Source organism: Cavia porcellus, unplaced genomic scaffold (genome assembly GCF_034190915.1).
Source record: "Cavia porcellus strain 051 isolate PalLab524CR breed Dunkin Hartley unplaced genomic scaffold, mCavPor4.1 scaffold_1, whole genome shotgun sequence".
Classification (NCBI taxonomy): Eukaryota; Metazoa; Chordata; class Mammalia; order Rodentia; family Caviidae; genus Cavia; species Cavia porcellus.
Window position 1 is genome coordinate 212,201,108 of NW_026947484.1, and position 56,278 is coordinate 212,257,385.

At 42.4% G+C, this 56,278-nt stretch overlaps 1 long non-coding RNA gene across 1 annotated transcript; it reads left to right on the forward strand.

Moving 5' to 3' along the window:
* Positions 1-20,681: 20,681 nt before the first annotated feature.
* Positions 20,682-26,910, forward strand: LOC106028290 (uncharacterized). The gene is made up of 2 exons (XR_001201915.2): positions 20,682-21,768; positions 24,486-26,910. It is a non-coding gene; the product is annotated as an uncharacterized LOC106028290 (long non-coding RNA).
* The last annotated feature ends 29,368 nt before the right edge of the window (positions 26,911-56,278 follow it).

The window sequence follows — 56,278 nt, forward strand, 5'->3', positions numbered from 1 at the left end:
GTCTGTACTGCAGGGAGTTTTCCTAGTTGAGTGGGGGGTCATTAAGCAGGCCTCACTAGTCCCTAATGGCACTTGAAGGCTCCTCAAGTGGAGGGAGTACACTGAGTGGACCTTCAGCACACCCCATGTGGCGCTCAAGCTCCCCAGCTGCTTGAGGTTCCTGGATGGGACTCTACCATTCTGAGTGGTGTACCAAGGCTGAGCAGCTAGATGGAGTTCACTGTGTGGGCCTTTGGCTTGTGCCACTCAGTGCAGGAGGTTCCTGTGCCACTTGGGCTCACTGGGTGGGCCACTGATACATTTTTTAAAAACATCAGATTGTAATAAAAATAGTAGCATAGTTTTCATTAAATAGTTAGGAGACACATAATTACTACAATAAATTTGACCCTTTGCCTTGAAGAAGCCCTGAGGTTTGTGTGTGTGTTGGGGGGTGGCAGGATGCTGAGTGAGGTTTGCAATGTGGGCCAAGAGTGTCTGTAGGCAAAGGGGTGGCCATGGCCACGGATGTAGACCAGTAAGGACTGTAGCAACCCAAGGAGCAGAGGCAGCTGGAGGGTTGCAGGCATCTGGTGTTTGGCTGATGCCTATGGTTCTGTTGGGTAGTTTTCTGCTTCATACAATACTGGTTTCATAGACTCATCTTAAAAAGCCCAATAAAGCCAGGTGCCTGTAATCCCAGCTACTTGGGAGGCTGAGGCAATTGCAAGTTCAAGGCCAGTCTGGACAATTTATCAAGACTTTGTCTCATAAAGCAAAATTTAAAAGTTCAGTGTAAAGACTTTTGGTCATCAGTCATACACACACACACACACACACACACACACACACACACGTATGCACTCATGCATGCAAACAGGCTAATATTTTCTGCTTTTCTGGGCTGTGTGTTGTCTGCTGGATTCCACTCTGTTCTGAGGATGTGAAAGCAGCCATAGACCAGAGGTAAATGTAGGAGTGTTGCATGTCCCTGTAAATCTTTATTTCTAAAACTGGACACTGGCCAGAAGGCTGTGCTTTGCTAACCTCTGACAGTATGTTTCTCATGGTGAAAATCACACATAAGTAAATATGATATTTGCATTATGTTCACATCATTCCCCAATACACCAACCAAGTAGAAGCAAGTTCGTGCTTTCAAAGCTAGCATCTGGAGAGGCCTTCTGAGCTCTGCTGTCATGAACAGTGAGCAGAGGAGCAACTGGACTCTTGAGCACTGGGGCTTCTGTGGGCCAGAGAGATTAGCAATTACCAGCTATGCTATAGTGTTACTGTGGGGATTGCATTCAAGTATTATGTGACATACTCAGAGCAGTGCTTGAAATAGTAAGTTAAAAAAACTTTGTTTTTTAGCTCAGTTTTGTAACATGGAGCAAAATTTGGAGGGAGGTTCAGAGATTTCCCAAATATGCCCTCCCTCCTCATACCCAGCTTCCCTGTAACAGTGGTACATCTGTTTTGAAGGATGGATGAACTTACAGTGGAAGATCCTAACTGCTCAGAGTGTATGGTTTACTTAAAGGCTGGCTCTGTATTGGTGAGGGTTCCCTAGAAGAACAGATACAATAGTTGTGTGTGTGTGTGTTGTGTGTGTGGTGTATATCTGTGTGTAATAAAGGGATTTATTAAATTGGCTTACTTCACAGGCTGGATATTCCACAAAGGCCACCTGCAAGGTAAAGAACCAGAGGACCCAGTAGCAGCTCAGAACAATAAGCTGCAAGCCTCAGAACAAGAGAGGTCAAGGATGCACTACCAGCCTGAGAGCAAAGGCCTGGAGAGTCTCCTATGGGAGTCCATGCAGAAAGGCTGAAGAGGCTGGAATGTGATGTCTTTTTTTTTGTTATTGTTTTTTGTTTTTTGTTACCGGGGATCTGACTCATGACCTAGCGCTTGCCAGGCAGGTGCTTGTGCCGCTGAGTTAAATTCCCAGCCCCTGGGATGTCATGTCTTCAGGCGATGACAGCAGCAAAAGATGTACTTGTTCCAGTGGAATCAAGCTTTTAAGTGTACTCTGACTTCCTCCTGCCTCTTTTCATTTCATTTGGGTTGCCAACCAAAATTGGGGTCAGTCTTCCCTGCTTGGTTTGTTGACCCAGGCTGAAATCGTCTCTGGAAATGCCGAACAGATGCACCTAGGAGTGTGCTTTACTAATCGAAGTATTTCTTAATCCAGTGAAATTAACGTGGAGATTAAGGGTCAGAGACTCATCCTTGGTGTTGAGCATTCTGTGGCATTAGACACAACATGCCACATAAACCTTCATTATGGTATCAGACACAATGATTTCACTGTCTTAGTTATTTTTTTCTTCTTGCTGTGACAAAATATCTGATACCTAAAGTTAAAAGGGGAAGGGTTTATTTAGCTCACAGTTTGTAAAGGTGGTTTTAGTCCATAATTGCCTGGTTCTAAGGCATTGTGGAATTACACCCTGCCTTTATGGTGGGGGAATGTAGCAAAGAAAGCAAGGGGGACAACCACAGCTCTTTCTCTTCTTTATATCTTACCTAGGCTATTCAGGGTGAGTAGCACCCCTTAATCTTAGTGCCATTGATCCTCAATCCTAGAATTGCATCATGAATAAGTCCCAGCATCACACACGGTACCCAGCCACCTCTGAAAAAGACCCACCCATGACTGCAGGAGGCTTTGAGGGACATCCAGACACAAACCATAACACTATCCTAATAATTGTCTGTGCTCAGCCTGTTTACTCTCCCTCCCCCTAGGCCCTGGAAGTCAGTGATTTTTTAATGATCTCCATAGTTTTGCCTTTTCCAGATCTCATATAGTTGGAATCATGTAAGATGTAGCATTTTCAGATTGGTCTCTTTAACTTGAAACAACAATTTTTTTTTATTTAAGGAGAAAAAGAAAAAAAAATAGAAAAAGGGTACAAGTTATACAGAATTTCAGAAAACATAAACAGTAGGAAATCACTAGTTAATAGATTACGTATTGTTACCTTAGAAATAGTTGTTCAAGTTACAAAATTAAAGCATATAAAGTGAACTTTCAAACAATGAGACTGGAAAGAGTTTTGTTCAATGATCCAACAAAACTCAGTAATATGGTTATCTATCTTATACACTTAAATATATATGTAGTTATAGTCTTTAGAGCACTTTCTTTTCCTTTCTTTTGTACAATGACAATTACACATTTTGGGTTTTATTACTCCCACAGTTCTTATTACTTTTTTTTGAAGAGAGTGAAACCAAATGTGCCATAACAGAACAGAGTCAGTCAAATCAAAAGAATGGACATAATAGATAATGTAAAAACAAAATACTAGGTGATCAACAATGGTTACCATACTGCCTCTTGCTATCTTAAAAAGAATTGCCTATATTGTCAGTTATAATAAAATTGAACAAAACAGTAAAGAATAAAACCAAAACATTGGAGACATTACAGGACTTTAAAAGAAGATAATAGTCAATGGGAATGGGCATCATAATGAATCTTATTATCTTCACAGTTTTGCCTATACTTTTGAACTTGGTACTATCAAGCAAAGCAGAATAGAGGAAAATCAGTCAAAACAAGATGGTGAGGGCAATACAGGGTTTCAAATCAAGTTAATAGGAAATCAAAGTGGGTTACTATAATGTATCCTGCTATTTTTTTATTTTTCCCTTAATTAAAAAGATAAAAATAAAAAAGTAAATACTTTTAAAAAAGGAGATTGAGATAAAAGAGGGCATAACAACAAAACAGTGCAGGTCAAAGCATAACCATTTAAGCAAAATAGTGTTTCACCACAAGATATCCTGACATTACCGTAGTGTCTCTTTCCTTGAAATCTTTGAGTATAACTTCATATACTGTAGCACCAAACATATCAAAACAATGTAAAACCATTCAAGAGACTGACAGTATTACAGGATATTTAGAACCAACTATCAGAAAATGAACAATAGTTTCTGTATAATCTCCTTGTCTATAAAAGTTTTTGCTTATATTATCACATATAATAAAATCCAAAAAGATACAACCTGTTAAGACCGATGGAGACAGAAGAATAAAAGATTGATGGGACTTCAAAGCAAGATGATACTAAATCAGCACTAGCTATTATGATGTCTTGTTTTCTCCAAAATAGCTGTTCCTACCATCCAATCTTCTCTGCCTCATTTCTGTTGAGCTCTTTTTCTGTTGTTTGTTGTCAGTTTGTCTTCTTCATTTTGCTTTCTGCTCTATTCATTGTGGCCTCTCTGCCACTGTTTCTGAAGTCTTGGTATTTTCCTTTTTTAGAATATCCTGCAGTATTCTCTGTAGAGTTGAATTGGTGGTTGCAAATTCCCCTAGTTCCTCTTTATCCTGGAAGCACCTTGTTTTTCCATCAATTTCTAGGGACAGTTGTGCAGGATATATCAATCTTGGCTGGAGGTTGTTATCTTACAAAGCTTGAATTATTTCCCCCCATGCTCTTCGTGATTTGATGGTTTGTGCCAAGAAGTCTGCTGTAATTCTGATGGGTGTTCCCTTGTAAGTGATCTGTTTCTTGTCTCTGACGGCTTTTAGTATTCTGTTCTTATACTGGATTTCTGGAATTTTGATTATTACATGCCTGGGTATAGCTCTGTTTGGGTTGTAGGTGGCTGGGGTAGTGGCTATAAAATGCCTTTGGCTGTAAGCACAGCTCCATCTCCCAAAGGTGAAATGTGGGTTTGTTCAGAGCCTAGGGTGGGGTCTGTAGGCTGGTGACTGATGCTCAGATGCCTCATACATCTGAGTATTTTTACCTTTTGGTAAATTAGAGAAATTCTCCTGGATTATTTCTGTGAATAGCTTTTGTAGTTCATTTGTTTGTGTCCCTACTTCTTCTTTTATGTTCTTAATTCTTAAGTTATAAATCCTCTTATCATCTTCTAGCTTTTGTATTATTGCTGTTTGTTTTCTTGTTATTTTTAAGAAGTTTTTCATTTCATGCTCCCACCTTACACATCTGTCCTCCAGTTCTGATAATCTATCCTTAGTTTCTTTCAAGCTGTTATGCCAGCTTTCAATAGAGTTTTTAGAGGTTGGGGATTTAGCTGGGGCTAGGGATTTGGCTCAGTGGCATAAGCACCAGTCCTGCAAGCAGGTGGTCATGAGTTCGATCCCCAGTACCGATAAAACAAAAAAGATAAAAAAATAGTTTTTAGTTTCCTGGTAATCTCTTTGAACTTGCTTCATGTATTCTATGTTTTCTCTATTTTCTCCATCAAACAATTCTCCTCTTTTTTTCTGTTCTTCCATTCTGCCATCTGTTTTTTCCTGGGCAGTGCTTAGCATTTTTCTAACTATTCTACTTATTTCTTGCTTTATTTCATTAAATACTTCATTTTTGAACTCATCTATGAGGCTCCGGAGATATCACTTTATGTCTATTGGTGCCATGTCTGATATTGCATGTTTTCTGTCCTCATTTTCCTTTGCATTTACCTTTCCTGGATCAGTGTTCTCAGGATTGGGGACTGAGGACCCTTTCTTGTTGCTCCCTCTTCCCATACTTTTTGTTCCTTCCATACAAGTGTATGTAGGAGGCCAGTTTTTTTCCTCTATGTCTTGTTACAGTTTGTTTGAATCCACGGGCTGGGTGTTCCCACCCACTGCAGTGTACTAGGGAGACACAGACCTGGACAGCCTCTGCTGGGCCCTCCCTCCAGGTCAACCTACCGAAGGCTTCACAGCTAGGGTGCATCTTCAGGGACTGGGACCTGATTTGGGCTAGCCTACTGGATCTTAGTCAGCTGTGTCACACAGGCCAGACACTCCCCACCAATCCTGCTTGAGAGGGGAATATGTGGCTAATGTCACTGCAGCGTCCTGTTCCGGCAAGTCTGCCCAGTCCCAGTATGCCCTTTGCTTGAGCCTCCTACTCTATGAAAGGGTCCCTGTTCCATTCACTCAGCGCAAGTCGATGTAGGGCTCCCTGATAGTCCTGCTCTCAACTCCCTTCGCAGATTCCTGCTGTCAAAGCTTTCGCACATCTCTCTCCCTGCCCTGCAGATTTGGCTGCAGCAGCGATGGCAGGAAATTCAAATCGCGGCTTCCAGTGGCATGGGTGCTAGCTTCCCGCGCTGAGATTTTATCTGTCCCTGTTATAGCACCAAGATTGGATTTCCAGTTGGTTTCTCTTAGCTTAGTTCATTCCTGGGTCGGCAGGGTGTATCTCCCCTTGCTTAGGACTCTTCGTACCGCACCATTCCTGGATTTTAAGCAAGGTATCTCAGAGAGCCTCAGTAGGTGCTGCTATCTATCTGCCATGTTCTCCCGGAAATCCAAAACAACAGTTTTTAAATAAAAGTACCACCATCATCAAATCTAAGATACTTCAAAAAATTGGAATAAAAAACACTTAAAATTTATCATTTTAATCATCCTAAAGTACACAACACAATGACACTTAGTACATTGATAGTTGCATGGCCGCACCATGACCCAGTTCCAGTTCCAGTGTGTTTTCACCATCTCCAAGGAGACCCCGGACTCAGGGATCAGTCACCAGCCTACAGACCCCACCCTAGGCTCTGAACAAGCCCACATTTCACCTCTGGGAGATGGAGCTGTGCTTACAGCCGAAGGCATTTTATAGCCACTATCCCAGGGGCCTGTCCTGGAGTGGTCGTTGCATACCTTGGCCATAGTTTTTGCTGAGTTTTGTGCATTCTTGGTTGTTCTGTGTGGTCAGTTAATGGCCACCCAAAGTGCTTTCTGGAAGGCTCTGCCCCCAAAGAGAGGGAAAATGATGTTGAGCAGGAGGAAGGATGTGCCACTGGGGGACCCAGAGTGAATTTGGTATTAATGAAGCTAAAGTTCCTCACCAGAGACATAACTGATACTTCTTCCAAAGACACAGTGAAGAATTCCACGCGATAGGGAATAAGGTAAACACAGACGAAGCAATGCTGTGTTCAGCTGAAAGGATGGCCTGTCACAGAGCAAGGAAGGCAGGAACACTGTGAAATCCCTTGCAAGAAGCAGTAAAGTATTTCAAACAAATGTGAGGTTGGTGTGACTGGTTCGTGTGTCATGTGGGACTATTTTTAAGGCATCGTGACTCAATGTAATGACAGTATTATTTTTCCTAAAAGCATGTGAATTAGTAGTGCATCTTATAATCAGTGACCCCTTAAAATGATGACACAGGAATGTTATCATCATCTAGTTGAATTATTTTCCTTTAATTGTCTGTTTTCTCCACTGAATTTACAAATGTTTACTTGTGTCTTTTTTGAAAAAGATTTTTTTATTAGTTAAGAGAGTACTTGACTAATGTGACAAGATGCCCCCCAAAATAGTGGCTCAAACAAGACAGAAGCCCGTTGTGCTTTTAGATAAGCGCTGGGTGGAAGTAAGAAGCCCAGGGATGGTAGGTTGGCTCCATGATCATCAGGGTCTCTAGTTTTTCAGTCACGCTCACGTGTGTGTGTGTGTGTGTGTGTGTGTGTGTGTGTCTGTGTCTGTGTCTGTGTGTGTCTTTTTTTTGAGGCAGGATCTTGTTTTGCTATGCAGTGCAGTCTGGCCCTGATCTTACTTTGTAGCCTAGGCTAGCCTCAAACTTGTAGCGATCCTGCTATCTCAGCCTCCTGAATGCTAAGAATTCAGGACTGTGCCACCATTCCTGGCTAGTTTTTCAGTCCTGTTGCCTTTCTTCCTCACAAATGGAGTCCACCATGTGGCCCAAATAGTTGCCTGAGCTCTGGCCATCCTGTTCACATTCTGGCTGCCATGAAGCAGAAAAGGACGGAGGAGGAAAGGTAACTTGGAAAGCTTATTATACCAAGGCAATGGAAACTTCCAAATGCAAGTGGGGTGAGGGTGGGACAGCGGCAGAGAGTCCTTCTCCCAACCCCAGGCCCAGTCAAGGAGAGGGACCAGACCCCGTGGCAGCACAGTTGCCTCCATTCCTACCCAGGTACCCCTTTCTCCTCCCCTGGGATTTGAGGTCAGTGCTAAGGAGGAGGGGAGAACCCCCAGGTCCTGGTTGGCTCACGTGGCTCAGCCCACTAGCTTGGGGAGGAGGAAAGGAACCTTCCAAACCCCTCGAGCCCCAGGTTGATGGGAAAGCCAGGGTGCACTGTCCCGCCCTTAATTGCTCCTGTCATAGCAACCATGCTGTTGTCAGGGAAGGAGCAGGGTCAGAACTCAGGGATAGGGCTGAGGGGTGATGGGCACTGCAGTCCCACATTCAGAGCATCTCTGCTGGAGAGGGTGGCCTTTGTGAGCCAGGAGCATGGGTCTTGCCATCCCTGAGGCAGGTGCAGGCCAGACCCATCCCTGAGAGTAAATCTTCAGGGGAACACTTTCCTGGGATAGGAGCTCCATTTGCCTTTCCCAGCACCCAGGGAGTTTGGTCCTGAATTCAGGGCTGGGTTTGTCCAGGGTGACCAGACAGGGCAGGGACAGTGTGTGTGTGTGTGTGTGTGTGTGTGTGTGTGTGTGTGTAGGGGTTGCCAGATGTCAGGGGATCCCAGAAACCCAGGGCAGGACACTCATCTTGGGAGGCAGAAGTGTGGTGGAGGAGAGTCTCAGTCCCTCTGATGGCTTCAGGAACATCCAGGTGAGGGTCTGGGCCAGCTCTGAACTGTATACCTCATGTGTCCCCTCAATGGCTTCCCTCAGCCCTGAGGTACAGGTAGGAGTATTCCCATTTACCCAGTGAGGAAACTGAGGCCAGTGGGTGTCTTGTCCAAGATCACAGAGCCATCTGAGGTACAGCTGGTGCTAGAATGGAGCAGGAAGTGGATCTCCCCTGTGCTGTGGCCGGGCAGAACATCTCCCAGAGCACAAGTGACCTGCCAGCTGCAGTGTTACCTGTTGTGGTGGAGGAGGGATCACTGCTAGGGCAGTCTCCCTAGTTTCCACAGCCTGACTGGGCCACTATGTCCTTGGTAGTGGCCTTGTTTCCACAGGCCACATTGATCCCCTCCTCACCCTCTGGGTCACCCCATTGGGAAGGACGAGCTCAGCTGCAGTCCTTCCATGACAAGAAGCTTCTGGACAGCCTCTTCTAGACGGTGATGCGGGCTGCTATGGGAAGGCTTTGACCTTCAAAGACTGGAACATGTGGTCACCAGAGGCCCGAAGGTACAGTCTCCCAAGAGGGAGCAGAGGTGAGGAGTGTTGAAGGATGGGGACAAGGACACTGGCACCACCCCAGTGTTCTAAGGGCTGACCTTAGAAGCCCGCAGCTGGCCTGGGCCAGCCTCTCTGGGGGCCCAGAAGCCTCTTTGCCCTCTGGGGCTCTGTGTGGAACATGCTTCCCTCTGATCAGGACGCACTGCACAAGGGACATGGGAGGGTCACTTACACTTTACTCTTCCACATCACAGCAGTCAGCAAGGCTCAGCAACTGACTGCCACCATGCTGGGTCGAGCCCTGGTCCCCACATAGTGCCAGCCAGGTCAGGCCCCTGACACAAGAGTGACTCCCAGAGAAATAGCCAGAGTGACTTGCACATGGCTGCCTTCCTGAAATGTAGCTCCTTTGATTTGCCCAGAAGATACCAATTGAAGGAGCTGGATAGGCTTGATGCCCAGAAAGCCTGGGTGAAGCCCAGTGGCCATTAGGTTCCCTCTCCCAGGAAGCTGGGCACCTGGCCAGCTCGCTAGCACCTGGTGTAGAGAGCCTGCACAGCCTGGGGTTTCTGAGCAGGCTAGCGGAGGGGGCACTCTCTCCTGCCAGCCCTGGACATCCCTGTGGGCACAGCCCTCAGGCAGTTCCCCTCCCTGCTTGACACATCAGGACTTTGTGCACAGAGAACTATCAGGGCCACTTTCCTCCACAGGGCTCTGGGAGAGGCAGTGCCTGGAGCTTGCTCAGGTGACATCTGGCCAGCTGGCCTTTGAGGCATGGCTCCTTCATTTACCTGGTGAACATTTATTGGGTGTCTGCTGTGTGCTGCTACTGGGACAGTCCAAACCCTCATGGAGCCAGAAGGTGGCAGGGAAACAGAAAAGTGGCTATGACTACTTTTGGATGTGACATTTACTCCAATAGGAGCAGACAGCGCGCCCTGGCACCTAATGGAGGCTGGGTGGTTAGTCAAGGAAGGACCTTTTAGAACATGGGCACCTACGAAAATCCTCAAAGGACATCAGGTATGTGATGGAGCAGGGAAAAGGTTTCCAGAAAAATGGGGGATGCTGGGGGAAGGGACACTAAGACTTTCCTGAAAACCACCTTGAGCAAACAGGACAGAAGTTGGGGAGCTGCAAAAGCCACTCCACATAGCCATGCAGGCTGTGTCTTGTGCCCATCTCAGTCTCCAGCCAGAACTGTTCTGGGCCTCCCGCTCCTGCAGAAGCCCAGTGGGAAATGGCTATTTCCTGTCCTGTGAGCAGAGAGCAAAACAAAACCCCGCAATACTGAGTGTCAGTGCTGACCGGGTGACAGAGGATGGGAGATTTCTCTCTCTCAAAAACATGGCTTAGTACTTTGCTATTTGTAAAGGTAATCTGTACTCTGTGTAGGAAAATACATTGAGGAAATTAAAATCACCTGTAATCCTCATTAAACAGACAACTGACAAATGTTGCAATTTCCCTTCCAGTGTTTTTTTAAAAAATGTAGTTTTATTTTTGTTATATAATTGAGGATAAACAATATATACAATTTATTACTTTCCTTTTCTTTTAGAATAAAAATGCTCTCATATTGTTAAAAGTGCCTCATTTTTTGTTTTTTATTTTAAAGAGAATAAAATCAAGAGAAATAAAACAGAATAAAGGCAATCAAAACAAAACAGTGTAAGAGATACAGGATTTCAAAACAAGATAAAAGGAAATCAACAATGCCTATCATAATGTCTCTTGTAGTCTTCAAAGTAGCTACCCATAACTTCAGATATAGGAAAATAAAACAAAACAGAACAGAATAGAACCAATAAAAACAAAACAATGAATGTGATACAGCACTTCAAAACAGGATATCATAATGTATCTTGTTATCTTTGAAATAGCTGCCCATGCCATCAGATATAATAAAACCAAGCAACACCAAATGAAATAAAACCAAACCATACAATGAAAATGATACAGGAATTTAAAACAAAATAATAGGGAATTAACAATGGCTACCACCTTCAGAAGGAGATTCCCCCATAGATGCTATATTGTGTATTGCTGTGATCAAACTATCAGCTTTAGGCCTATAAAGTCAATGAAACACTAAACACTACAAGCATTAAGTTGTATTTTACTTCAATAGCTATCATCTCAGCCTGTGTTTCTCCTGATCAGCTGGTTGGCTACCGGGGATGGGTGGGCAGCCTTGGCTCTTCTTTTCTCCCAGCCTGCAGGCCAGAAGGGGCTGGTTTCTTATTCTTCTCCCTGTGGCCCTTGCCTGGTGCTGGCTCACAGGAAGGAGCTGGTTTCTTGGTTCTTCCCTGCAGTCCACACATGGTGCTGACTCACAGGAAGGGGCTGGTGTGAGGTTGCTGATGAGAGAAGCTCAGGAATCTGGAGGAAACACCTAGAAATTTTTTACAGTAGTTTGACATCGCCACTTTATCTGAGTATGTGATTATTCCTTAAAGAAATTTGCTTTTATTGTATTTTATAAAAGCACTGACTCATGACTAATTAGATATTTTAAAAATTGATCCTTCACTACAGAAAGCTTGAGAAGTGCACTCAGTGACTGATGTGAGATACGGAACCCCAACATACCACATAGGCCAGACAGAAGGTCCTTTCAGGCCCACAGTGACAGGACAGGTGGTGCCTCTTCCCTCTGCTCCTCAGTCCCTGATGAAACACACCCGCACACCCCTACGTACCTCATGATCTCTCTTCCTGGAGCTGCAGGGAAGTGGGAGGTCTTTGCTAACTCTGAGCAGCTCTGCCTGGCTTGGGTTCTCTTTCTCTCTTGGCTTGTTTGGGTTTTGCTTGATCTTCAGAGCTGAGCTGAAGCTCAAGTCCTGAAGAAGACCTCACTGACCATTCCAGCCCAGTGAGGATACTGTTCACACTCATCGTACAATGCTGTGCACCACCAGCCCGAGTGCTGTAAGAACAATGGGCCTCCTTATCATGACAGGTGCCATCCCAGGATCCAGCAAAAGTGCTAGCTTGCTCTATTCTTGACTTCCATACTTTGGGACTTGGTGGCTTTCCAAGTGCTTTTATTGGGATTGCCAGATTTCTGGGATCTCTTAATCACCCAGGCATATGAAGAGAGATTTTTTTTTAACCATACTGTTGAGGCAAGTGAGGTAGAGAAATGTGACCCACAGAAGTGGTCCATGGATTGCAAAGGCAGAGCTCAACCTTGGGATCTGATGCTGGGTCACTTCTCAGGAGGCCACGCCTGTTGGGGAAAAGCACTCCATGTGTGTGCACTGGGCTAGCTTGGTCTTCTAAGTGCATGTGGGCCTTTTCTTTGCTTCCCCCAGGCTCCACCTCCTGTCATCCCTGACCGTTCCCAGTCCCCAGGGAGCCAGGTGAAAACAGCCCACGGACACTAGAGCAGACCCTACACCTGGCACATGTCTTTGGTTCTTGGGACCAAGTGGGTGAGGCTTTGCTTTTGGCAGGACAAACAGTCCTGGTTCTATGCCCCAGAGGCCAGGATGGAGTTTTAAATAGCCAGCACAGGCCAATTGTGTTGTCAGTGCTTGATTGAGTCGGGTTTAATTGTTGGTTGGTGCTGAAATGATGAATGAGATGTGGCTTTAAATAGGAACCATAAGTGTTTCAGCTTCGCCCTGGGCGGGAACTGCAGAGGAAATTTGCTCTCCTCCAGCCAAAGGACTCCCTTCTGGAAGGGGCAGTGGATGGCTGGGCCACCTGCTGTGCCACCTGCTGAAGGGGGTCCTTCTGTTCCAGGACAGAGATCTGAGAAGGACTCGTGGAGCCTAGGGAGATGAGTTCTTGATGACTCTCTGGACCAAGGGAATCATCCATCCACCCCTCGGTCACCTTTCTTGCTGCACCTGAGGCCTCCCAGAGGAGCCAGCGCTGCCTGCCCTCCTCACCTTGTACTCTCTGAAGCAGAGAGGCTGCCCAGAAAGGAGGCAGGACTTGGAATTGGAGCCCAAATTTGGGAGTCCTGGCCCTCCTCCCTGACTTACTGTCACTAGACCTTAGGCTTTTGTTGCCTGACAGCCTCAGAAGGATTTCTCTAGGCCAGAATCAGGCTGGGAGGGTTGATGAGGTGGCAGGAGCACACCACCATGGGACAACCAAGGAGGAGCTCGAGATGATGCACTGAAGTCTTCCCCATCTGCACTCGGGAGAGAAGCCACGTGGGGCACTGTGTGCGGCAGGCTGTAGAAAACACAAACCGTGCAAACTCCGGCTGGAGAGCCTCTTCTCCCCAGGAGGCTGTGCACAGTTTGCTGAGAGGCCCCTGCACTCCAGGAGGAGTGTCCCTGCCAAGGCATGGGCCACCATCTCAAGCTTAGGGGCCCAGGGTGCCTGGGGACCCCGACAGTGCCTTGTGTACCCCACATCTTGCTCTGTCTTGGAGGTGTGTGCCATCCATCTGCCCTCAGCTGCCTCATGACTTTACCTCCTCAGGGGGTTTGAATCACTTGTTAAACAGTATCATGAAGAGTACAAAGATCCCAGGGAACATACGCAAGACAGCGGCAAGACCTTCCTTTCTGATGCAGTGTAAGGGAACCTCCCCTCCATCCTCTGAAGGTTTGATAATTGAGTCTGTTGAAATATACTGACAACAGATGGGTTAACAGGGGAAATGGCACAAGAGTTAATTATGGGTGAATGCACAGGAGTCACACGCATTGTGACTCAAGGAAGGCCAGATGGCTGAAGCTTGAATAGCACTCAGAGCTGCAAAAGGAACAGGGGCTTGGGATCCCGCAGGAGGCAGCAGCAGGTAGTGGGAGCAGGAGGGAGGACACTGTCTAGGGAACAAAGTGGGCCCTCAGAATTGAAGGCTGCTCACGGGGAGTCTCTAGGCGAGGTCCACCCTTTGGCCTTCTTTACCTGTGAGTTTAATGAGTGAGATACCAAAGAAAGGGGCCCTGACAACTGCACCTTCCTGGAGGAACTTCCCTTGGCGAAATCAAGGAAGCTCAAGAAAAGCCCCTCTCTGTTCTATAGGAGGGCAAAGGAAATAAGAGAGGAGAGGGGGAAGGCTTAGAGACTTGGTTCTCCTTCAGTTCAGAGTACTTGGGATACCAAAGCACCATACTTCAAGTTCTTTCCTGAGCTCCCAAAATATCTTTAGTTTCTCTCCTTTTTCCTTTAACATAAAAGCACATGAGGGCTGGCATTCGTAAGAAATTTCATCCTTCCTTTCTTCCTCGCTTCCTTCCTGTGAACCCAAAACCACTCTATCTTGAGCGGCACCCCCAACCCTTTTTCATTTTTTGAGACAGGGTCTTGCTAAGTTGCCCTGGCTGGCACTTGAATCCTCCTGCCTCAGCCTTCTCAGTAGCTGGGATCACAGGCATGTGTCACCACACTGGGCTATGTGGGTTGACTGCAGGCACAACCAGTGTGATTCCTCTTTGGAGGGAATGCAAGGACAGGAGGGGTCCAGCTTGTGACCTGCATGCTGTGGGAAGTGAACTCTTAACTTATTTCCATCTTAGCATCACACAGATGACTAGGATTGTGCCACAGACGTGCTGGAGGGAGTGACAGTGCTGGCCACGTTCTCTTGTCCTCTTCCCGTGGGGCATCCAGAGGAGGGGACTTGGCCCTCTCTAGTTGCCAAAATAAACTTGCATTGTTTCCAGCTCTGCAAGAGATCTGGATCTAAGCAATGTTTGGCAACCCTGAAAGGAAGCCAGGCTGGAGAGGGAGGGCGGGGCCTGGACCAGGCGACCCCTCCCCTCGCTTTCTCTGATTCCAGAAACTGTACCAGCCGGGCCCAAAGCCCATCCCAGACACATTGCAGAGCCTGGGCTCTTAGGGACAAAGATGGGACTGGAACTCACATTTGTCAAGGGCCAGTTCCAAGCTAGGCACATTGTTATCAAATTGTGTTAGTGGGCTGGGGAGGCACGCAGACCTGAGTTCAAATTCCGACCCTCCTACCTGCTAACTGTGTGGCCTAGCCAAGCAAATGACTTCTCTGAGCTTCTGTTTCCACTTTGGAAATGGTATCTACAGCACTTGGTGGGGAGGTAATGTAGGTAAGGGCTTCGCAGAAGGTGTGGCCGATAAATGCAGTGGACATGTTAGCTATTATTACTCAGCTTCCTGGACCATGCAGAGAAGTAGGTGTCCTTACTTAAACAGTACACTTTTTCAGTGTCTGGCAATACTTGGCAGCCTTCAGATTCAGGACAGGTCTCCTCAGCTCTAAGGCTCTTGTCATACCTCATGTGAGGTGGAGACCCATAGGCTTCCTGAGATAGATGCTGGATGTCTCGAAGTCCAGGACAGGACAGCAGAAGAAAACAGACTGCTGGGCACTGCTATGACCCAGCTGTTCCCTAGACTTTGTAGGTTCAGCCAACTTCCTACTGGGCCTGGCTGACCATCAAGGCCTTGGTTCTTGCAGCCAGGCCTGGAGCTGCACCCTCTTGGAGCGAGACTCTGTGGCTTGGGCCTCTCTCTGAGCCTCAGCTGCTCCATTGGAACCCAGGCCCTGCATGGCCGGACTCCCACTCTGCAGGAATGGCTCACTGAAGCTGAGCCAGAGTGGCTGGGTTCCAGTCCCAGCTCTATCACTCACCAGTGGGCGACTTAGGATGCGTTACTTGCTCTCTCTGAGTCTCAGTTTTCTCATCAGTGACACTGGAGCAATAGCATATAGCTTTGAGTCCCTGTGAGAATTATACATGACAATGACCTTGGCAGGAAGTGCTTGTAAGTGTCACTCACCCTCCTCCCCTCTGCCTTTTTAGATGGGTGCTCCCTGGCTCTCCTGTTCCTGCTGACCATGCAACCTGGGCCCTGAGTAGGGACCTAGTTTTCACTGATGTATACTCACTGCATGCCATCCTTCATGAAAAATGAATAACACACATGCTCATTAAATGCTGCCCCCATGAAAGAGTGGGCTTCCGCAGCTCTCCAAATGCTGTCAACTGGAAGATATCTCCAAATTCCTGTTTCATCAGATAGCTTCATTTTACTGCCAAGATCATTGACTTTCTTTGCCTTGAATAGGGCAGCAGGCAGTGTGGAGCTGGGATGGATTCAGACCTGCCTGCTAATCTGGGCTCTGCCAATGACAAATTTAGGATGGAAGCAAATTGCTTTGTGTCTTTGAGGCCTTGGATTCTTCCTCTACCAAATGCGTGCTGTATATGTTGGATTCTACAGGATTTCCCTCCTTCCTTTTCTGGTTCTAAAATTCTGGAACTTGATCTTGCCTTCTCCCCGTCTCTCTTTCTCTAGACTCTGCCTCCTGCAGCCCCGTCCCCGTCATTTCCTCCCTCTCTAGGAACCTCTATCTTGCCAGTCAATCAGGTCAAATCAGCCCAGACTGAGGAGGAAAAAAAATCTATACATTCCTGGCAGGCAACAATCTTCTAATGCCCCTTACAGCGAAAGCAAAAGCAGCCCTTCTCTGGGCTGAAAAGAAGGGCAGCCAAAAATCTATGCTTCTATTGTGGGGTCCAGGAAGGCATGAGGGGGTGGCATTTGCTCATGCAGTGAAAGATGGATAAATTTAGAAGTCAAAAAAGGCCCTTTACTGGCTGCAGCTTTGAAAAAGGCTCTCAGGTCAGCCTGGGGGCTTCATGGTCACTTAGTGGAGCTGGCTTCTGGTCCCCAGAGAGAATCTGGCCTCCCCAGAACCAGTCCTGCTGAGCTAGTGTCTTGGACTGAGAAAGGGAGGGCAGCTAAAATGATTCAATTCCTTTACCATCTGAGTGAGAGTAAGAGAGAAATAGAGGATCAGAAAGATGGCTGAGCACGGGAGTTGGAATTGAGAGAGAGAGGCAAGGACAGGGACAGAGGGAGGCGCATGGTAAAAGGGACAAGAAAAAGGGGGTAAACAGGAAAAAGAGGGAAGGATACAGAAAGGAAGAAAAAGAAAAAGAGAAAGAAAAGCAGGCAAGAGGGAAGGGAAGGAGCAAGGAAGGAAAATGTTTGCCTGCGCAGTGTCATCTGAATGTCACCCTCCATGACAAGGGCTGGGAGAGCACAGCAAGGCCACCCTGGACACACAGGGCCCCAGTTTGCCCGGTCACTGTAGCCATTGTGCTATGGATCCCCAGCAAAGCTTTGGCAGCACTGTTTACTGAAGACACAAAAACCAGGAACCTGGAGCCTGTGGAGAAGACCAGGGCCCAAGGCTGGCAGGTCCCACGGCACGATTAGACGGGACATGATGGGACATTTGCAATGCAGAAGACTCTGTCCTCTCCATGACACCATTCAGTACGTTCTAGTCTGTGTTTATATTGGATGCTTATCTATGTGGTGTGAACAAAATGCAAAGTGCATGCTTAAATTTTAAGAATTTATTACAGGACCAGACACACTGCCACTAATCCTTCTCAAAAGAGTCTCCCTCACTTAAAGCACTCGTCCCATTGTTCCTGCCCGCTTCTGAAGCAGTTCTGGAAGTCCTCTTTTGTGAGTGTCTTTACAAGCTGTGATAGAAAAATACGGTGTGTGCTGTTGCAAAGTGCCATTTAACAGAAAGGCAGGCTTGTAAAAACGTCGTGGTGTGTCTCAATCCACCTTAGTCACTGGATCTGGTACTATGTGACTTCTGTCTCCTTCCCAAAGTCAAGAGGACTGTGAAAGGCAAACATTCTGTGTCGATTCAGGTATGAAGGCAGCCATGACGGCATGACTAAAGACACTCATGAGAAAGGGCTTCCAAAACTGCCCCAGAAAGTGGTACGGATGATGGAAAAACATATTCAAAGCAAGGGGGAGCATTTTCAGGAAGACTAGTGGCAAGGCGTCTTTTACTGATAAATTATTTAACCACTTAACTGTTTACCCTGAGCGCATTTGGGCGGTGTTTGTTTACCACCTGACTATTCAGAGTGTTGCTCGGGCAGGTCTCATTTCAATAGTCGATTCTTGTATTGAATAAACTTGATGAAACTGTTACTGTTATATTTCCTGTTACATTATCTTACAAAAGTTAATGAAAAAATGGAATTTTTGGTTATCCTGTATTTAAATAATTGGATTGGTAAGTGGTTAAAATTTAAACTTTCATATTTTTCATCAGACTTCATGTATATAAATTTAGGTAAACTGACATCATTACAATATCTACTCATTTATGCATGAATATAGTATATTTCTGTATTTATGAGTCCATTCATTAATGCTGGTTAATAAAATTCAATACTTTCTATAAAGAACTAGAATAAATTTTGTTACATGCTTCATTTCTGTTGCAAGTATAAATGATTATTTTAAAAAATTTATTTTCTCAATCCTTGTTTATTTTTTGAAAATATGCCACTTTTTTTGCATATTAACTTTAAACCTAGCAACCTCATTTATCTTTTGTACTTGAGCTAACAATATCTGTATACTCTTGCATTTTCTACTCATTTGATAATATTATCCATCATATTTAAAGTTTTGCTACTTTTTCTCAACCTTTACCCTTTAATTACACTGTTTGCCTTCTTCTTTGAAATGGGCAGGACACAGTAGTGACCCTTCTTGTCCTGCTCTCCATCCCAAAGGCGGGGAATTGGACAGGAGATCTCCTGAGTTCCTGCCAGTGCAAAGCTCTTAATTTTTCTCATGAGCCTTCTTCTGGTTAAGGGAACTACTTGTAGCTTTTCAAATTTTTTTTTCCTGGCTCAGGATGAGAATCATAATTTGTATTCAGACTTTTGATAGTTGTATCTCTGCAGTCCAAATGTAGGAGATCTGGGAGTCTGCTATCTTATCCTCCAACATTTAATACTTGTTGAGTCATTTCCTTTCCAAACAGTTCTTTTCCCAAATGTCCACACCATTTCTGATTCTGTTTTGATCTTCCAAAGAACTGTGGTGGTTGATAGATAAGCCATGCCATATCTTTGTTGTGAAATGTTTCCTGACCTCCTTCAGGTGGGAGAGACCGACAGTGCCTCTGCTCCCACACCAAGTCCTTCCTGAAAGAGTTATGTGTGATACACTATCCTGTCTTCTCTGGGAGTCTAAGCTGCATCAGGTGTAAGGACCCTTGATGGTGCACAACTGACTCACAAGATTCACTTCTTTTACTGGATAAATGCCCATGCTAACTACTTTCCATGGGTTGATATAAAAAACAGCTACTGGAAGAAGGCTTGCAAAGTAAAAGATTCAGTGTTTTCTATAGAAGGACCCATATAATACATTTCTTTTTGGAATTTCATATCAGCATAACTGGTCTCCCCAGTTGAACTAACATGTTTCTCTAAGGAGGTTATACTTTTTTGAAATTTTTAAAAATAAGTTTTCTTGTAGATCCTCTTGTTCTAGGTTTGTTGTGTGAAAGCAATGTTTGATTCTTGGCTAAGAAGCTAGTTTTTGTTAAGAAGAAAGGGATTTCTAAGTTCCTTTGACTCTCAACACACCAAGAGCAAGGCCTGGCTGCACGGATTTGGAGATGACATGGGAAAGCCTGCCCTTTGCATCCTCATGGACTGGGGAAAAGGAAGGCAGTCAGGTAGGTCAGGCCCAAAGCTCTCCTCTGTCACTGCCACTAATGCCTCCACCACTGTAGCTCCATGTATCGGCACACCCCAGCAAGGCGGGAATGTCTGAAGCATACACCTGCCCTGCAGTGTTTAAGAGACAGAGAAGGTGGCCTTGAAAAGCAAAATTTACTTGAGTCATCCAGGTTACGGATGAAAGACAGTTTTCATCAGTAATTCAGATTGGAAATTTACCAAGTTGGACAAAGTGTAGACATTTCTCTGTCACCCAGTGGATCTGATAGGTTAGTTATAAAGAAAAAACACAAATTCACACCCCCCCCATAATTAATTTGGAGAGTGGACACACGCATTCCACTCCACCTCCTCTGCATGAAACAGAATGTTTCATCTCTTCATGGTCCCTTTGTAGCTGCAGAGCTGACAGCAAATCCACCTGGGCTGGCATGGGGACGGCAGGGGATTGGGAGGCAGACAGGCCTGAGTTAGTGACCGACAGGGGCTGTGTCACAACTTTTTGGGGCCCTAAGCCCTTTGACATTTGCAGGGACCTTTCCTCCTAAAATATATTTAGAATTATATTAGTACAAAGGCACAGCATTAATATCATATATTAAAACATTTTCTTTAGTCTAAATGTTCTCAATCTGTTCTGAGTTTACAAGAAATTTTAAAGGCATTGTAGGCCTGGGCACCCTGTCTGCTTTCTCTCGTCCTCCTTGTCTGTTGAATGGGTCTGTTGGACTGAAGGATAGTGTGTCCTCAATAACTTGGTACACAGTGAGAAGAAATGGTGGTTTCCTTTCTTCATTTCCACAAATTTGATTTTCTATTTCTAATTTAGCGATTTTGCTGCGTGTGTGGTTTTCATTGTGAGTCACCTTCAGAATTCTCTTTGGAAGTAGGTGGGGTATAAATTATAAATAAAAATTCCTTTTTACTTCCTCAGCATTTAGCACAATGCCTGGCTTTGTGCTCTGGGTCCTTGTTTGTTGACTGTGCCGGTAAATGGCTCCCTCCTCTTCCAACCTCCGCCCACCACCCTGTCCCACCCGCCTGCCAGATGCTGAGAGCAGGCATGCTTCCCTTCTTCCCCCACCTCTTCCCTTCTCCTCAAGGTTCTTCTTTCCTTCTGCTCTACCAGCATGGGGGAATGCCAGGCTCAGAGAAGACGAAGATCCATCTAGCAAATGGTGGCCAGCCTGTCTGACCATGGTATATAGCATGGAATACTAAGCCTCACTGCGTTCAGCCCAGAGACTTGAGCGATCTTTTGGCACTGCTCAAATCAAACCTTGTAGGAAGACACCCGCATCACTGGAAGTGTGTGCTCAGCTTTGTCCTTGTCACCTGCCATGTCAGGAGTTTGTGTTGGAACTCCCTTCCTAAGCCAGAAGTAAAGGGGATAACTGTGAACCAGTGATCGAGTTGGGGATTTAAAACAGTGTGTCCATCAAGTGGGTAGCAGCAGACACCTGAGTGCTTATGATCTGCCAGGCACTAGGGCTTGAAGATGTCACCACAGCAGCCGGTAAGCCCAACAGGGCGGGCAAGAGCACCGATTCATTCGCACACACGGGGACTGTGGGGCTGTGCGCTGGGGAGATGCCCATGAATAAAACATCCTTCCTCTTATTCAAGAGAAGACGAAACCAAATTGCCCTGTGATGTGACTGAATCTGCAATTTAAAGAGAGGAGCACGTGCGAATTTCTTTCTGTTCCATCGCAGCAGCCCCTCTGTTCTCACACACTCCGCCCCCCAACCTGTCGTCACTCAGAGATGTGGGGCTCTGGGCGCTTGAATGAATTAAACAGACTCATTGGCGCGTGAGGGCTGGGAGGAGGGAAAAGGAGAAGGTGGCAGAGGAAGATGGAGGATAAATTAAAAAGAGGGCAAGGATTAGAGCGGAAACCAGGAATGACCTGGAAGAGAGACCTGGAATGTTCCAGTTGGAACCATCATATTACTAACCACGAGAATGGGGCACATTTGTTGAGTTCTTTTAGTACCAGGCAGTGTTCTAGGTCTTTTATACCTATTAGCATATTGAATCTTTCCAACTGCCCAAGGAGACGGCTGCTGTCATAAACAACTCCGTATGACTGATGAGAAACTGGAAGCTCTGAGGGGAACGATGATTTGGCCAAGATACTGCCACCAACTGGAGGCCCCTCTTACCTGGAGCCTGTACTTGTCCAGTGGCCTCTGCACAGATGCCCGTGACACTGTGGGACAGGTATGGTCGGGGTGGGCAGCGAGATGCTACTGCTTAGAGAAAAGGTCTGGGTGAGGCAGTGGGGTTGGGATCCTGGCTCACTGCTGTTCACTCTGTGACTCTGAACAAGCTGTTTGCCTTTTCTCTGCCCCATTTCCTTACATGTTAAATGATGGTTGAGGATGATAAAGATGCTACCTCTTGCAATGTTGTATGGATTTAAATATTCTGCACCTAAAGGGTTAGCACAATGTCTGAGCAGAGAAGTGTGGATGAATGGCAGATGGTCCTGAGCGTGATTCGATCCCCTCTATCACCCAGGCTCCTTGTGCCTTGTGGAGACTGTAGTCTCCAGGCTCAGTGCTCTGCAGTAAGGGGCCCAGCCTGCACCCAGCAGTGGGAACTGCAGAGAGGTGAAATGTTAGATAGATGGCCCTGCCCACAGAGCCTGCCCCTAAATGAAAAAGCGTATTGGGAAGTGTGCTCGATCAGGGCTGGGCCTGGCCCATAGATCCACTTCAGACACAGACATCCTGTGATTGGCAGTGGAGTACTGGAGAACAGTGCCAGCCCCTGCCTCCAAGTGGGCCACTGTGGAGCGGGCAGACATTCTCCTATATGAGCTGAGGGGTGGACCCTGTAAGGTCTTCCCAGGGTGGTGTGTGGTCCTGGCCGGAACTGAGTGCCTGGAGAGATGTGGGTTGGGTGTAGGGTGTAGGCAGAACAGAAAATGATAGGTGGCACGGTGTGGGACGCTTGACTCAGCCACTTGAAGGACTAGCTGCGCACCGCCCTGCTCAGCTGCAGTCCCATCTTCATGCTTAGCCAACCCTGCATGGTCTCCTCTCCTTCGCCTCTGTTGGGTAGGGCTTTCTTTGCAGAGCTGGGCTGGGCTGACTCTGCAGTTGGTAGGTTCAGGGCACATTCTGCAGGATGGCAATCAATGTGCCGGTGAGCCAGTGCTTCAGTGATGTGCCCGTGCTGCTGATTCCATCCCACCTGTCACAGGAGGCCTGACAGCCATCTGTCAGATGCTTTCTTCCCACCCCGCCCCCTTTTCACTTTTAGGCACAGATCTTCACTGTTTTCCTTATTTATTGAAATCTGCTGTTTTAGGAGGACATGTGTATGCTAAGTAAGGAAATGGCAGCTTTTGTCCACTGAGGCTTGTCCTTCCTGTTCTCTGCAGTTGGCTGAGGTTCTATGCCAGACCCTCTGGTACACAAGACTGGGTGCTTCCACCAGGCTGGGTTTATGATTGGGTCTACCTGGGACTATGGGTGGTTAGTACTGAAGGTGGGACTCAAAATGTAATGGGATTTGTCTTCAGTGGTCACCACATGACTCGTTTTTAGACCTGCTACAGGAATGTTGTCCCTGCTTTAACCCAGCAACAACATCCTGTGTTTAAATTGACCCTGTTAAAGTCACAGCCAGACCACTGCCTCAGTTATTCAGCACTTTATATCCAGGGATCCAAATAGATCTCTCTTGTTGGCTTCCAAAGGCAAGGTGTCAAAAGCCTTCACATCTGACGCACAGGAGAGAATGCAGAACGGATTATCATAAAGATGGTTGGATGAATCCCACTCAAACCCCTTGGAATAAAGGTTTCTTTTGTTTATCCAGTTTTTATCAAAGCTCTTTTAAAACTGATTCCTTTTTTATGCTTGCAGCACTGTAAGATTAAATAGTGACCTGCTGTAAGATTAAATAGTGCAAGGCGGAGAAAGGTTACATAAGTTATTCTCAATTCCACACCAATTGGGGCAGGGCTGGGGCATAGTCCTAGTGTCTATACTCTAAGTCCAGTGCTCTTCTTTAACCTGGAATCAGAGGAGAACCAAGTTTCTCAGTACTATACCTTAAGGTGCACACCCATTCAGATGTAACTCAGAATGTGCACCTTAAGATAAACTGTAGTGCTACAGCCTTTTGGCCATTTATTGAAGAGTGTTTATTGATTACCTATTGGGTAATAAACTCAATACTGTGGAAGAATCAAAGAAATACAGTTCTCTCCTTGGTATTCAGCATTATCCTGGGGAAAGGACCCAGAGTAACACAATGAATGGAGAATGGGACTCAGCATGAGGTCATGGGCCGGTGGGTAAGCATGGGTGCTTTGTGTGGGGGGCTTCTTGGAAAAGACTTGGGAGGCCCCAGGCGATCACTCCCCTGGGAGAGGACGAGTGTGATGAGGAACAGGGCAGCCCAGGGTTGGTTGGGGTGAGGAACTTTATGGGGACACCTGGGAAGCTGCCTCCAAGGACCAGAAGACAACTGGAAGCTTTCTTCCTGGGTGCCACACCCACAGGAAACTATAAATAGTTTTAAGAATTCTTACCATTTATTTTTCTATAATTTTGTATTATTTCTACCCTTTTTAATCTCCATGTATTTTTTTGTTTCCTTTTCTTTAAATTAAAAAAAAAAAAAAAGAAACATACATTTAACCTCTGCAGAGAAAAGATGCCTCCTTCTGGAGGGAGATCTCTTTGTCTTTCTGCTCAGCTTGGCCTAGCTCAGTTCAGTTTAACCTTGCTCTCCACTGTTCTGCTAGTGTGACCCAGCAGCCCCTATCTCCACCTGCCATGGACAAGAAAAGCGTCTCCCTGAGTGCATATGGACCTTTGAGGGGTGTTGGCCCTGATGGGAGGCCCTGGGGGATCTGGTGCACAGGAGCCCATCGGAAGGGCAGGCTAACTGTGGGGTCTTTTTCTTTTCCTCTTGTACAGTCACACACTGGACTGGCTCCTCTTCTTCTGACTCTTGGGCAGTGCTAATGTATTTCAGCAGCAATTTAACCTCAGAGACCTGTAGGCCTACATGGGACAGATGACGCACAGAGCATCTTGCCTGAGCCTGCTGGCCTCACCACAATGCCCTTGAACTGTCTGTGGCCTACAGAGGCCTTCCAGTGAAAGACCACCAAGTCTCATGTTCTTCCTCATGGGACAACACAGGAACTGGTCTACAATGATGAAAATACTGTACTCCAACAGATTTTCTGGGAAAATATTCTTGCCTCTTTTGATAACTCCTCTCAATATTTGCAGCGTTGTTCAGCTCTAACCTAGATTTAAGTTCTTCCTACAACCCAAAGTGGTTGGTTCTCTTTGGTCTGATCCTCAGGTGAGAAACTCCAGGATGTTCGCCACTGTGTTGGGAGTGGGTGAGTATAGGAAGGAAGGTAGAGAATAGTAGAGATTCCTACGGTTCCTGCAAAACCAACAAGCATAAGCCATGGGAGATATAAGAGCTACCATTTGTTGCGTACCTACTCTGTATGCAGTACCCTGCATGGATTTGCCAACTTCTCATCACAGGTAGGATCAGTTATCCATATTCAACGAAGCTGGAGCCAGGATGAGGTTGCTTGCCTGATGTCACAGCAATCATGAAAACTGCATAACTAGAGAGAGGTTTATGATTCCAATCTTGTAACATTCATCTGTGTGAAAAGCACCTGTGAGTATATCCTCCATGCCAGACACTGGTCTAGGCACTGAGAACACAAAACACACACGGATATAAACATGTTGACAAATATCTCTGCCTTACTCATTTCCATTATTTCCAGAATCACAGCCACAATGGAGACTGAAACACTATGCCCAGATGGGTAAGACAGTCCAAAGATGCTGACTGGCATGCTCTTGGTCACACGGGAAATCCACAGGCAGAGCCAGGAGTCCTGACTCTTGACCTCTCTTTGGTGTTCCTCCCAGATTTGGAGGCCAACTTTCCTAGGCAGTCAGAGACCCTTTTATGTTTTGGTTTCCTCACCAAAACATAATAGATTTCCTCATTGCTTTGGAGGGTTTTCCTTGCTGTGCAAGCCTGGTGGAGGGGAAAGCTCTTGTTCCTCATCTTCCTCTTCTAAGTACGTAGATGCACAGCATTGCGGGATTTTTCTTCTCTTTCTTCTTCTCCTTCTTCTTTTTTTTTTTTGTGCATGGTATTTATGAGGGCTTTTTCCCCTGCGGCTGCCCCATGTTCTGAAATGTGAACATGGCAAACAGGATGGATACATTTTTAGAGCAGTAAGTACAACCAGATGTGGATGAGGCTGAAGAAATACAGGAAGCTTTTGTGAGGGACACAGAGCCTGGAGGCCCAGCCTATTCCTCTCCTCTCTGGGGAAATGAGTTTAAGACTAGCAAAACACCACAGTCAAGGTGTTCTGCAAATAAGTATGCCAGCTCCGTGAACCCTCTGCCAGACCAGGGGCCTGGTGCTACACCCATTCATCCAGCTCTTCATAACAGCAGATGGTAGCCAGGCGCTTGACACAGCCTCTTTCATCTCATTCCAACAATCGCACACATGAAACTGACGGACTCCAGGCTCAGCTGGGCTAAGTAAACTGGCCAAAGTCGCACAGGTAGGCAGCCAGCAAGGTTGACATGCAGACCAGGACCACTGGGCTGAAAGCCCACTTTCCTTTCGGCCACCATACTATCTCTCTAGGCCACTCTCTCTCCCAGGATCTGCTGGCCAAGGACAGAGGATACACCATCCCCACTACCAGTCAATGGGAAATGCTTCCTGGGAGTATTGTGCAGCCAGTGACGAGACAGTACTTATCCTTGAAGAATTCAAAATGAACAAAGAAGCAGGATGTGAATGCATCCAACAGCTGGGAGTGACACTTGGCAGTAGGTACCCGACCATGTTTAGTCCTGGAGAAGAACATGTAGATGCTTCAAGAGCTACCTGCACAACAACAGGCTGGAGAGATTTAAGCCACATCTTGAAAGACAGGAGGGATTTGGAGAGGCAGTGGGGTGTGAGAAGTACACAATGCTGAGTGTGTAAAAACAGCAGGGGTGCAGAGAAAAATTAGAGAGGTGGGGTCAGGGAGATGAAAAGTAACACTTCTCAGCACTGACTTCAGGAATAGTGCTGGGGCCTACATATATTATCTCACTTACTTAAATCAACTACATTTGTAAGAAACCACTTGCATATTCGTGTACAGTTCAATGAATTTTAATAAATGTATGAAGTGCCTTCAGTGTTCTTTTGTAGTCAGTTACCTGCCTCTTCACCCCAGCCAACCAAGCACTAATCAACTTGCTGTTGTTATAAATTGGATTTGGTTCTGCTAGATTTCATGTAAATAGCATCACCCAGTAAAAAGCCTTTTATGTTTGGCAACTGTGGCTCAGCAGGATTCTAAAATTTACTCGTGTCATTGCGTATATCTGTACTTGTTCTTCATATTTCTGAATAATAGTCCATTGTAAGGTGACAGCACAATTTGCTTATCCTTTCACTTGTTGATGAAAACTTGAGTCAGTACAGATAAATTTCTATGAAGATTGTGTATAAGACAGTGTATGGGACGGCTTCATTCCTCCTGGATAAGTTATGCACAAGTGGAATTGGTGAGTCAGAGGGTGAATGTAGATTAAATTTTATTTTTAAAAAATGGATTCTTTTTCAAAGTGGATTTGTCAGTTTATATTTCCAAAAGTGAAGTATGAGAGGTAAAGTTGCCCGACCCACTTGCCAGGAGTGTATAGTAGTAGCTTGCTGTATTTCTCTGATTATTGATGTCAGGTATATTCTGATGTGCTTATCTGTTATTTGCATGTCTTTCATGAAGTATCTAAATCACAGATAATTTAAAGTAATTAGTCCAGGTAGAGAATTGATATCTAGAGTATAATAGACTATCCCCCAATACAAGATACAATCAACTGAAATGAACAGTCATTTCTTAGAAGAAGCACAAATGGCCAATAAATAAATGAAAAAAATGTCCAACACCACTGGCTATTAGAGAAATGCAAACTACAACAACACTGAGATTCTGCCTTACTCCAGAAAGAACAGTTAGCATCAAGAAATCCAATAATAACAAATGTTGTCTAAGCTTTGGAGAAAAAAGGAGTTCTTAACTTTGTTGGTGGGAAGGTAAACTAGTACAATACAATTACTATGGACATCAGGTGAAGAGTCTTCAAAAAACTAAAAGTAGGTTTGGGGATTTAGTGCAGTGGCTCTAGCACTTGCATGGTAAGCACAAGGATGAGGTTGTAAGTTTTATCCCCAATATAAAACAAACAAACAAAAAACCAACTAAAACTAGAAATACCATTTGACTCAGATATTGTTTTTTTATTTTAAAGAGAATAAAACAAAACAGAACAGAACAGAACAAAGCAGATCAGAACAAAACAATGCAAGCAACACAAGATTTCAAAGCAAGACAACAGGAAAGAAACAGGCTACCATAATGCCTCTTGTCTTCTTCGAAATAGTTGTCCATATCTTCAAACACAATGAATTTAAACAAAACAAAACAGTATAAAACCAATCAAAACAAAAGAAAGAAAGCACTACAGGCCTTCAAAACCAGAAAATAGGAAGATCAACAATGGCTACCATAATGTCCTGTTTTCTTCTAAGTAGCTGTTCATACCATTACATGTAATAAAATCAATGCTTGTAGATTCTTTAGGAGAAGATTTAGGCACATGCAAACCTATACATGTACATCTATCCTTTCCATATTAGAGGGGAAAACAAAACATAATACAAGAAAAACAAGAAACAAAAGAGACAAATAAATAACAATAACAAACAGCCCAAAACAGTAACAATACAGGCTTTCAAAACAAGGAGGTAGGAATATAACTAAGGTTGTTGTTTTGCATAGTTATCTGCAAAAGAGTTACTCAGATTACCATGATACAAGCATGCAAACTGATCTAATCCTATGAATGTTAACTGTTTTGTTCCAAGAACTAAAAGAATTAGTAGTACAATCATCATAGCTACCTTAAGGGTATGTGTACAAATTTATATCTCTTTTCTTTTCCCTTCCTTTTTTTCTCTATCCGAGTTATGTTTTCCCCTTTGAGGAGTTTCGTACCCTTTCACAATACTTATTGAAGATTTTGTATCTTATTTACTCTTTGAGTTTCTTACACTAGGAAGACAATATGATATTTACACATGTGAGTTTGATTTATTTCACTTATGTCAACTCAGATATTCTCCTTCTAGGTACTCCCAAAAGAACTAAAGAGATCGTATTACAGTGATGTGTGCAAACCCATGTTTATAGCACACAATTCATAATAGCTATGTCTTAGAAGTGGCTTTTGTTTTGTACCAGGGATTGAACTCTTGGCCTTGTGCTTGTCAGGCAGGCACTTAGGCCGCTGCGCTAAGTCCCCAGCCCTTAGAAGTGGCTTTTATGTCCATCAACAGATGAATGGATAAGGAAAATGTGCTATTTATACACAATAGAGCACTACTCTGTCATAAAGAAGGATTAATGAGTGATATATAAGAAAATGTATGCACCTTGAGAGCACAATCTTAAGTGAAATAAATCAGACACACAAGTTTAATATCACATGGTGTCTCTTATATGAGAAACCCATAATACAAATAATAAGCAAGATTAAAAAATAGGTAATAGGAGGTAGACAAATCTTTTTCAAATGGGAAGGGGATTAAGAGATGAATGGAAGAGGGAAGGGAGGGAAAGGGTGTGAAAAAAACTGAGATGTGTTACATACTTGTACCAACTTCCCATAATGAATGTAATCATTATGCAATGCAAACAGGTACCAATAAAAATAAAATAATTAGCCCATTGTGCATTGTGTGTGTGTGTGTGTGAGAGAGAGAGAGAGACAGACAGACAGAGACAGAGAGGCAGAGAGACAGAGAGAGAGAGAGAGAGAGAGAAAAAACTGGAGCTGAACTAAGGGCCTCATGAATACTACAGGAGAGCTCTACCAGTGAGCCATATGCCCAGTAGGTGGCTTCATCCTTAATTGGATATTTGTCTTCTTACCATTAAGTAGTAAGAATTCTTTAAAAACACAGGCTGGGGATTTAGCTCAGCAGCATAAGCACCTGCTTTGCAAGCACACAGTCGTGAGTTTGATTCCTGGTACCAATAAAAAAAAAAAAAAACAAGAATTCTTTAAAAACAGTATTTGGATACAGGCCCATCGTAAGAGATATGTCCCAAGACTATAGCTTGCTTTTTCATTCCTTAGAGGTTCCATCTGATAAATGCATGAAGAAATGTTCACCATCATTGGTCATTTGAGAAATGCAAATTAAAACAGCATTGAGATTTCATCTCACTCCAGAAAGAACAGCTGCCATCAAGAAATCAACTGATAACAAATGTTGGCAAGGCTATGGGGAAAAAGGCACACTGCTCCACTGCTGGTGGGAGTGTAGACTGGTGAAACCACTATGGAAATCAGTATGGAGATTCCTCGGAAGACTAGGATTGGAAGTTCTATTCAATCCAGCTATTCTGCTCCTGAATATTTTCCCAGAAAAATTGAAAAGGTCATGTCACAGTGGTATATGTGCACCCATGTTCATAGCAGCACAATTTGTAATAGCAAAATCTTGGAAACAATCAAGATGCCCATCAACTGCAGAGTGGATGAAAAAGATGTGGTGTTTTTATAAAATGGAATATTACTCAGCTATAAAAAGGATGATCTTAAGGCCTTCATACGTAAATGGAGACAACCTAAGACTATCCTCATTAAAATAAATAAGAATCATATTTATAAATATCACATTGTGTTTCTAGTATAAAAGTAATATGAACTGTAGGAATAGCAAAACTCAAAATATAATTGCTATTGTAAAAGAGAGGAAAAGAAAGTGCTCTAAAGGATATAACTGCATGTATGTTTAAGTGTGTAGGACTGATAACCATATTACTAAGTTTTTGTTGGATCATTGAACAGAACTGTTTTCAGTCTCACTGCTTGTATGTCCACTTTGAATGCTTTAATTTTATAACTTGAACAACTATTTCTAAGAGGACAATATGTAATTTATCAACTAGTGATTTCTTACTGTTTATTTTTTTGAAATTCTGTATTATTTGTACCCTTTTTCAACTTTGCTTTTTTCTCTTTAAATAAAAATTTTTTAAAAGTTTCATTTGAAATGCAGATAATTTTAATTTTTATAAAATGTAATTTATCAAACTTTCTTTTTATATTTTTTATGGATTTTGGAGACCTTTCTAAGAAATCATTGCTGTGAAGATTCTGTCTTGTATTTTCATCAAGACCTTTTATGGTTTTAACTTTAACATTTTGGTCTGTAATCACTTCAAGTTAACTTGTGTGTTAACTTGTATAAAGGCATTAATTCCACTCTTAATAGGGTCTCTTCCTAAAGGTTTAGTATTGTTAACTTCTTAGTATTATCACTTTGTGGATTAAGTTATAACACCTGAACCTGGGAGAAACACCAGTAATTCAGACAATTATATAGATATGGGGTGGAGGGTTAAGGAATTGGCTTATGCAAGTAGGAAGACCGGCAAGTCCAAAATCTGGAGGGTAGAGATCCAGAGAAAAACCAGTGCTATAGTTCAAGTCCAAAGTACATATGCTGCTAAATTTCTTCTTGCCTGGGGAGAGTCATCTGTGTTCCACTAGGGCCTTCCACTGATTATCTGAGCCCATCCACTTTATGGAGGTTAAACTGCTTGACATGAAGGTCACAGGTTTCAATGGTAACCTCATGCTTCACAGAAACATCCAAAATGACATTTGATTAAATATCTGGGAACCATCCCCCAGCCAGGTTGTCACATGAAACTAACTATTATAGTATTTCTAATATACAAATATGGTTTATATTGTTTATTTAGTTCTTTTTCTTCTTCAACTGTTGTAACTTCAGTACATAGTTCTTACACATACTTTGTTAAATTTATTCCTTAGTATTTCATGTTTGTTTGTGCTACTGTAAACAGTATTGTTTTTAAATTTCCGTTTTTTGCTAGGAAATAGAAGTAGAACTTATTTTTGAGTATCAAGCATGCATCTTGTAACTTTGTTAAATTCACCTGTCAGTTCTTGTAGCTTGTAAAATAGATTCTTTTGTATTTCCTACATGTTTATTAAATACAGTACAATGTCAAATAGAAGTGATGAGAATTGATAATTACTCCTTGTTCGTGAAGCTGGATAAAAAGCGTTTAGTCTTTTACTGTTATACATGATGTTAGCTGTAAGTTTCTCCTAGTTTATCAGGTTAAGAAAATTCCTTTTTATTATAATTGGGTGAGAGTTTGATGATAAATGGTGCTGAATTTCACCAAATTTCTCCATATTTATTTGAGATTATCTTATGATTTCTAGTTTGTTAAGATGATGAGTTATATCAATTGATTTCTGAATATTAAACCAACTGCATTTCTTGGATAAATTCTATTTGCTCATGATGAATTATGCATTTCATACACTGCTGGATTCTCTATGCAAAGGATTTGTTGAGATTTTTAGTTCTGTGCTTACTAGCAATATTTGTTGGTAATTATCTTTTCCTGATGCTATTATTAGTAACCCTAGACTCAAAAAATGAACTAAAGCCTGGTAATATAACTCAGTGGTAGAGTGCTTGCTTAGCATACATGAGGCCCTGGGTTCAAGCCTGGCATGGAAGTACAAAACAAAAACTCAGAAGCATTCTTTTTCCTCCGTTTTGTGAAATTGTTTAGTACTTGTATTTCTTCCTTAAATACTACATAGAATTCACTAGTGAAGCCACCCAGGACCCATGTTTTCTTTTAAGGGAATTGTTACATTGTAAATTTAAAATAGATATAAGACCACTCAGACTTTCTCTTTCTTTTTGATTTGATGTAATTTCAAAGAAATTATTGCTTAGTGTAGTAGCACATGCCTGTTACCCCAGCACTGGGGATTGAACCCAGGGCCTTCACAAAGAGCTATATCCTCAGTCCTTTTTAAATTTTTATTTTGAGTCACGGTCTCACTAAATTGCTAAATTGACTAGACTGGGCTTGATCTTGTGATTTTCTGTCTCAGCCTCCCAGAAGGGTGGGCTCACAGGCCTCCATCACCACTCCTGGCAACTATCCTTTTCTTTTAACCTAACCGTACTTTTACATTTAAGTTATATTTCTAGTAAAACTGTATAGGAAGCTCTTCTAGAATTCATCATGGTCCAGAAAAATCCACGTTTGTAATCCCATGGAAAAGTTACTGAAATTCTAATAAATTAATTCCAGTCTACAACTTCCAGTGCAACACATGGCAAGAATAAAGACACTAAGGCATATCTGAGGTTGCGGGGAACCAGGGCGTCCTAAGTCCAGCTCACCGGAACAAAGGCCTCGACTCAGGGCTAAATTCAGGATTTATTCATTCATGGAGAAAGGAGCGGCTTGAGGATGAGGGACTCTAGATACGGTGGAAAGTACGTGAGTGCCATGAATTGGGCTAGGTGAGAGGCCTGCAATCACCTGTGCAATGTGCAGAGAGAGAGAGAGAGAGAGAGAGAGAGAGAGAGAGAGAGACAGAGACACAGACACAGAGAGAGAGAGAGAGACAGAGAAAGACAGAGACAGAGAGACAGAGAAAGAGAGACAGAGAGACAGAGACAGACAGCGAGAGAGAGAGAGAGAGAGAGAGAGACAGAGACACAGACACAGACACAGACACAGAGAGAGAGAGACAGAGAAAGACAGAGACAGAGAGACAGAGAAAGAGAGACAGAGAGACAGAGACAGACAGCGAGAGAGAGAGAGAGAGAGAGAGAGAGAAACAGTCAGAGACACAGAGAGAGAGAAAGACAGAGACAGCGAGAGAGAGAGAGAGAGAGAGAGAGAGAGAGAGAGAGCGCAATTTCAATTTGTGTAACACAATTTTTCGGGGTCAGTCCAGCTCTGATGTATAATTTTTATGCCTGAGATGTCACAGCCTCTTACCTTGAGGCTCAATCCTGTTGACAACGTGGCTCTTTCAGCCCAGCCACCCTTCTTGGGAGCTATGGGCAGGGCAACACTGACCTGTCCCCTCGCTTCAAAGGCCACATCAGCACTTTGGCTAGACCCATGCATTTCTTAGTATCTTGTTTTAGTTCCACTTGCTAACTATATCACTGTCTTATTTTTCTTTCCGTAGTTGCTATAGGGTTTAAAATATGAATAATTAATGCAGCAAGTCCACTTTCTAATTCTATACTTATTCACATATAACATAAAAACCTTTTCAACAAATACCTTACTTTTCCCCTCGTATACCTCATGCCATCAAACTTTTTTTTCAGTACTAAGGATCAAACCCAGGGCCTCCAAGTGTGTGTAGCAAGTGCTCTATCTCCGAGCTACATCCCCAGCCCTTTTTTTCTTTTTGAGACAAAGTTTTGCTAAATTGCCCAGGCTGTCCTTGAACTTAATGATCATCCTGCCTCAATCTGCAACAGCTGGGATTACAGATGTGCACCACCACCCCTAGCTAGCTGTCATACATTTTACTGCTGCAAGTGTTGTTAACACCACAATTCATTCGTTTGCTTTAAATCTCTATTTTTAAAATAATTTTAAGTGAGGGGAAAAGTCTTTTATTTTTACCCTCATATTTACCATTTTCTGATCTGTCCAGTTCTTTTTGTTGATCCAAGTTTCCATCTGGCACTATTTTCCTGTTGCCTGAAAAATTTTAATGTTTTTAAAGTCCAGACCTACTGGCAACAAATTCTGTCATCTTTTGACTGTCTGCAAAAGCTATCATTTCACTTTCATCTTTAAACTGTCTTTGCCTGATTTAGGGTTCTGTGTTGGCATTCTTTTTCTCTAACACTTTACAGTGCATTCCATTGTTTTCTGGGTTGCATTGTTTCTGATGAATCTACAATAACTTTTGTTTGTTTTTTGTACAAAATGTGCCTTTTGTCTCTGGATGCTTTAAAGATATTCTCTTTGTCATTGTTTTACAGATATTTGTTCATATTATATTATTGTGTCAGACATTTGGGTCTGCAGATTTATAGTTCTCGTTAAATTTTGTGGGTAAATTGGACATAATTTCTTCAAATACCTCTTCTGTTTTCTCCTTTTGCTTATTTTTCTGGAACTCCAATCTCATGGGTACTAGCTGCTTGATACTACTCCATCGGCTACTGGAGCTATGCTCAGAATTCTTTCTTTCTATTCTTCTATTTAGACAGCTTCTATTGATAGATCTTCAAGTACACTTTTTTCCCTGTAATGCCAACTCTGCTGTTAATCTCATCCAGCAAAACTTTCATTTCATGTATTTTTCATCTCAAGTTCTTTTTGTTCTTTTTAACATCTTCCATTTCCTTTTCCTTATGTTCATATGTATCTTTACATGAATGTATTTATAATATGTGATTAAAGTTCCTCTGTGATTATTTGATCATCTCTGTTATTTATCAGTTTTTTTTCTTTTTTTTTTTATTTAAGGAGAAAAGAAAAGAAAGAAAAAAAAACAGTGAAGGGGGTACAAGTTATACAGATTTACAGAAGAAAAAAATGCACAGTAGGAAATCACTAGTTAATGGATTACATACTGCCATCTTAGAAATAATTGTTCAAGTCACAAAATTAAAGCTTGTAGAGTGGACATTCCAACAATGATACTGCAAACAGTTCTGTTCAATGATCCAATAAAACTCTGTGATATCATTTTCTATCTTATACATTTAAATATACATGCAGTTATATAGTTTAGAGCACTTTCTTTTCCTCTCTTTTGTACAGTGACTATTACACATTTTGGGTTTCATTGCTCCCACGGTTCTTATTGCTTTTTTGGAAGAGAGTAAAACCAAATGTGACATAACAGAACAGAATCGGTCAAGTCAAAAGGGTGGACATAATAGATAATATAAAAATATAATACAAGGTGATCAACAATGGTTACCATAATGCCTCCCGCTATTTCTAATAGAATTGCCTATATCATTAGTTGTTATACAATTGAACAAAACCGTAAAGAATAAAACCGACAAAACCAAAACATTGGAGATATTGTAGGTCTTCAAAAGTAGATAAAAGTCAACGAGAATGGGCGTTATAATGAATCTCATTATCTTCTCAGCTGATGCCTAAACTTTCGAACCTGATACTATCCAGCAAAACAGAATAGAGGAACCTCAGTCAAAAACAAGATGGTGAGAGTAATACAGGGCTTCAAATCGAGATAATAGAAAGTCAAAGTGGGTTACTATATTATATCCTGCTATATTTTTCCCTTTAATTAAATGGATAAAAATAAAAAAGTAAATAATGGAGTGGAGATTGAGAAAAAAGAGGGCATAACAGCGAAACAGGGCAGATCAAAACATAACCATTTAAGCAGAATAGTGTTTCACCACCAGATAATCCTGACCCAAAAATAGTTATCATATTGACTCCCTCCCTGAAGTCCTTGAGTACAACTTCATATACTGTAGCATTAAGTATATCAAAACAATGTAAAACCATTTAAGAGAATGACAGCATTATAGAGTATTTCGAATTGACTAACAGAAAATGAACAATGGTCTCTGTATAATCTCCTTGTCTTTAAAAGGTTTTTGCTTATACTATCGTACATAACAAAATCCAATAAGATACAACCTGTTTAGACCATTGGAGACAGAAGAACAAAAGCTAGATGAGACTTCAAAACAAGATGGTACTAAATCAGCATTACCTATTAAGATGTCATTTTCTCCAAAAAAAGCTGTTCCTATCATCCAATCTTCTCTGTCTCATTTTTGTTGAGCTCTTTTTCTGTCAGTAGCTGTCAGTTTGTCTTCTTCATTTTGTTCTCTGCTCCATTCGTTGTGGCCTCCCCGCCACTATTTCTGGGTTCTTTGTATTTTTCTTTTTTTAGAATATCCTGCAATACTTTCTGTAGGGTTGAATTGGTGGTTGCAAATTCCCCCAGTTCCTCTTTATCCTGGAAGCACCTCGTTTTTCCATCAATTTCCAGGGACAGTTGTGCAGGATATCTCAATCTTGGCTGGAGATTATTATCTTTCAAAGCTTGAATTATTTCTCCCCATGCTCTTCGTGATTTGATGGTTTGTGAAGAGAAATCTGCTGTAATTCTGATGGGTATTCCCTTGTAAGTGATCTGTTTCTTGTCTCTTACAGCTTTTAATATTCTGTTCTTGTATTGAATTTCTGGAATTTTTATTATTGTATGCCTGGGTGTTTCTCTGTTAGGGTTGTAGGTAGCTGGGGTCCTGTATGCCTCATACATCTGAGTATCTTTATCTTTTGCTAAATTAGGAAAATTCTCCTGGATTATTTCTGTGAGTAGCTTTTGTAGTTCACTTGTTTGTGTCCCTACTTCTTCTTTTATGTTCTTAATCCTTAAGTTATGGCTCCTCTTATCATCTTCTTGTCTTTGTATTATTGCTGTGTGTTTCTTTGTTATTTTTAAGAAGTTTTTCATTTCATTCTCCCATGTTTCACGTCTGCCCTCCAATTCAGATAGTCTGTCCTTAGTTTCTTTCAAGCTGTTATGCCAGTCTTGGATAGACTTCTTAATTTCTTGATAGTCCCTTTGAACCTGCTTCACATACTCAATGCTTTCTCTGTTTTCTCCATCAAGCAATTCTCCCCTCTTTTTCTGTTCTTCCATTCCACCATCTGCTTTTTCCTGGGTGGTGCTTAGCATTTCTCTAACTATTCTGCATACTTCTAGCTTCAGGTCATTGATAACTTCATTCCTGAATTGGTCTATGAGGCTCTCTATATGGCGCTTAATGTATATTGGTGCGGTGTCCACTATTGCCTGATTCTCAGGATTGGGGGCCGAGGAGCCTTTTTTGTTGCTTCCCTTCCCCATATTTTCTGTTCCTTATAAAATGCAATCTTACATAGGAGGCCCGGCTTCCCTGCCTGTCAGCCACAGTCTGATCAAATTGCGCTGGCTAGTTGTTCCCGCCCACCGCTGCGCCCCAGGGAGTTGCGGAGGAGGCAGCCTACGCGGGAGTCGGTCGCTCTTCCGGGCCACCGTCAGGCTCTGGGATCGGGGTTAGGCCAGCCTAGGGAGTCCGCCAGCAGCGTCACTCAGGCCAGGCACTTTTCACCAATCCCGTCCGAGAGGGGAATGTGTGGCTGGAGTTGCCACCGCGCCCTGCTCTTACAGGACTGCCTGAGCCCAGAAAAACCTCTGCTGGAGTCAAACTGTGGTAGGGGGTAGTTTCTCGCTCACCTCGCCACCAGTCAGTTTTCCTCCTTGTCCGTCCTGTTTCCGACTCCGTTCGCAGACTCCCGTTCCCAGAGCTCGGCGCGTCTCTCCTTGCCGAGCCGCTGTGGAGGCAGCCAGCTGCCGGGCGGCGGGAAATCCAAACCGCGGTTTCCAATGGCGCGGGGTCGAGCCTCCACACCGAGATTTTTCTGTTCCTATTTTAGCGCCAGGACTGTATTCTAAGTTGGATTCTCTCAGCCCAGTTCGTTCCTGAGTCAGCAGAGCATATCTCTACTGGTTCGTATCTCCTTAGTCCGCATCATTCCTGGCCTCTGAGCCGAGCCTTTCAGAGAGCCTTCAGTAGCTGCTGCTGTCTGTCCGCCATGTTCTCGATTCCCTCTTATCAGCTTATTTTTGACCTGATGATTTTTCCCTCAGCATGGATCACATTTCCTGCATTTTGCACACTTAGCAATAATTGTATTGGATGCTGGACATTGTGGGTTTTACTGTGCTCCATGCTGGATTTTGTTATGTTCTTTTAAAGAATATTGATCTTAGCATTATCAGGTGTTTAAGTTAATTAGAGATCATCTTGACATTCTGAGGATTGTTTATAAGCTTTGATAGCTATTTTGCTAATGCATGACCCTTCTGTGGTCTCTACTGAATGACTCAAAGGGTCATTGTAGACTTTTCATTCTGCCTGGTTAAATTCAAGTATCTTCTAGTCCTGTGTAATTCCAATATATTATGGTCCCATAATTATTCAGCTTATAATTTCTTGGCAGTTCTTTACTTTGTCTCATGAAGTTTTACTCTATTAATGTTCAACTTAGTGTTCACTAACAAATTCAAGGAGATCCCTGTGTAGAATCAGGCCACTTTCTTAGCATCACTTCCGTCTCTCCAGTACTTTGTCACACAAATGCCGCCTACATTTACTTTCCTAAATTCTGTCTTCTCAACTCAATGAGGTGATTCCTCTAGGATCACCCTCCTTGCAATATAGCTCCAGAAATGTGCTCTGAGCAAAAACATGAGGCAACCATAGGGGTCACTTCAGTTGTTCCTCTTCTCTCAGACATCAGCCCTGTGCTCATGGTTGTCTTGTATCTGAACCTAGAGGTTGTGCATAGTTTATTCTTGTAGATGGTTGTGGTGAAAGGCAAATTTGGTCCCTCTTTCTCCACTATGCCCTTTAACATTTTTGAGAAAACAGACTATTATTATAAGCATATGGAAAAGTATGGAAAGAATTCAACCAGTAAACATGTAAAATTTGCTAATCTTTTTTTAAAACAGGCATAAAATATTCCAGTTATAGCTTAAGTGTTATAAGTTCCACTTGATCTTTACAACAAGCCTGCCAGGTGGTGGTAAGTACTTGAATTCTATTCAAGGAAGGAGAAACTTCTTAAGGGTGGCACACATAGTCACTGGCAGAGTGGGGCAATGACTATATGGGCCATTTCTAGGCTACAGAGGCGTAGTATGTGTAGAAGCAATGATCAATCTGGGCAGACTGGCAGAGGAGGGGTCCCTAGAGAACAGTGAGAAAGTAATGACTATGGGATGGCCCAGTCAACCCCCGGACACAGTCATGACAAGCACACAGGAAACCGGCTTTCTTCTATGAGTCAGCGATGAATGAACCTCTTAAAATGCATATGAGTAGGTTTTTGAAATGAACTCCAAAACACTGTGACTTAGGCAAGGCCAGATGGTGCAGAAGGACATGAATAGCTAATAAATAGGTGTGGATGAACTCATTTCAGCACAGAGGCTTTTCACTTGGGTGCTGCCATGGGTCACATTAAATAAGGTTCATTGAAACATACCTCTACTATTAGTGAAATGATCAATTTTAATAGGTATGTGTGGCATCCTTGTAAAATGGCTTCTTTTATTGCCTGTGATTTGGTGACATGGCTGCCTCACTGTTCATGTGGTCTGTCAATGAACTGCATGGCTCAGGTTGATGCTCAATTTCACAGATTTTTTAATTGTCAAATTGTAGTAGTTGGAGAGGAGGTAAAGTCCATGCAGGTGTGCAAAGTTCTAGGCAGGGTGCAGAAGTCATCTGGAGACCTCTGTATCTGGCAGAGTAGCTTTTTAAACCATGAATTCTGATTAAGGAAACAATAATACTATGGTTTGGATATGGATTTCTCCTGCCAAAATCCATGTTGAAATTTGATTGCCAGTGTGAAGCTGTTGGGAAGTGGGGCTATAATCAACATGTAGGTCATGGAGGTCTGTCCTTTTGCATGAAGTAATGTCTTCCTTGAAAGACTAGGTTAATTCTTCTGAGCATGAGTGTTATAAGCTGGCACCTCCCTCTCTCACACCCATGCTCTCCTTCACTTCCACAACTGTGAGATAAAAAAACCTCTCTTCTTTATGAATTACCCAGTCCCAGTATTCTGTCATAGCATCAGAAAATGAACTAACAGAAATAATAATCATGAATATCAAGGAATTGTTTTGCTCAATGGTCCTTTCCCTATTCTCTTTCCCTTCACCATATACTTTCCAGGGTGAGCATTTATGTTTCTATGCAGCTTGGCTCCCTGTGGTTGGAACATGGTTGTCTCAAGTTGGGCCATGAATCTCTGCCCTGTGTATCTTTAGCCAGGGACTTAGAGTACCATCAGTGTCTTTTTGAGAAAGAAGTTGTGGGTTACCATTCCTCTGGCTGACGTTCCCACATTCCCTCCCTGGGGGAGCAGAGGCCTTTGGGCTGCAGAGAGAAGGCTGGCAGAGGTGCTTCAAGAGGTGCAAATTTGAAAGATGGAGAGAAGCCCACACCATGGCTGCGAGTCTGCCTCATGTGCTCCAAAAACCTGGCCAAATATCTGTCCTTGGTCTTATAAGAATTTCCAGAATGTCTTTTTCCAGGATAAAAAAACTCTTATATTGTGTAAATTAATTCAATGTGAGGTTACAGCCACCTGTCAATATCCAGGAGTTCTGCATCCCCAGATTGAACCAACTGCAGATTGAAAATATTTGGAAAAAAAGTTGCATCTGTACTAAGCATATACAAACTTCAATTTATTGTCATTATTTCCTTAAATAACATATTAACTACTTACCTAGCATTTTTATTAGGTTAGGCATTACAACCTAGAGATAGTTTGAAGTCTACAAGAGGATGTGTGTAGGTTATAAGTAAAAACTATGCCATTTTGCATAAGAGACTTGAATATTCATGGACTTTGCTATCTAAGGGGATCTTGGAACTGACATTCTGTGGCTACCAAGGGATGGCTGTACTTAACAAGAATAAAGTCTGGGTCACATCTTCCTTAGGGTACAGATTACACAGATTTTGTCTCTGCCTACTGCAGCACAGAAGCGCTGCTAGAGACCGCAAGGTTACATGATTTCTCTGGGGAGGGGTGGGCTTTCAAAGCAGGGCAGCTTTAGTAGGTGTGGGTTAGGCTCTGGCATGCCTGAGGAGGAGATTATGTGTGTTGATTCTTTAATGCTTTCATTTTTGTTTTGGAACTAATTAGTGGATTATTAAAACATCTCCTATTGTTCTGCCCAGGTTTTTCAGTATGAAGCAGGACTATTTGATAGAAACAGAATTCAAGTTAGATATAAGATTGTAAATTTTTTAGTGGCCACTTTACAAAAGGAAACAAACAAATGAGAAACCCCAAGCCAGAAGTTAATCTTAACAATGTATTTTATTTAAATGGATATAGTTAAAATACTATCATTTTACCATAAATCCAATATATAAAAAGTATGAAAGAGATATTTTATCTTTTTGTCTTAAGTTTTCAGGATGCAGACTCAGCATGTATTTTACACTTAAAACACATCCATCTCAGTCTGGCCCAGCCACATTCCAAGTGTTTGGCAGCCACCTGTGGCTAGGGGCTGCCATGCACATGTCTAGCACAGTCCTTGACTACTACGGTGGTAGATTTGCCCTGGGTAAGCTGACGGGGCTCAGACATGCTCCTCTGAGCTGCCTAAGAAAGGACTTATTAAAGGAATGGCAACTCATAATGGAAGCCTGGGCCTAGGCAGTTCTCCAAGAGTGAGAACTGAGACAGGAAAGCCATGCCACGCTAAGGTCCCACATCCATTTCTCCTGGAACCTGTGGCTCATGGTCCTTGCTCTCTGGGTGTCTGCTCCACTCTCCTGTCTAAGCCTGCACGTGACCATCATGCGTCTCTCACTCTCTCCCTTTCCTGCTCCACAGCCTTTCTGCCTTGACTTCCCCTCCAACATATCCTGCAGGAGAAAGCTTAGAGATCCAGATCACCTTTTTTTCACCAGTCACAGCTCCTTGGGAGAGGCCCACCCTGATCCAGAGAGCTGCAGCTGATCTGGGAGCAGAGGCAGATTCCCTAGGAGTGGGCTGTGGGAGATGAAACAAGGTTGACTTCTTGTCTCTGGTATCTTTTTCAATGGGGGCAGAAGAGGCAAAATCCATGCTTTCAAGGACTAGAAGATGGCCATCCCTCAATACTATACCCAAAGTGATAGGAAATGTCGCATCTAAAGGCCAGGCCAATTTCATGGCAATGGGAATGTCAGAGTATCCACAGAGGAGCAGTTTCCATTGGCTCCAGCTAGACTCAGACTTGAGAATTTGAAAAGGAGCTAATAGACATTGGTTCCTAGATCATCCTTGCCCTGCTGGAGGCATAGGAACAACTGCATATCTTCATAATTGACTCTTGCTGACGATCTTCCTTTTCTTCTGATTCTAACTGAATAGTTTCAAATTTGTTTTGCTGAATATTCACTTGCTTTGAGGAAAATGGAAGGTCAGAGTGAAATTCTGGTTAAGAAAGCTGGGAAGACCCTGGAGGTGTTGGACTTGACACAGAAGTGGGCATCCCAGTAGAAAGGCGACCCAAACACATCCCATGCCTGCTAAGGAGACCTCCGGCCACCTGTGGGATCTTGAGTTTCTCCACCCACAAGGCAGGCCCTGGCCTAGGAGGAGCTGAAGATTGCTTGGCATTGCCACTGAAGGCTTGGAGCTGCTGCCTGGCCTGTGACCATCCGCGGAAACAACAAACAGAAGGCTCTGAGCCGAGGCATCAGAACTGCTGGAAGGGCATTGGAATTCTGCCAGAGCTGAACCTCGGGCGAGGTGGCCATAGAAACGGCAACCTCACCCGAGTCAGGGAAAACAGGAAGCCCAACCCCTGTCACACAGCCTCAGGGGGGCCACCTTTTATTATTACTGCTTTCATCATATTAACACAAGGAATAACATGAGCTTTCAACATCCCCAGTCACACAACTCAGAATCTCAGCAGGCTATAAAAATACAAATGCTACAAAGAGTTGACTACTGTCCAGGCTTTAAGAGGTTCAGGTGGACTTCAGACCTGTCTTGTTTGATCTTGAGCTGAGGCCTACATCACCACGGCACCCTACTTCATGCATGCCAGACCCCATGGCCAGGACTGCTCGGGCACCCGCCAAAGTCTGATGTTCTATCCAGACATTGCCATCCTAAAACCACATGAAAGAACTACGACTTGGAAATCTCCTTGGAAAGAGCTCTATAAGAAAGTCTGGCCCAGATGAGCATAGTGGCACACTCTTGTAATCTCATCATTCGGGAGACTGAGTCAGGAGGATTGCTATGAATTTGAGGCCAGCCCAGGCCAGAGCCAGTCTAAACTGCACAGTGAGTCCCTGTCTCAAAAACTACCCCTCCCCAAACAAAAGAAAAAGGAGAAAAGAAAGTCTGCAACAGGGTCATGACAGTTGCAATAATGTCATGGAAGATTTGTGCCACACAAAGGAGATCTGCACCCAGGTGATGGCTTTCCGTCCCCAGGGGGTCACACCAGGCTACTCTTAGAATAGTGCTAACTAACCCAGTAGAGGACTAGTACCCTCAGCATCCTGTTGACCTCTCGTCGGCCACCCTGCCACAGGAATGAAATTTCTCCCACAGCCCTAGGCTCATAGGGCAATGCCCCTCACAGCTGGGTCACCATGAACATGTTAGCCTGCATCTCAGAAGCAGGACAACAGCCCTTGCCTTGCTCGTGCAAGACTAACCTATCGGTACAAAAGTCAAAGGGTCATGTAAGTGACTGGGCATTGAAAAATGTAACACCAGTACTTGTTGAAAAGCCTTGGAGAACATGTTTTATTACCCACAAAAGCCTCAGCTAGTCTCCTTTAGGGAGTGAGGGAAGACAATGGAAATTCCAGGGCAAAAATGTAGAACAAGAAATATTGGACTGACAACAAGTCAGTAAATGGTAGTTCCCTTAAGGGTTTTGGCTGATTAAACCAAGTCTGTGAACAAATGAACTTAGTAGATGTCTACAGAGAATTCTACCTCAAAACATCAGAATATACATTCTACTCAGCTGCACATGGGACGTTCTCCAAATCAGACCATATATTAGCTGACAAAACATGTTTAAATAAACGTGGAGGAACTGAAATCATCTCATGCATACTATCTGACCATAGCACAATAAAACTGGAAATCAACAACAGAGGAAAGCACAGAAACTACACTAACACATGGAAATTAAACAACATCCTTCTGAACAACCAATGGGTCACAGAGCAAATTAAGACAAATTAAATAGTATGTACAATTAAGTGATAATGCTAATCAAATATACAGAAACTTATGGGACACAATGAAAATAGGCCTATGAGGTAAATTTATAGTGATGAACCCATACTCAACAAGCTCAACAGAACAAGCTCAAATGTTGAATCTCACTCAAACTTCTAGAAAAAGAAGAACAAATCAAACCCAAAGCTCAAATGGGGGAAGAAATTACAAAGATAAGAACAGAAATTAAGGCAATAGAGACTAAAAAGCAATCAAAGAATTAAGAATGAAAAAATAAATAAAATTGATAAACTATTAGTCAACCTCATCAAAAAGAAACAAAAAAATGCAAATTCAAGCAATTCAGAATGAAAAGGAGGAAATCACAATGGATCTCACAGAAATTCAGGAGATCATCAATATCTACTACGAGAACCTATATTCTTTTTTTTTTTTTTTTTTTTTTTGTACCGGGGATTGAACTCACAACCTGGTGCTTACAGGCAGGAGCTTATACCACTGAACTAAACCTCTGGCTCAAGAACCTGTATTCTAACAAGATGGAAAACACAGAAGAAATGGACAGATTCCTAGGTACAGTCAAATTACCAAAACTAAATCAAGAAGATATAAAAATTCTAAATAACCTGATATCAGCCAGTGAAACTGAAAATGTAATTACAAATTTACCAACGAAGAAAAGCCCAGGCTCTGAAAGATTCACTGTTGCATTCTACAAGAAATTTAGAGAACTAACGCCACTAATGCTGAATTTCTTTAAAGAAATTGAAAGGGAAGCAGTACTTCCAAAATCATGCCTGGAAGCAAGTATTACCCTGATTCCAAAACCAGAGAAGAATGCAACCAAAAAAGAAGACTACAGACCAATTTCCCAAATGAACATCAGTGCAAAAATCCTTAATAAGATACTGGCAAACAAAATGCAGCAAATCATCAGGAAGATTATACACCATGGCCAAGTAGGATTCATCTGAGGGATGCAGGGATGGTTCAACATACACAAATCCATCAATGTAATACACTGTATTAACAAAACCAAAGACAAAAATCACATGATCACCTCAATAGATGCAGAAAGAGCATTTGACAAAGTCCAACATTCATTCAAGATAAAAACCCTACAGAAAATTGGAATATATGGTCTTTACTTCAATCTTGTAAAAGCCATCTAGGACAAAACAATAGCCAGCATCATATTAAATGATCTAAAACGGAAAACTTTCACTCTAAAATCAGAACACAACAAGGATGTCCATTATCACCACTCCTATTTAATATAGTTCTGGAAACATTGGTCAGAGCAATTAGACAAGATAAAAAAATAAAAGGAATAAAGATATGGAAGGAAGAAGTTGAACTATCATTTTCAGATGACATGATACTCTACATGGAAGACCACAAAAACTCCACTAAAAAACCTATAGATTTAATATCCAAATTCAGTTGTGTAGTGGGATACAAAATCAGCGCTCAAAAATCAATCGGTAGCATTACTGTACACAAACAAAAACCCACAGAGAAGGAAATGAGGGAAAGCACACCCTTCACAATAGCATCTAAAAAATGAAGCACTCAGAATCAGTCTAACAAAAGATGTACAAGATCTGTGCAGTGAAAATTACAGTACCCTACAAAGGAAACCAAAGAAGGTGTTAGAAAATGGAAGGATACTCCTTGCTTTTGAATAGGTAGAATGAACATTGTAAAAATGGCCATACTCCCAAAATTGAGGAATGGATAAAAAAGACATATTTTTTATATAATGGAGTACTACTCAGCCATAGAGAAGGATAAATTGCAGATTTTTATAGGCAAATGGATGCAACCTGAGACCATACTCACAGGTGAAATAAATCAGATCCATATGTGTAAACACTGCATTGTCTCACTAGTGTGAGAAACTGAACAAGTTTTGGATCTCCAAAATGTACAATAGATATTGGGAATTGAGAAGAAACTGTTGAAAAGCAAAGGCAAACTGTGATGGGGGAAAGGAGAAAGGAATAAAGAGAAAAATATATTTATATGTAAGATAATTAAGATAGTAATACAGCTAGTTTTCTTAGTTCATTGAAAAGTCTGTGCTAATATTATTTGGACAGATACCATGCCTGTATCTTGTACTCAAAACTACTACAAAGACAACAATATGCAATATATTAATCATTGTAACTCTCTTACTAACCTGTTTTGAAACTGTTTTACTGTTTTCTTTAAAATAATAATAATAATAATAATAATAATAATAATAATAAGCCTTGGCTGCGCCAGTGGGTGAACATGGCCTTCCTGGTTCTGTGCCTGGTGGCCTGGTTCCCTGTGCCAGCACAGTCAGGTTCCCAGTCTGATTGCTTCCCCATCATGCTTCAGATGCACACTGCCCCCACCTTGCCGCGTCTTCACCCGCCTTCCAGGCCAGGCTCCTGCTGCCTCCCTGCCTGAATCCCCTACTGGCATGGGGTTGTTATGAAGTGCAGTACACATGTGTATTAGACAACGTTCACCATACGAATAGAACCAATACAAGATCCATACAAAGAGATTGGTTCTGACAGATTGGCCCACACGTTTATGGAGGCCATAAAGTCCCACCATCTGTCATCCGCAAGCTAGAGGCCCAGGAAAATCAGTAGGTGGTTCCAGTCTGAACCCAATGGCTCAGAGAACCAGGGGAGTCCATGGAGTGAGTCCTATATGAGTCTGAAAGCCTCATATAGGACCCAAGGGGGTCAGTGGCGTTGGCCAAACAACCAGGAGCTCTATGTCTGAAAACAGAAGAAGATGGACATTCCCGCTCCAGAACAGAGAAAATGTGTCCTTCCTTGTGCTTCTGTTCCACTGAGCTCTCAACAAGCTGGCTGATGCCTTTATGGGGAAGGGCATACCTTCATTACTCAATCTACAGACAAACGTGAATCTCTTCCAGAAAAATCCCTTACCGACGCATCAAAAAGTCATGCTTTTCCATCTATTTAGGTATCTCTTAGCCAAGTCAGGTTGATTTTTATTTTTATTTTATTTATTTATTCATTTTTGGATAACAGCAATTCTGACTGGGGTGAAATGGAATCGCAATGAAGTCATGATCTGAATTTCCCTGATAGCTAAAGATGAACATTTTTCATATATTTATAGATCATTTGTATTTATTCTCTTGGGAAGTGTCCAACATGTATTAGATTGTCTGATATTAGCTAACAGATTTCTGAACCTCTGTATGCTTCCGATTTTTAACAGCTCTGTTCCTTATGTTGGATGGTTTCTATAGATCTATCTTCAAAGTCATTTATTTTTTTCTCTTGTTATCTCTGGCTTGCTGTTAAGTTTATGTGGTAGATTTGTTTTAAAACTTAGGAGTATTTTTCAGTTCGGAATAGCTCTTTTGTTGTTGTTTCTATTTATTGGCTGAACTTTCCCATCCTGATTCATTATGAACACATTTTCTTGTATTTTGTTGAGGATAGTGATGACAGCTGCTTCAAAATTCCTGTTTTCTAATCCCACATCCAGCTCAGGTTTGTTCTCATTTTTCTTTTGAAAATATGTTCCATCTTCTAGGTTTTGTGTATGTTAAGTACTTTTGGATTGAATTTGGACAGCTTTTGACTGTATCCTGGACTTGCTGAATGTGAGTGTGAAGTCATGGAGACTTTGGATTGTGGATTATGTTATTTTCCCCTGAAGAATATGGTTTTTCTTTTCTTTTTAAATCTCTCTCTCTCTCTCTCTCTCTCTCTCTCTCTCTCTCTCTCTCCCTCCCCCCCCCTTTCTGCCCCCACAATTATCTTTGTTGTACTCAAACTAAAAAATTTGGCCAGCACCTACATTCTCAGTTCAGAACCCTTTATTCTTGGCCAACCCATTTTGATTTGCTACACATATGGGAGGACAGAACTGAGGGAGACCTCTGCAGTTATTTCCCTTCTGGGATTCCTGCTCAGCAGCCCCATATTCAGCCTTCTGGTTCCCTGGAGAGACTTCCCAGGCATCACATTGCGTCTGGACCTGTGTGGGAACTGCCTCCGTGCACGGACTCCCCACTAGAAGCCAACCTGCCTGTTCCTCTCCATTCTCTAGTGCCTTGAGATAGCTGTATTTTAGTTTTTTTTTATTCTGTTCAAAGTTGATGGTTGTTACCTACAGGAGGGTCAGCCTGGTAGAGCTTTCTCAAGCAGTATCATAAGTAAAAGTTCTAGAGCTTAAGTTTTAGCCTCACAAATTTCTAATCTTTGTGACATCAGGCTAGCTGGATAATGTCTCTAAATCTCAGTCTACATCTGTATAAATGGGCATGAGAACATTTGCTCTTTGTTATGAGGATTAACAGAGACAACACATGTATCAAGTGCAGTGCAACAAGGGGCAGCTAGTTTTAGACTCCCTGTGCTGCCATGGTGGCAGTTCAGTGTCAGAGATGACATCTGCCAATACGAATGGGCACCCACCTGTTAGGCAGCGACTGGATTGTGTGTCCTGCATGGAGATGCAGGTGATAGTGAACACCTTGCTCCCATTCTAGTTGAAGCCCACAGGCTAGGGAGCAGCTTGGGCCTGAGGAAACACAGATGATATAAGTACAAGCAAGGTGGGGGGTCTTGCATGCCAACACACACTTGCTATGAAGGATGCAACAAAGCTCTTTTCCTACATTAGCAGCCAATTTTGCTAGTGTTATGAAGAACAAGCTCATGCAGTATAAGGTTAATCATCTTACAATGGTACAGAAAATGTTTGTGCAGACCTCCTCTAGCTCCACTTTGACAACAATCAAACATCAAACACATCAGTGAAGCCCACGGATGAGGGAGCCAACTTCACCTTCATGCTGCCATTAGCAGGACTTGCCTATGATTTGCCTAGAAATTACTCTTCAGACCTCTCCATTGTTGGAGATGTTTTGGCCAGAAGGAAAGACATTTGAAAAAGCAAACAAAATGAGAAATCAAAACAGTTCTTTCAGAGGGCCAGGTAGAGGGAGTCACCCATTCGTTCAACTTTTTACAATCAACACCTGTTGAAGACTATGTATGTCAGAACTGTGATACAAAGTGACATGAGGGTGAGTACTGTAGCTGGTGATACTGGTGATAGAGGGTAACCGTGTGTAGCTTCTTGCTCATCAGGCACTCACAATCGGTGAAGGGTCTGGCATAAAAATTAAATGATGTATATGTCAAAGAAAAAAATCATAGGGGAGCTAATACACAGATTTACCACAATCTCAATCAAAATAAGAATAGCATTCCTCACAGAATTGAAGAAAGCAATCCTAAAAATCATACAGAACCAGAAGAGACTTAAAATACCAAAAGCAATCCTGGGTAACAAGAGTCAATCAGGCGGCATAACAATTCTGGATTTGAGGTTATATTACAAAGCTATAGTGACAAAAGCAGACACACTGTCTTTTGTACTGGCACAAAAACAGACACATGTATGTATCAATGGAACAAAATAGAGGATGTAGAAACAACCTTAAGCAAGTCATTTATTTGAGTTTTGATAAAGAGATCAAAAACATACACTAGAGGAAAGATAGCCTCTTTAATAAATGATGGTGGGAATTGGTTATCCACATGCAGAAAACTGAATCTAGAAAGAGAAACTTTTAACCTGCTCGAAGATAAAACTTGAAGACATAGGTATGGGCAAGGATTTTTTGAACAGAACTGCAACGACTCAAGAAATAGTACCATGAGTCAATAAATGGGATCGCCGCATATTAAAAAGCTTTTGCACAGCAAAAGGAAACAACCAACAAAGTGAAAAGACAACTTATAAAATAAAAATATTTTGCCAGTTATTCTTCAAAGGACTAATATTTAGAATATATAAGAACTTCAAAAATGAGACACCCCCCCCAAACAAAAGACCCAATAAAAAATGGATAACTGAATTTAACAGACACTTCTCAGAAGAAGTACAGATGGCCAAAAAATACATGAAAAATGTCCAACATTTCTGCCCATTAGAGAAATCCAGGTTAAAACACTCAGATTTCATCTTACTACAACAAGAATGCTATCATCAAGAAATCAAATAATAACAAGTGGGGGTGAGGTATGGGAAAAAGGAACCCTTCTGTAATTGTTGGTGGGAGTGTAAACTAGTAAAACTACCATGGAAATTAGTGTGGAGGTTCCTCAAAAAACTAAACTAGAAATTCCATTGGACCTAGCTATTCACCCACCAGGTATCTTCCCCAAAGAGTTAAAGTCATCATGCTACAGAGTACACACATACTCATATTTATAGCAGCACAACTCAAGAGCTAAACCTTGGAAGCAGCCTCCATATCCATCAACAGAGGAACGCAGAAAGAAAATACGGTATTCACACACAATGCAGTACTACTCTGCCATAAACAGAGAATCATTTGTAGGAAAATGGATGCACCTTGAGACCATAATGTTAACTGAAAGAAATCAGACACCTTAGCTTAAATATCACATGGTTTCTCTTGTATGAGAAACACAAAATACAAATAAAGAATAAAAGATAGTAGAACAATGTCTCCAATGTTTTGGTTTTGTCGGTTTTGTTCTTTACTGTTTTGTTCAATTGTATTATAACTAATGATATAGGCAATTCTATTAGAGATAGCGGGAGGCATTATGGTAACCATTGTTGATCACCTTGTATTATGTTTTTACATTATCTATTATGTCCACCCTTTTGACTTGACCGATTCTGTTCTGTTATGTCACATTTGGTTTTACTCTCTTCCAAAAAAGCAATAAGAACTGTGGGAGCAATGAAACCCAAAATGTGTAATAGTCATTGTACAAAAGAGAGGAAAAGAAAGTGCTCTAAACTATATAACTGCATGTATATTTAAGTGTATAAGATAGAAAATGATATCACAGAGTTTTATTGGATCATTGAACAGAACTGTTTGCAGTATTATTGTTGGAATGTCCACTCTACAAGCTTTAATTTTGTGACTTGAACAATTATTTCTAAGATGGCAATATGTAATCCATTAACTAGTGATTTCCTACTGTTTATTTTTTTTCTGTAAATCTGTATAACTTGTACCCTTTCACTGTTTTTTTTTCTTTTCTCCTTAAATAAAATTAAAAAAAAGAATAAAAGATAGTAGGAAGTAGAAAGCTCTTTTTTTAACTGGAGAAGGGGATCAAAATATGGAGGGAGCAGAGGGAAAGGGGATGAAAAAAGAAATATATTATGTACATGTACCAACTCTCCACAGGGAATATAATCATTATATAAGCAAACATACACAAAAAACTAAAAACTGAAAAAAGGGGAAAAGTCAGAATGGAGGTAATTATAAAATACTGAAGAAACCAAGTAGTTGGGGCAATCTCAAGAAAACAGCAGGCAGGAGGTAACAGGGCTTGGTGGGCTGTTACTGACTGGCCAGTGGCTGAGGGCAGGTGAATAGAAGGGAGGGCAGTGTAGGGACAAAGACAGCCTTGGGTAAAAAGGCAGAGGGCGGGGACAGTGAGTAGGTGTCCAGGTATGTGGGATCCTGAGTGGCTGGAGGGCAGAGTGGATGGAGAGCGGCTAGAGGGGAGGTGAGACAGGTGGTCAGTGTCACACCACACTGTGTCAGCCTGAGGAGCCTGGAATGTATTTTGTGGCCCTGGAATTTGTGGAGCAGTGGCCTGCAGAAGTGGTGAGTCAAGGGCAGGCACAAGGAGCCAAGCAAGGCAGAGAGTGAAGAGGGGTGTAGAAACTGACAACGGTCCAAGCGTGCTGTGCGCCTTCCAGCCAGGCAGGGACCAGCCCCCACCTGGGAGCCTAAAGGGACTCTTGTTTCTCCTGATCAGTTTTATGAGTGGCATTGTAAACAATGCCACTATATATAAAAAAAACTTTGCCTAAAATACCTACTTAAAAATCACCATTATAATTTCCTTAGACCCAAAATACTTTTTCTTCTAGACGCAGCACAGAGCATGGACCTAGGAAGGGACCGCAGGGAGCTTGTGGTCCAACTCCTTGTTGATGGAAACGCCTTTGAGAAAAAGCCTTACCCACTCAACTTCCTGAAGACAGAGCTTTGGGATCAGACCAAGAACCTCTGTACGTACATGCATGCGTGCAAACACATATGTGCACGCATGCGCGCACGCACACACACACACACACACACACACACACACACACACACACACACAAACAACCAAGCTTCCCAGATGCTGTCAGAACAAAGACCAGAAACCAGGCACTGTTGAAGAAGCAATGTTTAGTCTTTTAGATACTTTAGTTTTGAAGTTATGGAGTATTTCTCATTCAAGAATTACTCATATTTTTTATTACTATTGAGGCCAAAATAAAATGTGGGGACTAGGGATCTGAAGGTGTGCATCAGTCCTGGGGGTCATGTTTTAAGGAGGCATTAGCCCCATCAGGTTGTAAGAGCCTGCTACTAGAGCTTAGAGCTGCATATCTGGTGAGCTGCAGCCAGTGCCTGCAAGGGCAGGAAGGTAGTTGGATCTATTGATGTTTCACTCTACCATTCTGAACAGTTGTGTTTGCAACCTGCTGCCTTATTTATTCTTGATAGAGCTATTTTCTTATAAGAAATCTTTTTTTTTTAAAATCGGTACTGAGGATTGAACTCACGACCACCTGCTTGCAAGGCAGGTGCTTATGCCGCTGAGCTAAATCCCCAGCCCCCAAGAAATCTCTGTTGCTAAAAAAAATTTTACGATGGCAAATTGTTTTTTCAACTAATCCCTCTGTAGTTTTTGCCCATTTTGCAACAGGTTGCAAACACAACTTGCTAATAATTGATGGATAGTGTATTACTGAGTGGAGAAAAGAAATTAAGAAACATTACTTATACACAAATGTAAATACAGAGAACGATTATTTTAAATTATTTGTTACAGCAGAAGACACAATGCTGGTTAATCCCTCTCAAAATATACTCCCTCACTTTATACCCACTTATTCCAATGTTCTTGCCACTTTCTGAAGCAGCTGCAGAAGACCTCTTCTGTGCATGTCTTTGTAAGAGATGATTAAAAATATGTTGAATGCTGGTGCAGAGTGTCATCCGATACAAGGGCAAGCTTGTAAAATTCTTCCTGTGCCCCCTCATTCACCTTATTTACTGGATTTGGCACAGTGTGATTTGTTTCCCTAAAGTCAAAATGATCATGAAAGGTAAAAGTTTTTACTTCATTCAGGACATGGAGGCAATCACGATAGCACAACTAAAGACATTCATGAAAGGGGAATTTCAGGACTGCTTCAGAAAGTGGCAAGAATGATGGGATAAGTATGCTTGGGGTGAGGTGGTATATTTTGAGAAGGGAAGGGGGGGTTAATGACAATATATATCTTTTAACTGTGATAAATGAATGGTAATATATATCTTTTATCCAATAAATTAAAAGATTTCAATATTCACTATATTTTTGGTCAAAGCTCTGGATAAGAGAATGTCGCATGCTGGATTCTTTAGAAGCAGAGATTGAGGCAGAATTTGGGGTTCAAGATATTACTGGGACTCACCCCAAGAGGAATGGGGAAAAAGAAAGCACAAGAAGCAGCCGAACTACAGTAAGACCGTAGCCTAACCAGATGGAACTTTGCAGCAAGTCTGGTCTTGCAGAGTTGTCTGACACGGCTGTGCTTTCATAATTGGCCTCTCCGGTCTAGGACGCTAGCTGCCCCAGGAAGGGCATGACCTTGAGTGCTTTCCAGGAAGAAAGCTTTTTTGCAGCCAGGCAAGTTCTGAAGGAGTGAACAGTTGATGAGGCTTCCAGCGGACAGGGAGCCAGTCCTTTCTGGGGAGGGCTTCTGGGTGGTGCATCTCCAGGCCTGCTATAGACAGTGTGGTGCCTTAATCCTCCAGGTCGTTTTATCTTGACAACCTCTTTTGACTGATCTTAACTCCCCCTGCAGCTTTCTCTCACAGTCCTCTTCTGTCTCCCCAACTTCTAGCTCACTTTCCATCCTCCTTGCTAAACTGAAGGAAACTTGACAGGAGGAGATGGAGAAAAGAACTTTCCAGCCCTTTCCTTCACCTCACCAGCTCTGGGTATGGCTGTGGCAAATACAGCCCCTACAGCCTCCAATCCCTCAAACAGAGCTCGTGGCTTTTGTGCCTTCGTCCAAGCCAGGGCATCCTGGAGTAATCCCTGGCTGCCCTACCTCTGTGTAGCCTACTGTCCCTCCAAGCATTTCAAAGCTTTGCCTTTTCTTTTTTTTTTTTTTTCTTTTTTTTATTTTATTTAAGGAGAAAAGAAAAAAAAACAGAGAAAGGGTACAAGTTATACAGATTTGCAGAAAAAAAATGAACAGTAGGAAATCACTAGTTAATGGATTACATATTGTCATCTTAGAAATAATTGTTCAAGTCACAAAATTAAAGCTTGTAGAGTGGACATTCCAACAATGATACTGCTAACAGTTCTGTTCAATGATCCAATAAAACTCTGTGATATCATTTTTTATCTTATACACTTAAATATACATGCAGTTATATAGTTTAGAGCACTTTCTTTTCCTCTCTTTTGTACAATGACTATTACACATTTTGGGTTTCATTGCTCCCACGGTTCTTATTACTTTTTTGGAAGAGAGTAAAACCAAATGTGACATAACAGAACAGAATCGGTCAAGTCAAAAGGGTGGACATAATAGATAATGTGAAAACATAATACAAGGTGATCAACAATGGTTACCATAATGCCTCCCGCTATCTCTAATAGAATTGCCTATATCATTAGTTATAATACAATTGAACAAAACAGTAAAGAATAAAACCGACAAAACCAAAACATTGGAGACATTGCAGGTCTTCAAAAGTAGATAAAAGTCAACGAGAATGGGCGTTATAATGAATCTCATTATCTTCACAGCTGATGCCTAAATTTTCGAACCTGATACTATCCAGCAAAACAGAATAGGGGAACATCAGTTAAAAACCAGATGGTGAGAGTAATACAGGGCTTTAAATCGAGGTAATGGAAAGTCAAAGTGGGTTACTATAATATATCCTGCTATTTTTTTCCTTTAATTAAAAGGATAAAAATAAAAAAGTAAATAATGGAGTGGAGATTGAGATAAAAGAGGGCATAACAACGAAACAGCACAGATCAAAACATAACCATTTACGCAGAATAGTGTTTCACCACCAGATAATCCTGACCTAAAAGTAGTTACCATATTGTCTCTTTCCTTGAAATCCTTGAGTACAACTTCGTATACTGTAGCATTAAGTATATCAAAACAATGTAAAACCATTTAAGAGAATGACAGCATTACAGAGAATTTCGAATCGACTAACAGAAAATGAACAATGGTTTCTGTATAATCTCCTTGTCTTTAAAAGGTTTTTGCTTATACTATCGTACATAATAAAATCCAGTAAGATACAACCTATTTAGACCATTGGAGACAGAAGGACAAAAGCTAGATGAGACTTCAAAACAAGATGATACTAAATCAGTATTACCTATTAAGATGTCATTTTCTCCAAAAAAGCTGTTCCTATCATCCAATCTTCTCTGTCTCATTTCTGTTGAGCTCTTATTCTGTCAGTAGCTGTCAGTTTGTCTTCTTCACTTTGTTCTCTGCTCCATTCGTTGTGGCCTCCACTATTTCTGGATTCTTTGTATTTTTCTTTTTTTAGAATATCCTGCAATACTCTCTGTAGAGTTGAATTGGTGGTTGCAAATTCCCCCAGTTCCTCTTTATCCTGGAAGCACCTTGTTTTTCCATCAATTTCCAGGGACAGTTGTGCAGGATATCTCAATCTTGGCTGGAGATTATTATCTTTCAAAGCTTGAATTATTTCCCCCCACGCTCTTCGTGATTCGATGGTTTGTGCAGAGAAATCTGCTGTAATTCTGATGGGTGTTCCCTTGTAAGTGGTCTGTTTCTTGTCTCTGACAGCTTTTAATATTCTGTTCTTGTATTGAATTTCTGGAATTTTTATTATTATATGCCTGGGTGTTGCTCTGTTTGGGTTGTAGGTGG